This window comes from Excalfactoria chinensis, chromosome 2, assembly GCF_039878825.1.
Source record: "Excalfactoria chinensis isolate bCotChi1 chromosome 2, bCotChi1.hap2, whole genome shotgun sequence".
In the NCBI taxonomy this organism is placed as follows: Eukaryota; Metazoa; Chordata; class Aves; order Galliformes; family Phasianidae; genus Excalfactoria; species Excalfactoria chinensis.
This window is the reverse complement of record NC_092826.1, coordinates 96,827,355-96,899,443: the sequence shown is the minus strand read 5'-3', so window position 1 is coordinate 96,899,443 and position 72,089 is coordinate 96,827,355. Positions and strand designations below refer to the sequence as shown.

Below are 72,089 nucleotides of genomic sequence, written 5' to 3'. Positions count from 1 at the left end.
TTCAAAGGATGTGCAATCCACCTAGGGTTTTTGTGTTCTATTTCAAATTAATATCAGCATCACTGATAGTCCTCAGAACAGGAAAAGATCTCTTTCTGAAATACAATTTTGAGGGCTTTTTTTTTTTGTGTGTGTGTGTGTTAAATATATAGATCTGCAGAGAAAAGCATCAGTTGGGGATCCTGAGAGAACTGTTGATACTTCCAAGATTAGTAGATGAAAGGAAATATTTTGGACTGATCCTACTGCCATGGTCAGATCTTAGACTTCCTTTGTGGTTACTCCAATTCTAGTCTGTTGTATGTAACACAAGAGATAAAATTAGACTTATTCCAGCCTACTCATTCCTACAGAAATGCCCAGTTACAGTAGTATAATTCTGCTGGAACTGAGAGGTTACTGACAGACTCCTTCTGCAACTCCTGTACTTACTCTCTTTTTTTGTATGTCTGTAGGAAAGTCACTAGTGTGGCATTTTTTTTTTAATTTTTTTTTTTTTTTTCTTTTTCAAAATGTTTGCTGTGGGCTATGTCACTAACCCTCATAAAATTCAGTAATTTCCATTAACGTTGATGGAGCTGACCTGGACTTGCACCTAGCCTGGATAATGGAATTTGACCTTAGGTATCTATAGGAAATGTAATCCTCTACGTAGTGATTCAGATGAACCATATTTCCTGAACTGGATGGTGGCTGCAGTTGGAGGGGCTCCTGATTTTAACAGAGAACTCTGGGCATTACTGTGAGACAGATACAATTAGGTGTAACTCGTTAGGCAGAAAAGATAAAGCGGCACTTAAGGGACCCTCTGACAGATGCGAGTGTGTCTGCAGCTCTGAGCAGGGAGAGGGTTGGGTGCTTGCCCCTTCTGCTGCTAAACCTCCTCTCACAGTGCCTACAGAATAAAAGCCTCATGGCATAATGGTGGTGGTGATGACAAGGGTAATAAGGCTCATGATAATAAGGACAAGCAGGGCTTCCATTTCCATTACCAGCGCAATCGATTGGGCTTTAATTTTTTTTTCTTTTTTTTCTTTTCTTTTTTTCTTCCATCTTAAGCAAGTTCTGCAAGGGTCACGAGATAAAACCCTGAAAAAAGGGCTTTAAAAAGGTCTTTGGAAGCAGTGTGGAATTTTAAAATCTAATCTGTAATTTAAAAAATGAAAAGTAATATAATTGGTACGCGGTCCATTTCCATTAGAAGTAGAATGCCACTCAGTCATTTCATCTCAGTGTAGGCTAGGTTAAGCATACAGGTGAACTGCTTTCTTTTTTGTTATTCCCCTCCCTAGGGAATATGCATTTGCAGAGTAGCAGATGCAGGTTTTGGCTTGTTATGTACACACACCCGGATATTTTACTCTCTGGGATGAAAAGTCGCTCATTCAGTGGGGGTAAGAAGTTGCTATGGTCTGAAAGTTACCTGCCTGTTGAGCGATAGCACCTTGGTTCTCCCACTAGATGTGGGCTCAAGCACAGGCTGGCACCCAACACAGCTGGCTGGCACTCCACCCAAGGTAAAATGATGGCTTTCCTCTCCAGGAACTGGGAGCCAGTGCTGAAACTGGAGCACTAGGGGAATAATCCTTGCCCAGAGAAGCTGGCTCTATTTCAGGGTAGCAACCGTGAATCAAAAATGCTTTTGTGTCAAGACTTACTGTGGTCCATTTGTTTTAGCCTGTGGCTGGGAGGAGTGCTGTTCAGATGGGTAATGATATTTGGGAGCTTGAGGATGAACTTGGCTTCCAGAAAAGTGTTCTCTGTACTCTGCTGCCCATTGCTTGTAGCAATGAGGTGTCTCAGGCAATGTTTGTGTTTGCCGTCATATCCACATTCATCAAACAAGTATCCATGCGGATAGCATTGCATCTGCAGGAGAGAACTAACAACCACTCCTTCTTCTTCCTCCCTCCACACTACTTGCTGACCAGATTGTGTTTGGAAGAGCAAACCTAAAGCAGATGAAACAAAGGACAGGGAGGGATTTATCTGCTGTGTGAGTGACACATTAAAGTAAACATATTTCCTCACTACTGTGGACAAAAGCCAACCTTTTTCAAGATCTGAAGTGCAAACAGGACTGAGCAGAATTAACAGAAATTTAGTAGCATGGGATTTTTCCAAGACTCGTAGAACAATAGAGGGAGGAAAGCTGAAAGCAAAAGGGGTATGATAGGAATCATACACGGACAAATAGAAATGTTGTCCCTAAAAATGATCTTAAATGAAAAAACAAAATGGTTCTGGAAGAAGCTTGGACTCTGAAGCATTGGGTGTAAAACTCTAGGCACTTACACAGAAAGAAGGGCTTAGAAATGAGGGGTGTGTTAGGGGAAGAGCTATGTGTCATACTGTAGACACAAACTCCCTTTAAGCACACGTTCCACCTCACAGGCCCCCTTACACGTACAGAGGACAGCCCAGCTGCGTTCCAGTAGACTGGGAAGAAAATACACAGCAGCTTAAATGGGTAGGTTAGAGGCTGGGATTTTGGAAGAGGCTGGGAAAACAGGAAGTGGAATGCCCATGAAAATCTCAATCCAAGGCATATTATTGAAACCCCTGCCACAAATCAATGACATTTTTGCAATGCTCGTTATGCTCATGCTTGTGCAACATGTTCTTTTTCCCCCTCTCTGAAACTGTGACTTAATGCATAGTAATAGCATGTCAAAGGCAGCACTACAGCCCTGGTACTGAATGCAGCGCTGAGTCTCCTGTCATGCGTGGAATGTAATTACCATTAAGGCTGAAAAATGAGGGAGATGAACAGTAGTGGCAGTTTTTCTCAAGTTTACATAAACACTGGCTGCAAGAAGAGGGCAGGAACATTAAAATCAAAGAGTTCCTGTCACATCAGCGCTTTAAATCTCTAAGCGGCTCCTTGAAAATCATCTGGCCTTGGTGAACACAAACAGCCGATAAAACCTTCAGTTAAGGTCTGCTCTTATCTGCTAATTTCAGGACAGTCCTGCCCTTTACTCACCGTCCCTAGGAAAGCAGCGATTTTGGCCCTTTTCTGTTGGCTCACTAAGCTTCCTAGCTGGAAAAGAAGTTGGGATGAAGGTGTTTGGGGTCTTTGTAATGCTGATAGGGCACTATGGGGAAACACTCCCAAGGCTTTGCTTCAGCATCCTTGTGGTTAAAGGCTGGGTGACAAGAAGCAATGTCCTCGTGTGCCTCTTGGGCACAATGTACCTAAGTCAGACCCCAAAACTCTCTGTAATGTAATGTGGGCAGCACCTTTCTACCCCCTACTCCCCTCTGCAGGTTCATTGCCTACTGAAAGCACTGGAATATAACCATGCCTTGGGGAGGAAGAAGTGGCAGAGAGGATGTTTTAAGCTGTTTTGTTTATTTTTTTTCCTGAGTAACTGGAGTGATGTTTCCCTATAGCTGTTCCTAGCTAACAGTCAACATGTAAACCCACAGGTTTCAGGTTTTGTTGTGAACATGAAACACTGAGCAGACTTGCCAGAGGATGTTTCAAAGGTAAATATTCTGCATGAAATAGAGCTGATTTATTATCTCTGTGGTTTTATGGAGAGTTTTTGGCTTCTGTTCCCTCCCTTCTATTTTTTTTTTCTTAAATGTGAAACCTGATGGCTTAAGCTGGGATTTGTTTTGTGGCTTTGATGAACTGAAGTCTGCTCCTCCTGCCACTTTTAATGGGCCAGTGTTGTAAAGCACTTTAGGTTCAAACCTCCCACAAAATCTGCTGTTGCTAGAAAATGTCGATCACTTCTTCTAGGTCTTCCACATTGTTTTTCCTCTCCAAAGTCCTATAAGGGTTTCACAGAAAGAGAAAAAATGGTGATCTTCTCCCTCACTGCCATTTCACACGCTTGTTTATTTGTCTTTTTATTTATCAGAATTTGGATCTCCAAATTGGCTGAAGTGCAGAACTTTTCTTCACATTGATTCTCACTTTAAAATTGCATCTAGGCCCTTAATGGATAAACTATCTGGGGTCTGTCCCAAGAGTCTGAGCTGTGAGCCCAGGTTGTTAGAGCCCATGATGATGAGGCCTGTCCTCAGCTGAGGACTTCAGGTCTTGTGCTCAAGCACAGGGTTCATAAGACCAAGCATCAGGAAAGCAAAGGCACAGATGGAACTAAACTTGGCAAGGATGTGAAAGATAACAAGAGATTCTATGAGTACATTGGTCAGAAAAGGCAGACAAAGGAAAGTGTAGTCCTTCTGATAATCAAGAAAGGAGGATTGACTTCAACAGACATGGAGAAGACTGAGGTACTCAGTGAATTATTTTGCATCAGTTTTTGCTGGCAGTTAGGCTTCCTATGCCCCTCACATCCCTAAACCTCTAGAAGAGGGCTGGGGAAGCAATATCCCTTACCCTGTAAGAGCAGAGCAAGTCTGAGATCACCTCACAAGACTGCATATGTACAAGTCTATGGGACCAGGTGATGTGCATCCCAGTGTTTTGAAGGAATTGGCTGATGTGTCTGCATAGTCATGCTCCATCATGTCTGAAAAGTCATGGCAATTAGGTGAGGTCTGTGATGACTGGAAAAAGGGAAACATCACTCCCATATTTGAGAAAGAGAGAAAGGAAGACCCGGGGGACTACAAGCCAGTGAGCTTCACCTCTGTGCCTAGGAAAACTATGGATCAGATTCTTATAGGTCATATGTTAAGGCACATTAGAGGAAGTAAACTGAGACAGCCAGCATGGCTTCACCAAAGACAGATTATGCCCGACCAATCTGGTGGCCTTCTGTCATGGAGTGACAGAATCAGTACACAAAGTAAGGGCAATTGATGTCATCAACATGGACTTGTGGAAGGCCTTTGATATGGACTCACATCACATCCTTATCTCTAAGTTGGAGAAATACGGATTTGAAGGGAGGACTAGTATGTGGATGAAGAATGATTTGGAGGGCTGCAGTCAGAGGGTCATGGTGAATGGATCCATGTCCAGGTGAAGGCTGATCATGGATAGAGTCCCCCAGGAGTCCATCTTGGGACTGATGCTCTTCAACATATTTTTCAGTATCATAAACATTCAGATGAAGTGTACATACCCTCAACAAGTTTGCTGATCACACCAATCTGAGTGGTACAGTTGATAGGACAGAAAGAAGGGGTAACATCTGAACTTGAAAAGTGGTCCCATGGGAACATAATGAGGTTCAACAAGACCAAGTGCAAGGTGTTGTATTTGGGTAAAAGCAGTCCCAAATTTCTGTACAGGCTGAGGGAACTCACTGAGAGCAGCCCTGATGAGAAGAACATGGGGATTCTGATAGACAAAAGGCTGGACATGATTCAGCAGTGTGTGCTTGCACCCCTGAAGGCCAACTGTGCCCTGGGCTGCTTCAAAAGAGGAATGATCAGCAAGGGGGGGGAGGTGATTGTCTATTCCATTCTTGTAAGGCCACTTCTGGAGTACTGTGTACAAGCCTAGGGCCCCCAGAACAAGAAAGATGCAGAGCTGTTGGAGCAAGTCTAGAGGAGGGCCACAAAGGACTGGAGCACTCCTCCTATGAAGAAAAATTGAGAGAGCTGAGCTTATTAACTTGGAGAAGAGAAGGTTCTGGGGAGACCCTTACAGCCTTCCAGTACTTAAGGAGAGCTTATAAGCAGGAGGGAGATCTGTTTATTACACAGTCTGATTGTGACAGGACAAGGAAGAATGATTTTTAACTAAGAGAGGGGAGATTCAGGTTAGACGTTAAGGGGAAATTCTTCACTCAGAATATGCTGAGGAACTGGAACACATTGTCCAGAGAGGTTGTGGATGCTCCATCCCTGGAAATGCTCAAGGCCAGGTTGGATGGGGCTCTGGGCAATCTAATCTAGTAGATGGCTACCCTCCCCATAGCAGGGAGGTTGGAACTTGGCAGCTTTAAGGTCCCCTTCCAACCTCAGTCATTCAATATATCTATGATAAATATAAATATATCAGTATTGTTGCTCAGGCAGAGACAAGGGGTGGGAGACTGAGCTTCAGTGCAGCACAGCAATGTAGGGGAAGTTTGTGTAGGCTTCTCGGGGCCAGACCACTAGTATGGGGCAATACACCCAGGGCACTATCAAAGGTATATTCACCCTAAATCTACAGGAGAGTGTTTGCTATCCTAAACCCCAGAAATACTTTAAATATTGTAAATCATTCAGGTATTTATGTTCTTTGGAGATAGTAATCAATATGAACAACTTTCATTACTTGGTACTCAGTCAGGACCTCATCTAACCTTAACCCCAGGTAGATGATGAAAAATGCCATCCATTAAATATTAACTTAAAGACATAGTTGGGATAAATGTATAAATGTAAAAATCACAGCACTCAAGTGGATTAAAAAACACCCTGGAGGACAAGTATTCTTCAGTACAAGTGAGACAAAAATTGGATACCTAAGAAATGGTGAGAATGTTTTTGAGTGTATTACCCTTTTTGCAGTGTCACACAACTAAGCTAGACTTTTATCAATCCACTCTGGTGATAAAAGCCTGGAATTGAGAAAATCAAATGGAAGAACTGAAAGTGGGAGGAGAGTGTTAATAAAGCCTAACGTGTTATGTATTTGTTTTAAGCAAGTTCTATATGTGACTGCAGTAAAAAAAATATGACAAGCTTCTTCCATTAATACTTCATATTCTTATTAGAGGTATAATTTATTCATGCTGTGTTTTCTGAATAAAACAGCTGGGGGTGGGTGAGAGAAGGTGGGAAAAGCAGAGAGAAGAAAGTAGAGACCACTTCGGAAAACGGAATATTCCTCTGAGTATTCATCCTTTATTCTGTTTTTCATTCCATGTGTGAAAACCGAAAAACAAACTGCAGTTCTCCTGTTCCCTAAAGTACCAGAGGACAAAATGGGGTTGACTCCTTTAAATATAACGGAATGAGATCCTTCTGGTTTTTATTCCTTCATCAAATTTTTCACTTGTACCCGGGTTAATTTTTGCCTCTGTTTAGTTTTCGACTGTTTGATCCTTCAGATTTGATCATGAAATAAACCTTTGATTCTTGAGTCTGATTCAGTACATTTGGAAAGGACGTGGTTTAGCTGCTGGATAAGATGTTATTTTAATTAACAAATATATATGTTAATTAAAAATGCACACACACACACATATATGTTAATTAAAATAAAATAACACCTATATAAAGTTCTGAACTTTGCTAGCATAAGCAGTGTCAGGATCTGGATCACTGCTTTGCCGTTAGCTCTGCTAGCTGGAGTGAAATGCAAACAGAAGGATGCATTTCAGGAACTAGCTCAAGCAGAAAGGGATAAGCTCCAAACGAAGAGGAAATTGTAATGCTGGCAACAATTTTTGCAGTCTTAAGTATAGCAGATGAGAAAAATTCCTTGTAGTATTTCAAAAGTATAGGCTTTGCAGTTACGATCAGGGAGAGAGCAAGCAAAAAAGAGAGACTGTGAACTTTTGTGTCTTTCTTTGAGTGAGTGATCTCCTACCATATTAATTCCTTTCTGTATAGTGTCTTGCAAATGTTTGTGTGGTGGAGCTTTATTGATATGTGTATTTAAAGAGGGCAATCTATGAATGACTTTGACATGATGAAAAGGAAAATCCCTTACATGTGAATTGTATGGAATGCTCACATATTTGTTGTTTCAATAAGAGATAGTGCTGGGTGGCTTGTCTGAACAGATGAACCCAAAAGCTTGTTGTTTCTTCCACTTTTTTGGGTCTGATAATGTATCGTACCTCCTCTTATGAAGGCTGCCAAGTCAGTAGAGTTCAGACACTGAATGTTAAACAGTGGCTGTGGACTTTAATCTTCTGGTTATAAAGGCAGCAACATAGAAGATTGTTAGATTTTCAAAAGAACATATATTATGAAGGGAATTATAAATTGCAGGCAATATTAGGTTCTCTGTTCTTTGTTCCATTGGGATTTATTTCTCTGTTAACCTGTACGATGTTTTAAGGAAAGAACATTGAAGAATATAGTGGTCTATAATACCACCTATAGATAAAAGCACAGAACAGCCCTTTTGCTGCTCTGTGACCTTCTTCACTGTTGCCTCGCATGTTATATGCCATGTCATGTGCAGGAGATTGTTTGTGGCACAGAGCACTCAGATACAGCAATTTTTTTGCTTATACTATCCTGACACTGCACAGGTAAGGTAATTCATCACTCACAAGCAGCTGAAAGTTATTATTAAAAGGTTTTTACCCTCATATACATGATTTGTCACTTTATCAGAGGGTGAGTGAAACATAAATTACACAGAAACTTAGTGAAGATTCACTCTCTCCCTGAAAGTAATCTGCATGGACGTATGTCTCCTCAGTTCCCTCTGTGGTCATCCCTATCTCACTGTTTGGAGAGGCGAAATAAGTGCAGATCCTTTAGAAGGAAGAAATAATGCGTGATTTTTCAGTTCCACAGACAAGTGTCCTCAATTAACACTGACAGCTGTTTAATTTCATTTAAAATAAGGTGGTTTAAAATACGATTCTTATCTCTCCACGGCAGGATGGACTAAATCTTTCTTTTAGAATCACCCAGCAGTGGATATTAGGGGAAGTTGGTTATATTTCTTTCTACGGAAACCTGAGCTCCATTAGCAAAATATAGATTTGAGCAGATACGAGCCCAGCATCTGGCCTTTTAGAAACAAGATAAAACTGTGAGGAGGGAATTAGAGAAGTTCCAAAGCTCACTTAAATCAATAGAGAGGCTTCATAACCTTCAGCAGGTTTTGGATCCTGCTCAACAGAAGAACTTGTTTACAATAAAGTAAAAAAGTTGTTGGTTCATTAAGACTTCTGATTATTATTATTTTTCCTGCAAAAATCTCTTACTTCTCTCTACACCCATAACTTGCTGTTTGAAAGAAAACAAACCACAAGTGATGCCACAGTTGAGAGAAGTGAATATTGTCCCCCATGAAAGAGACGTGTCTGATAGTGTGAAGTACTGAGTCCCACCCCCAAATGCTGCTAAACTTTTCAAATTGATGGATTTTGATATGCAGTCTCGTAGTTAACCCAATTTGGGGGAGGGGGTGGGGATGGGGAGGGCGTTCATTTCTCAAGCAAAACCACTTTATTTATTTAAGTATCTTTAAAAATACACTGATGCTACTGGGAAGACTTCTCATAAAAATCACAAAAACCATCTGCTGAAGTGTAGAGTGGAAAATGGAAATACCTTTCACAGCCGTCTCTAGATACCTCTTTTAGAAGCTTTAATTTAATGAAGTGAGAACAGCTGGCGCTGAACTGGTTGCTAAGAAGGTGTCACGTAGCATATTGGATTATATAAACTCTTTGTTTGTGGTGCTTACAAAATAGTTTATATCTGTGGATGTGCAACTCCTGAAGTGTAGGTCCTTTCCAACCTTGTGATTCTATGATTTCTAAGTGTAAATTTTGAAGACGCAGTTACTAAATTAATGCCTATTGAAGACTCCCAGTCAGTTTTACTGAGCTGTACTCAGCTGAAAGAAGTACCCAGGTCCCAGGCCCTAGTCAGTGCATGCCGATGGCTTCAAAACACATAGGATAGGGAGCTAGATAATCTCGCCTGAGCAGATTTTCTATAAAAGGCTGACCCAGGTGATCTTTTCAGATCAGTTCTCAGTGGAGGTTGTTACATGATTTATGGCAGTCTGCTAAGAAACCAGAAAAGCTATGGGAAACACAGCCTTCATTTCTATTGAGATGTAGACACCGCTGGTGACCCTTCCAGCTAGTAAGATGCACCAAGCAGCCAGCATCTTGATCAGTTTACCATTCACTAGGTGACAAACAGCTTTCTCCTTTGCCATTAGTGAAAATACTGAACACCTGCAGTGCTGCTGCAGCTCTTCGAGATAAGGGAATGTGGTGAAAACCTCCTTGTACAGGAGAGCTCTCTGAGGGTGAGAAGTCTTCTCCTGGACCTTAGGTATCCATCAGGTTCCATCACTTCTAAGGCAGGTGTTAGCCTCCCTGAGAGTGACAGGGAATGCTATGTTTATGCTTCTTGTGTTCAACCTGTGCATACATACTGTGACAATACAAATGCCTGTGCAAAGCATCTCCAGGGATGATAGTGAGCACATAACCAGTCTCTGGTATGTGTTTGTTCTAGCTGGTGTTGTGTTGTCCTTTTATCACACAGGGAGCCTGCAGGCAGTTAAGGTTATAGCTATTATGGTTGGAGTTATCAGGTATCCTGCACTCCTGAGAGATGCTGGTAAAAAGTGAGGTTAATGCTGCATGTTTTAACATAAGCTCCCATTAATTACAGTGAATTGTGTGTAGTGGTGAGGTTTAAGAAGAGTTTGCTATTAACCGGAAGATTATTCTTTTCCCAACCTTTAAGTCAGAACTTTAATATGATGATAAAATGTGTTCCTTTTGATGCGTCTCTGCCTTGTAGTCAGGGTGTTGATGGCAGCCAGTCTTCTTCTTTTCCACATTCTTTGTTATATATATATATTTTAGATATGTTTTCTAGCTGATAGAAACACTACTGAAGATACTCTTAAAATACATTATTCTTGGGTTTGGGTCTTATTTATAGTTGTTAAGACTTAAATTAAAACATGTATATTAATAATCATAGTCTAAAGCTACTAATACGATTAAATTATTCTCAGACAGGATTACCAGAATAGACAACAACAAACAAAAGCTCTAAAGGACAGTGGCTGAATTTATATGCAGTGGATAGATTTATACCATGAATTTACTTTTGAATGATGATGGCTTTCTTCACTATCAGTTTCATGTCTACTATTTGCATGTTCAATAACTGCAGATATTACAGCAAGACACTATTGACAGGCTTTTATGGCTTTTTGTTTGAACAGCAAGGAGACAGTAAAGAAGAGGGGAAAAATATGTTTATGAATGAGAGGTATGAAAGATTTTTGGGGGCTCCCAAAAACACGAGATCTGCTATAGTGTATCAGACCAGAATGCAGATGTAGACTTGTATGCAGCAGCTACAAACTAGTTGAACAAAGAAAGAGGAATCATTTTTAAGGTATATTTTTATATCATTTTAAAGTATATTTTTCTAATTCTTCTCTGAGCATATTTTCTTACTCACAGCTTTCTGTGGCAACTGGTCCCATAATTTATCTGTTTGTGTGGAAAATGCTTCCCTGGGTAATTTACTTGGGTGTCTCAAGGGTTCCTTTGTCAGTGACGCAAGTTCTTTTTCTCACTTGTTTTTGTTATATCAGCTGATATTTTTAGGTTATTTTTGAATTCTATTTAAATTTCCTCTTTACAGAAGGTTTTCTTTTTTTTAGTTTTTTTTTTATATATTTTTTCCAATATTATTAAAAATAAAGAGCAACATCTTAGTTTTATCTATGTTATAGATAGTTAAAGTCAAACTGCAACTAAATTTGCAATTGAATTCTGCCTCTTTTCTGCCTAATAATTTTGCTACTTCTTTTTTTTTAAAACTTGGTTTTCTGCTGTTATTCTGCTCTTCATCTTTAACCCCACTTTTGAAACTTGTTTTTTGTATTAATTTTTCACACCCGTGAAGAACAGCAGTGTCCTTTGTCTTGGAACATTCTCTTATATCCATGAGAGGGCAGACTCAATGAGGTTGAAGATAAAATTGTTGTAGATTACATATAGGTTGCTCCAAATGTCTTATGCCTTCTTTTTATTTCTGTGGAAACTACAACAGATATGAGGAGCACAATAACATTGTTTGATAGAGCAGTTTCTTAGCCAAAAAAAAACACTGTTTTTCAACATTGTCACTGCCATTAGCTGTGCATTTTCACTAGCAATGAACAGGAACCTGCATGCTGCGTTCATAAGTATCTGCACCAGTGGAGGTGACCCACTGTTGCTGTCATCACTGCTGAAATGCACTGTCACACTGTGCTCACATCCACTGCTTGGTCTCCATCAACATTTGGGAAGCATTAGTGACTGTTATTGGGTGCCATTTTTTCTGCGCTAAGGAATTCGGTTCCATATCTTTGCTTTATACACACCTCCATGTCAGACACCATTTTGTCAGACTGCCCCTCTGCTGCTGTTCATCACATGGCAACCACGTGTAATGAAGTACTTACAGGAAGGTTCAACTACTACTGCCGTACAGCCAACATCCACCCCTGACATCACAGTCCAACATAATAAAATAGGAGGCATAGTTTTCATCATAGTATCATAGTATCATGCGAGTTGGAAGGGACCTTAGAGATCATCGAGTCCAACTCCCGGGATTCGAGCCCTCTGTGTAGCAGAGCAGCATTTCTGCCACTTATGCCACAGGTGGGATTTGAACCCCTGGCCTCTGGTGTTGCAAGCAGCAACTTATACCACTGCACCACCGGAGGCACACTTGTTTTCAGCATCACTTGTACTAAAAAGTAATTTGGTTCCCAGCACTCTATCTCTGGAAGAAAGACTATTTAAAGGCTACTGAAATTTAGCTCATATGCTAATGAAAATGGAATATTTCACCTACCTGTGTAAATAAATCTGCTTTTTTTTCTTACGTGGGCCTCACCATAAATGATATTTAATTAATACCTTTTTTTCAGTCTGTTCCTTCTGTGGGGCAGCAATGTATGTAAGGGATGTGTGGCAAGATGTACCTCAATTAAGTTTTGTTTCTTTTTAAGAGAGTTCATTTGGACTCTTTGACTCATTTGGTCTTTGTCATGCAGAAGCTCACGTAAAACTGTATTGCTGGGTCTGAGAGTGGAGAGTAAACAATCTCCACCTCTGAGACTCCTTTGCTAGCTCAGTGTTACAGGTGAGGCCAAGGCTAGGAAACCTAATATCTTCTTCATTCTTGTGTAGTCAGCCCAACAGCAAGACACCAAGGAGATGAATCTTGTTCTCCTTTCCTGCACAGGAAACTCTACCACCTCAGTCTCCATAGCCATTTGCAGTCTACTTGAGTTAACCCAGGGCTGTGGAAAGGTTGAGGGAAGGAAACAAACAGCAAGCTGATTGCAAAAGTAGCCAAAAACATAAATTAGTTTAATATCATCCAGCACTGTTTTCAGTTTAATTATTAATTATTCTTTGATACAGGTAGTCAAACTTTCTTTAAGATCAAATTGTTAAAAGAAATATTAACCTTCAGGAAATGTTCTTTGTCGAGATTCTTACACGAGACCTCCTACAGGCTTTTGCATCATTTTGAGATAATGTAATTATAAAAATCCATTCACAGCCCAGATTTCAATTTGCAGTTACCATGATTGGGTGGGGGAAAGGTTAACCTCCTTAAATATGAGAGACTTTTCATATTAAATCATCTCTAATTTGACACAGAAAATATTATGGTACTGATGCTTGATTTTCCATACACAGCTTCCTTAACTGATTATCTCAAAAGTTAAATACATGCTTTCCGATATTTTCTAGGTAGTATACGTGAATTATTTTTCATCATGCTCTACTACAAAATTTAAAGTGAAATTATAATATCCTCTAATTATGATTACTTCAAATCCCTCTATGGCCTCTCAGAAAGCTGTGCTCATTTATTAGCAGCAATTTTACTGCTGTGATCTGGCTTTGGATGCTTCCAAGAAACAGCTTTTTACTGCTGCATCATGCTTGTATTTGGGACTGTCCAGCTTTCTCTGAATAAGCCAAAACATCTGAGTAGTAGCTAAGACTAATTGGTGCGGAGGGGAGAATGCATAAATTGAGTGGGTGAATTTGTGTCTTTCCTTAGATTTTTGCAAGCTGTTGTTTTGCTATGGCTGAAGCATGTGCATCATCTGAGTTAGTGTTAGAATTTCTTGGATAACAGGGAAAAAGAGAGACTAGAAAGGCCAGGATATTTCCAGCTTATTAGAGTGAGTGCCCTAACAGTCCAAAGCAAGAAAAAAAATGAACAGTTCTGTGTGTCCTGGACTCCTAATGAGGGTCTGCTTATGTCTAGCTAAAGATAATCCCATCTCCTCCTGATTTAACATGAGAAGCTGGATGATGGGAACTCATAATATTTCACTTCTTAACCCTCCTGTCCTAGAGTTCAAGGACTTCCCCAGTACTTCTAACTTCTGACACTTTTCCAACACATCGCACCCATTCTTCAAGTTCCTTCCCCAAACAGTTCCTATTCAGAGCTTTCTGTTCCTTTTCTCTGAACAATGATTTTTCATCACCATCTACCCAAAGTACCCACAGTTCTCCCAGCTCGCTTTCTTGGCCCTGCTCGATACGTGTTGCAATAACCTTTCATTAATAGTTTCAGTAGCGGTCTGCTTGGCCAGCTCTCCTTGTCTCCTTCCCTCCCTCCCCAGCGATTACATCTGATGATTAGATTTTCAAGTATTCACTCCCAGCTGTCTACAATGGGAGCTGTTATATGTTGAAATGTTCCTATAAACCTCATCCAAATAGGACCGTGTTCTAATGAACAAAGGGAAATGACACAAATTCCTTCCAGCAGACAAGAGATTGAGAGTTTGGGTGTGTGTACTTGTGAACATCTGGTAAAAAGCAGTCTGGTGATGAAAGTTTCCTTCACGTGGTCAAGTGTCAACAATATCACCTACTATGTAGTCTAAACTTCTATTTCACCAAGTGGTATGTTTTTGCTTTCAGTGACCTTGTACCTCGGTCAGAAGCTATGCCACACACTGCTGTCTCCTCCCCGCATGGGCAGGCTGATACTGAAAAATGAAGGTTGGAGACTTTACCTCCCTAATGTTGTGTTCTTGTTTCTGTGCTTAAATTTGTTGTTGTCACTTTGAGAAACCAACTTTTTGGACATGATGATCTCTGAAATACCAAGAACATATTTTCATGAGATCTCTTTAAACGGGTGTTTGCAAATGTCCTCTAATTGCAGCTGAGATACTCTACTCTTTTTTTGTTTTAGGTGGTCTGCTTCTCATCTAACAACACAGAAAAACGTTTCTTCTGCACTTATCTTCAAGAAACTTTGTTTGATGAATGCATTCTGATGCAGCCCTAATGACAGGCACTAAACAGTGCATCATAAATTTGCATCAGAATTGTATTTTATTTCCCTTCACCTGGTTTTGTCTTTGATGCCTGTGAAAGAGGAAGAGGACAAAAAATAAAATACCATGCCATCTCTATATAGAGAGTTGTTATTACAGATACAGGAACTCTACACTAGGAAGATAGTAGCATCTGGCATTCTGTTTTTGTGTGTGTGTTTCTGAGTGCTTGATGCAACAGGAGCTTTTACAACCACACAACGGCAGATGTACTGAAGTCATCTTTACTTCTCAGTCCTCAGTGCTGCCGTCTGAACGTTTTCCAAACATATGGGAATAGGATGCAAATAACTATTCTTTCACAGATGGGTAGAACTTTACCACCGACTCTTAAAACCGCTTCAGGAAGCTGGGAGAAGAAAACAAACAACAGCAACAACAAAAATTCTTCCTTCTGTATTCAGAAGGAAAAGGAGAGCCACCTAATTTAAGTCTGCATAAAGACTCTCTGCAACAGACTTTAGAGTGAGCTCTTCGACTCCAGTGCAGACTTGTATTCTTTCACTATTTGTTAGTTCCAGACTAGGCAGCCATCTACAACAGAGCTAGTGATAGTAGATGAAGAAAGAATGGTCTATTAAATGGCAGCCCCTAATATGCATGCTTTTAGTAAGGCTGGATGAATCTGCAGTTCAAGAGAACCTGCAAAAGTTGAAAGACTGATGAGATCTTATCTTGTGACATCAATAAATGTAATGTCATCTTTTTCCTCTCTTCTTCATGATGCTTTAAGTTTTACTAAAAGTTGGACTGGAGTAGATAGTCATCTTCCTACCTGCATTAGTAGATGCTTTTGATTGATCTGGAAAAGTATTAAGAACACCTGTTTATATATATATTTTTTCAATATATGTTAATCTCTACCTCTGTCATAATTCTTAAATCAGACTGGACCCATGACTGTATTTTGCTTGCCTGAACTCTCTCACTTTTCTCTGTTTTCACCTTTCTCTAATATCTCCTGCCTGTTTGTGGAGCACGCTCTTACTTGAAAGTCTTACTGAAGATGGGAGCGTATCCTATTTCTGAATATTTTTTAAATGACATATCTTGAAGGAAAATCTGAAAATCACATGTAGTGCAGTGTAAGGCCCAAAACACTTACAATTTAGTAGTGACTTTTATCAGAAAGCTGACATTGACCATGCCGTACTGATTAGTTCATGTTCCCTGCATATCTCAAAGACATTTCAAAGGCTGGAATTTCACAGATCTTTGGTAATTGCCTAGCTCTTGTCCAATTCAGTGTCTGCAGAATTAGGTTCTTTTTTCAGAGTTTGAAATATTTTATCTGTATCCCTCCTACTTCCTTGTATTTCGATGCACCAAAGTAGACAGAAATATTCTCTGTGCTGTCTTCAGAAATAAGCTCTACAGTTGTCCAAATTCTGTGCTGCAAAATAAGAACTGGGAGATATATGGTTGCATGCGTATGTGCTTGTGTGGAACATATTTAACCAATGAACACTGGACAAAAAAGTGAGAGCTGGGCAGATATTACTAAGTGTTTCCTTTGGAGTTCATTGCTTGGTTGTTAGGTTGTTGTTGATAACATCATAAGTTTGGGTCTTGTTTACTCTTTCTTTACCTCCAAGACGCACTGGATTGCTGAAGTCTGAGTGAGGACTGCACGCAGCATGGAGGGAAGCCTGTTTGCATTGCACAATGCCAACTTTTTCCAGTTGTGTTCTGAGGATATTCTCCTGTATACAGTAATTTCCAAGCTGTCTTCCACTGAAATCAGAAAGCTACGACCTTGCACTCCTGAACTCTTTTACTGAAATGAAAAGCATCAGAAAGAGGGGATAAAAGCCCAAACATCAGTTCAAATCTTTTTCTCCCCTCTTTTGTGGAGTTGTCACGCCTCAGCTGTAAATTAAAATTTTAGGACTTTTGATGAGAATGGAGCATTTGGCTGCCTCATTTCATGCTAGATCAGGAACAGCACAGGAGAGCACTTACTTTGCATAGATCGGGATGGAGACTGCAGCCCAGAAATCTGCCAGTTCTCCCCTGCCTGTGCAGCCCAGCTCTTGGGCCCCTTTCATCTCAGCCTCTGCTGTATGGTAACACCTGCTCTGGAGCTGCACGGGGAGCAGAGCCGATAAAGGTAGTGTTTTGCAGACCTGAGTGTGGCGGAGTGCCTTAGCTTTTTGGATGGCCCTGCTTTCCCTGGCCCAGATCCAATACACCACTTAGACATCTGCTTAACTTTAAGCATGTGAGTATCTCCTTTGAAGTCCTATGTATATTGTTTTGGTGGACTGAGGTCAATGAGCTCAGTACCTTGCAGGATTGAGCTCCTGAATGTCAGATTTGATTAAATGCTCCCCCTCTACCCCCTCCTCTCCTACCATGAAAGCCTGATCAGAGCTGAAACAGCCTCAGAAATAAAAAGGCAGCTGGTGGGAAGTGACTCTGGTTCAACTGTGGTAGCTTGATCTTAAATTGTTGCAGATCCAGTCAGAGGAAAAGCAGAGTAAAAAGTCAGAGCAGAGATCTGGTCAAAAATGAAACCATCTCCACTTCTACGAGGGGGCTGTGAGGTCTCAAACAGGAGCAGCTGCTCATCCATCATGCTGCCTCTTTCTCTTCAAATCCTTCTTTTTGTCGCGTCAGGGTCCAGCCGCCACTTTATTTGAGTGGTGACTGCTCCCTGCTAATTGTGCTCCTGTTTCCTCCTGTGACTTGGCTCCAAAATGTGCACTCTGCGAGCAGAATGAGCTGCGCGCTCTCCCAGTCTGCTGCTTGTCAACTCGCATCAGTTTCAGGTCAGGAAAGCTAACCAGGAACAAGGCGCTGCAGCATTTGAACTCAACCTTGCTTTCCCGGGGAACAAACTGACAATTAGTACAGGGATCAGCATCAAAAAAGAGCAACCCAGCATGAAGCCTGTCTAATTAGTCATATGAACGGAGGGCTTCCCCTCCACTTCCTCAAGAACACATGCCTGTCAGATCTTATACCAAGAGACTTCTCTCCCTAACATAATACCGAAATTAGGTTGAGAACAGGTAGCCCGTCTGAACGGCTTGTGTAAGCAATGGGAGCTCAGCTGCAGTCTTTAGTTTCGTGTGCGTGTCCATTCCTGCAGCATCTTCATAATCGCTTGCTTTGCAAGTGATTGTGGGGTGTTTCTTTCCTTGCAGAAACGCACCAAAAAACAGCATTGATCTTGTTGCTAATCCTCTCGATTTAATAACACTTCTTGTTTAGATGGAAAAATGAGCAGAGGGAAAAATGAGAGATGAAAGCTGAGTGACAGTCTCCTAATCCCGGAGAATTGTGCTGTTTGAGAGACTCTGTGCATCTGACTTTTTTCTTTTTTTCTTTTTCTTTTTTAAGTTTGCTTTATGAACCAAAATGTCCGTGTGTCTCCAGCAGTCTGCAAGACAAAATATGTATCAAGAAAGCTTTGATTGCTTTTAGTTTTGCCATAGTGTATGGGTAATGGCTCAAACTTGAGATGAAGTTAGGACTACGGTAGATTCAGTCTGTGAATGGAAAAGCTTGTGAAACTTAACGGCTTGCCTACACGGGGACAGACAGGAAAAGCAGCCAAATGAATGAAAACTGCATGTTTTATTAACTAAGCCCCATTTCAGTTCTTGAGTCAAACTCCCCATTCAATTTGTCTTTTATTATGGTTCTGTTGAATTTACTTTGGAAATAAAGCAACTGAGACTGAATAAAAGCAACCTTGGTTTTAGCAAGAGTTCACATGGAGATAAAATGTGGTTTAATTAATCTGCTTGAAAATTTCATTCAGATCAATATTCCTGAGTATATCCTCAATCCCAATTTCTCAGAAAGATCTTTGGGACCAGTACTGTGGTGGTACTTGTCTAAACGCCAAAGATATTTTAGTAGTGCAAACACAGTTCGGGTGCTGGAATGGATGTTTAGCTCTATTGGTTTAAGCACTCAGCTATATCCTTGTTTGCTGGTAAACTTTAAACCTGCACTGGAAAGTGAGCTGTGAAATACTCTGCATAGGGTTTGCATTTATGTAGTAAGTCTGAGCCTCATGAGAGGTAAGCACACATCTTACCATGGTATCCTTCCTCTAGAAGGCAATACTGGAATCTAACCCATAGAATACTGGACCTAACCCATGTAGTTTTTTTTTTTTCCAGACTATCACAATAATTTTCCTTATTTACTAAACTCACAGGTTGTACCACTGGGAAGTAGTTTGACAGGCCTTTTCATCATTATTTACTGTTATTACGGTTAGTGCAGAAGCATTGCCTTCTGCAACTTAAGCTAAGGACGTGCTCTTGAGAAACACTATTGCACCCAGGCAGAGTGTCCAGGAACTGAGACTGCAATCAAGCTCTTTGTTTCTCATACAGCAGAGAGAGAGGGACAGTGATTTCTCCAGTATTCAGAGTGATGTGGATGCAAAGCCACGTGCTTGCTGGGTCTCTCTAGTAATTAAATGAGCACTCTCCATTCATGCAGATTCTCTATGCATTAATTAACTGAAACTGAATGTGCAGTACTTTTAGCAGCTGGTGTGTTAGCAGACACTTGGTGGCACACTTTCTCTGAAGAGGGCTGTGGGATAAAGAACATGTTTTGCTACAGTCCCTTCTCCCTCTCTCCCCTTGTCCCTATGGTGTGTGCTTGTAAGCGCTCAGCTTTGTACTCTGGCTCTTGCAGCTTACCTGCTGAGTATGGGGAGATGCTTTTAACAAACAAATTAAGCTCTTCCCCACAAATCTGTCCCAAGAAAGAGATTTGGCAGCTACAGCGTTCTGCAGATGTCAGTGGCCAGCTGTGTGGTCTGAGCTCAGCTGAATTTCACTGTGTTCTGCTGGTGCTAGAAATCCCCAGATCCTTCTCTCATGGACTCCTCAGGAATGCCTGCCTACTCCTGTATGGCTGCTTTCATTATTTGTGTGCCCTCAACCAAGCAATGATCAGCTTTTGCATCCTGAGGGTATGTATTTTGGTTATGCTCAGACCTAGGGAAGAGCCTTATTTTTACAATCAGTAGGAAGACGAGCTTTATTACTCCTCAGGCTCATGAATGGTATTTACCCCGCTGCCCTTTTTACGTGAACACTTGCCTAATACCCTTGCTCAACCATAAAGTTTACATTTGCTTCCAGCAGAGTTCAGTGGAATGAGCTGGCTAATACCAGCACCATCTCTCAGAATCTGTATTAATGAGTCATTAAAAGAAGAATTGTGTGAAAGTTGTGCTATTGGCCCCATGCACTCTGTTGCCTACTTAAGCTGACTGAAGATACTGGTTGATATGCAGTCAAAGTATGTGCAGTACTAAATGTCTAGATGGCCTGCAGCTCTACTCACCTTTTTACTCACTTTTCTCCTGGCTGGTGCTTTAGCAGTACAGTGAAGTTGTCAGGACTGAGCACAGAGTTACTACTGACACAACTGAATTCTCTATTCTAAAATCCACTGCCATGAAAGTACAATGGTATAGAGATGGCCTCAGTGCCAGATCCTTTACATAGTTAGCCCTGAACAAGAGCTGAGGAATGGGGAGAGTGGAATAGTTGTACGTTACATGTCAAAGAAGTGTGTCATACAATGATGAACTCATACCTGGTTCCCTGGTGCTTTTCCTACAGTTCCCCTTGTCCTGCAAGTAGTACTTAAATTAACAGACCAGTAGTCCCAAGCCATCTTTACTTCTCTGCTCCCTCCTCCCCTATTACAGCATTTGCTGCTCCGCAAAGCTCTGAGGACTTCTTTGAGGAGAAAAAGAAAGCAGATCTCATGCCCAAACAATCTAAAACTTTCTATGAAAACAGAGAGCAAGTAAAGCCTTCCTGACATTCGCATGGGAAGGTTTCATATGCTATAATAGCTTATTTCCAGCCTTCGCAGCTTTGGTTCAGATCTGTTAGCCATTTCTTCAGTGTCCCTCTGAGGGAACACTGGTGCTGCTGCTGCTGACTCACAAAAGGCTCCGCTTCCTTGACACATAGCAGTGACTGCAAAGAAAGCCTTTCTCCATGTGAGCCATGCTGCAGCTCGGCCTGGTTCTCATTATGTTCCTCCTCGTACCATTATACTTCTGCATAGATGCGGTACCCACCCAACCGGGGTCACGTTGGCTCCTAACAATCTGCTGACATATTAGATAAGTTATATGGGTTTCTTCACTGTTGCCAAGGGCAAAATATTCCCACATCCACAGTATTTCATTATCTTTTTTTTTTTTCTTCTTTTTTCTTTTTTTTTTTTTTTTTTTTTTTAACCAGATGTTGGTCAAGCTGCAAAAAGCAGGACAAGCTCCCAGAGTATTACATTCTTACCTCATTAACACTGTCTTTTTTTTCCTCCTTAGAACTATAGGACATGAAATGACAGGGAAATAGTAGTCAGAATTTCTCCACTCAGTCTGCCCAAGGGGCCTTTTGCTTTTTACTATTTTCTGCATCCGTCAGACATGGACATTATGCAATTTGCTTTCAGTACCTCTTTTATTTGGGGAGGTCTATCCCGATGAGTCACCTGCGGGATCCTCATCTTCCATGCTGAGCATATGGGCTGTTAGGAAAACATCTTCATGCCTCTCCCGGGGCTTGTGACCCCAAAGCCTGTATTTGTTTATGTAACACAAAGCAGATATGCTTGGTGGCTGTAATATTACCATGCAGGAAATATGTTTTTTGCCTGTTTTTTTTTTTGTTTTTTTTTTTTTGTTTTTTTTAAAGCTGGCTTACTAAGGAAACAGGGCTGAAACTATTCTGCCTGTCTTCCCCTCTTCCAGAAATCTCTGAACTACACGGCCATTTTCATGTGAAAGTAAGGACAGGATGTTAATGATAGTAAATGATTGCGTGTTTTGTGAATACAGGAAGCCTAGTACAGGAGGTAGAGATTCTTTATTGAAGAGTTATTGATACAGAAAAGTTTATCACGAGGCATAAATCCATGGGTGACCTGCTTTCACTGATCCTGCTGCTTAGGTGAGGTATTTCTTTTTTATGCCCCTTCAAAACATGCTCTGAGGAAATTGTTCTGAAGTTCGCTCACTCTGCATGCGTTGTTGTGTCATGGGGCAGCAGCCTGCTCCTCGGTACAGCCAGTGCAGGATGCATGCATGTATCAGCAGGCTTGTTCCTTGAGCCCAGGAAGTGAAGCTAATCTCCCTATACAGAGAATTCTGTGAGATCTGGCATGTTCTTCTTTGCTTTGATTACAGGGGTTTATGCAATGATTTCATCTTTCATAAGCTCCAGTTTAAAAAAAATAAGAAGTGATTCATACCAGAGAAGGAGAAATTGATAGTAGCTGCATTGCGTGTGTTACTATCTCATCTAACAGTAATAGTTTAAAGCTCTTTCAGACCCTGGCTATTGGATGACCACAGCCCGCTAGGAGCTCCTCATCACCCTTTTGCACAGAACCACACCTAGCCGTGTTTGAGGTGTTGTGGTGTCCTTGTGGCACATTGATACAGTCTGCTCAACAGACTGTAAGTCTGGTTTCCGTCTTTCTTCTGAAGAAGGGAACCCAGATTTTGTAAAATCTGGGTTCCATATGCAGAACCAACTATGAAGTCTTTCCTTTCACAGGAAAAGCCTGCATCAGTGTCCTCAAGCTTTGAGCTATGAATTCTGTTATGCCTCTCATGTCCCCTCCTCCCCCAAGAGCAGTACCCACACTTTGTCATGCTGCCTCCTTCTCACCAGGCACAGACAATAACATGGAAGCTCCACAGACACTCTACCTGTTAACAGAGGGTCTCAGAGGCAGAAGCAATAGGAGCAGCAAATAACCACAGCTTCTGGTGTCAGCTGTATGGGTCTGTGAAAATAAAAAAAGTGATGGAGTTATGGACAGCTTATTTGTGTAACTCACTTTCCATTTGGCTGCAAAAGCATTGCAGTCCTTCCCACTTGCTTTATAGCTCTGAAAGATGATCAACTGTTAGTAAGATCTCTGGAGATGAGACTGAAAGTGGGGTTGTTTCAGCTTTGTCCCAAAGATTACGTGCTCCAAGAGAGACCCAAAATGTCACAGAAGAAATAATTATTTTTCTTTTCAAAAATAAGGTAAATTTAAGTAGGAAAATGAGAAGCAAAAGTAAGCTACGGACATCAAGAACTGCAGGCTTGCAATGATGGCTCTGAAGTAGCGCTCTGATGATCTAGGCAGTCATTTTAGATGATCTAGACAATCATTTTAGATGATCTATGCAGTCATTTTAAGTCAATTGAAGACTATTTTGCTTAAAGACAAGAATGAGAGAAAAGATGGCTTTCACAAGGCCTAACCCTTCCTTTCCACAGCTGCATGTATCACCTCTCGTCTCCATCCCTGTACCCATTTATGTCTCAGATACACTCCAAGGTTCTGTCTTTTTGTTCCCAATTTGCTGTCAAAGCTCTCCCATTCCCATGACAATTGGTTCTCCAGCATTCAGCGTGGTGCAGCTTTCACAGCATGCATTCTTCCGAAATAAGAGGTGAGGGGGAAAAATGGTAGGAAAGGGGTACAGAAGAGATCCTGCTTTGCACTGTCTGCTTCTCCAGCCCCCATCTTCACTATCTACACTTCTACCAATGGGGCACATGTGCACCACTACCATAATTCCACTGTCATTGATATTGAAAGCGCCAGCCCATAAGAGACACACATTTTTAGATAAAAGAGTATATTTTAGAGATGAGAAATACCAAGGCTATGTGTTATTCAAAGCTGAATATATTCAGGTTCTAGCAGAGATGCTCAGTAAAGCAAAGGTGACCATTGTGTTGCATGTGAGCACAGGCTGTTCCCATTTGGTCTCCCGGTGCTAAGGTCACACATTAGAGAGGGATCAGTCAGTGTAGATTAGCACATGTCATCCATTTTTGTGACAGCAGAACTAAGTAATACTCCCTTTCCTGCAGCAGTCAGTGGCTTCTCTAAAGACATTTCCAAATTCAATTGCCATTCGGTTAATTCCTCTCCTCTTATATCATGCTGCAAACTGGACAGCTGCCTCAGCTGGTGTCTGAATCTTCAATGGAGAAGAGGTCAGAAAAACTATTTTTCAGCGTTTAGCAGAAATCCACTGAAACTGTCAATTTCAGAAAGCTGATGGCAAGCTGTTTGACAGATGCCACGTGGTAAGAGCCCAAATATACTATTGGGAATGTTTATTTGTGGGCATAATCTTCCCTGTCAAACTGAAGAAAAGGCTGCCACGCGGGTTGCAAATATTAAGTGACTGATTTCATATGGCATTTCTTTTGCTGAAAAGCTGAGTGCATGTTAAAAGTATAAATGCACTTCCCAGTCTTCAGAAACACATCAGTGCAGAAGGCTCAGTGCCTTGTGAAATGAACTCAGAAAGGGTTCAAGTTTTGGCTGCTTTGATAACAAAAATATTTTAAAAGCTCTCTTAAATCTGACCTGATTGAATACGAGAGTGTCATCGGCTTGTAGGAGCACCCACACTAGGTTTAGGAAGAGACTCTATCTTCTTTGTGAAAGCTTGGACAGAGCCCACAGATCATTTGTCTTCTGAAGGTTCCAGTTAGTGAGCAGTGCTAATTCCAGCTCTCTGTATGGCACTTCCGATACAAAGTCCTCATTCATCAGGCTGGTGGCACTGCACGCATTTTTGGCAATAAGCAGAAGCACAGGAGCAGTTACAGTCCTGGGATTCAACCAAAGGCTAAATCCCACTCGTGTTCTGGTCTCATCTTGCATGGATCAAAAGTAAGCACAGCACTGCCAATGAGGGCTAGAAACACAAAACCCCTGGGATGGCCATAAAAGCTCACAGTGTCAAGACACTGTTCTCCCATCACCTGGCTCCAGCTCTGGGACCTAGCACCAAGCCTCCTCTCTCTTAATCACTGGTCTTAATTATTTTTCCATTGTGAAGTCCAAGTATATCTTACGCTCTTCTCTTCTCTTCTCTTCTCCTCTCCTCTCCTCTCCTCTCCTCTCCTCTCCTCTCCTCTCCTCTCCTCTCCTCTCCTCTCCTCTCCTCTCCTCTCCTCTCCTCTCCTCTCCTGTCCTCTCCTCTCCTCTCCTCTCCTCTCCTCTCCTCTCCTCTCCTCTCCTCTCCTCTCCTCTCCTCTCCTCTCCTCTCCTCTCCTCTCCTCTCCTCTCCTCTCCTCTCCTCTCCTCTCCTCTCCTCTTCTCTTCTCTTCTCTTCCCTTCGCCTCCCCTCCCCTCCCCTCACCTCTTTTTATTTTTATTTGTTTCAGAATTAATCCTTTATTTCCCTTCTTGAAATAACATACCTGTTTCAAAATGTGCACTGAATTCAGCTCCAGCTCTCCCCTACTGTTGCAGCCTACTTTATGCTGTTATCTTTCTTCTAGTGCCAGTCTCGGTTTTGCTCTCTGCTCAATAAATCCTCCTAATTTATTCTGGTATGTTAAAGGGAATTTTCCTTTCAAGTCTCATTTATTCTGAGCATTTTTAGGCTATCCATGCTAATCATGGAGAACAGCTCCAGTATTTTGTGTACTGTGTAAATAGTGCTTTCCATAGAATCACTTATGTCCAAGTGTTTCAATTCTTGCCTTAGTGCCTGTACTCATTGTGCTCCTGTTTCCAAAAAGAAAGAGATGCCAAATTAGTCTTTCTTGCATTATGCTTTGGAGGCTGCATTTCACACTGATAAATGTAAAACAGAGTTCTGTGCTCCATACCTGCTCAAGGACTTCTTCAAAAAAGGAAGAATGTGAGCATTTGCATATAAGTGATGAGGCCTCACCTCGAGTACTGTGTCCAGTTTTGGGCACCTCAGCACAAGAAGGACATGGAGGTACTGGAGCAGGTCCAGAGAAGGGCAACGAGTTCTGTGCTCCATACCTGCTCAAGGACTTCTTCAAAAAAGGAAGAATGTGAGCATTTGCATATAAGTGGTGAGGCCTCACCTCGAGTACTGTGTCCAGTTTTGGGCACCTCAGCACAAGAAGGACATGGAGGTACTGGAGCAGGTCCAGAGAAGGGCAACGAGGCTCGTGAAGGGCTTGGAGAATCAGCCCTATGAGGAGAGACTAAGGAAGCTGGGGCTGTTTAGTCTGAGGAAGAGGAGGCTGAGGGGAGACCTTATTGCTGTCTTCCAGTACCTGAAAGGTTCTTACAGTGAGAGTGGGGCAGGTCTATTCTCACTACTGACTTGTGACAGGACGAGGGGAAATGGCCTCAAGTTGCGCCAGGGCAAGTTTAGGTTGGATATTAGAAAGAACTTCTTTACAGAAAGGGTGGTTAGGTACTGGAATGGGCTCCCCAAGGAGGTGGTTGAATCGCCATCCCTGGATGTGTTTAAGAGCCGCTTGGATGTGGTACTCAGGGATATGATTTAGCAGAGGTTTGTTGTTGTGGTATTGTTTTGTGGTTGTTTTTTAAGAGATAGGCTACTGGTTAGGCTGCGGTTGGACTTGATGATCTTCAAGGTCTTTTCCAACCTGAGTAATTCTATGATTCTATGATTCTATGATAAGAGGGGTTGTGCCATGGTTTTCTGAGCAACACTTGGTCATGCCAGCTTGTGCTAGACCTTAGTTCTTGGTCACATCCTTACCTTGCTGAAAAGCAACAACATAAAATAAGTTTTAAACTGGAGATGTATTATACTGATATATTTTAAACAATAATTTCCATTAAAGGAAAACAATTAATGAAAGAAGTCTATGATGTGACAAACACTTTTCACTTTGATTTGCACATACAGGTGGCGTTACAGTGCGTGGCTTTGTGTGGATTTTCATAAATCCCTCCATCATAGAAAGATTTCTTCAAGAGTAGAGAAAAGATAAAATAAAAGCATGAGAAAGTACCTGACCCTACATTTCAGGGGATACTGGGGGTCAAAGCTGTGAGTCCCTGAGCCACACTTAGCACAGGTGTGGGCAGTGGGTGGTGGTAAAAGTACACTCTCTTGACTGGTAGACAGAGAATGTAACTGACAGAGAGTGGAGGTTAGAGCTGCTCTTGCTGATACTGACCACCAGCTCTGTGGTGCCAGGATTTGGGTAAGACAGGTGATCATGAAAGCACAGGAATGCTTGCAGTTTGCTTGGAGGCAGGGATATCAATGGGGGCTTGGTGACAGTCTTTGTCCCTGGTATTGCCTTGCATGGGAGGAATGCCTTTTGCTCCACAGTTCTAAAAGAGAGTGCTGGGCAGATAATGCAGTGCCATCCCTGTGCTACAAGAGTCTCAAAGTCAGTCAAGCAGTGCTGATTTCTCTCATATCTCTGATTTGTGATAAACGATCTCTTTCTTTTGGTGGAAAAGAGCTATTTTCACATCTTTATGCTTCCTGTCCCTAAAATATCCAACCTACATACACTTCCATGAATTATGGTTGTATGTATTGGTTATGTCCAATAAGCCATGATTCTATCCACTGAGTTACTTTTGTTTCATTCATGTATTACGTAGATGCAGCATCAGTCACGATTTGTCAAATGTGGCAGATCTCTCTGTCTCTCAGCAAAAACCAAGCCTTGACTTTGCTTTCCATGAGAGGACTTGAGACCAATGCTTCCACATTGATTAGGCAGACTTACAACTAACAAGTTCAGGCACCACAAGGCTATACATATCCCTCCTTAACAAAAACCACATTCATATGTATACTACATACAAACCATTATAGTTGTTGTGTTAGTTTCAGTGTCACCCAGAAGTCTCTTTTTCGTTCTTGCTAAGAGCTTTTGTATAGACCACAAATATTGCGTTACCACCACCAGGTCTCAAAAACCCATTGGAGTAGTGGTTTGTGTTCCTCCTCTATCCACACTAAGCGAGCTGTTAATGTGAGCAGGGATGGATTTTCACCTCTGCGCTCCAGCAATGACCAGTGTGGCTTTTGGGAATGTGTTACGGCTGTGGTTCCAGGTGGGCTGGTTTCCGTGCTCTGATGGAAGCAATAGGAGCAGGCTGGGCTACGTTGTAGAGTCGGCAGCCGGGGCAGGAAGCACACAGCTTGTACACTTGTCTTCACACCGCTGAAATGAAAACGGTGCGGGTGCCAAGCTGCCAGCAGAGCTTGTGCAGAGAGCTGCACAAACTTAGGAACTGCTTTCCCCCAGCATTATTTATGACCAGCTTATTCCAAATAAGCCCTGTTTCACCCAACAAGCTCAGCCATTGCCAGATAAATCAGCAGTATGTTATGGGTACTGAAATATGTTTTCCAAGCCCTAATCCCGAATACTTTTGAAACAGCAGGCCTTAGAACTGCACACTTTAAACAAAATCATTTTCATTCCAGAACACCCCATTGGAGCTCCCCATACTGTTAACAGAGCAGCAGTGCTGCCTCTCGATATGCTGTAGGAATGCTCTCCTCATGTCCCCACGTGGAATCACGCCAGCTGTGTCTGGCCGTGCTCTGGCCATGCCCTCTGCGCTGGGGCTGCAGTCACCACCGCGGTGCTTCGGGCAGCAGATGGGGCTGCTCCCTGCATCTCTATGCTTTCTCACTCTGAACATTTTGGAAACCAACAGACATTTTCTTTTGCCTCTCCCAGATGAGATCTGGGACACAAAGTAGTGCATCACCGCGCAAAGAACAGAAAGTTTTCAAGAAATGGTCGATAGTCTTTTCTTAATTCTTTCTACTGCCAGCCCTCGAAGCAAAACCCGTTGTCTTTGGGTGTGCTCCTGCTGCTGTGCGTTTGCAGAGGGAAAATGTGCAGGGGTCAGCAGTTTCAGAGGCAGGCTCTAATTTTAGGTTCTCGGCTTTAGATATTTTGGGACGGAACTTGGGACACAGCAAAAGAAGTGTTGAGGAGCCATAAATCTGGATGAAGTAAGCAACACCCAGCACCTCACGAGCCGAAGACCTAAAACCAGAGACGCTTCTATTTAGAAGGGGGGAAAAAAAAGTCTTAGCATTGGCCAGATGCTGTTTTTCTTAGTTCTTGAGGTTTCTGTCCTTCCCCACACTTCCCGCTATTCCTATTTTCGTATCTCCGTCACTCTGAGCACTGACATTCACCGACTAATCCATGGCCTGCAGAAGCCAGGGGAGAAAAACTGCCTCTTCTCTGAGTGTGTACGGGACCGTCGCAAGAGTAGTTCTGAGCGAAGGCTTTCTAAAGAAAACACGCTCCTTGAGATGGCACCAAGCTGAGTTTGCTCTGGATGCTTTTAATTGGCAACGTGTTGCCTTTTAATGAGTCTTCAATTTGCAGTTTATTAAGCAAACAAACAAACAAACAAAACCCCAACAAAGTAAACAAAATTTGTATCTGTCCGTCGTGTAATACAGTTTTAAAGTGTTTATTAAATAATTCTTTAGTTTAAAATGAAATATGAAGATAGGAAGATACAAACACATGAAGATATGAAGATACGAAGACACGAAAATATGGAAGTACGAAAATGTGACATTATGAAAATACGAATTAGCCAAGGAAGCTTGAAAAGCATAATCCCGAAGTTTCCCATCAAATATCTGTTGCTGTTAGCAGCAAACAAGAGCAAGCCCAAAGAACCGGTCGCTGTTGGGAGCACCGTTCAGGCAGCCCAGCTTCCCTCCACGGCGCGCAGCAGCCCGGTGCCGGCTCGCCCCAGCTCCTCCTCAGCATCGAGACACGGCCGGGGCAGGGGGAGCTGCCCCATTTTTACGTCTTTAAGATGAGCTGTGAAATGCAGGAGTGCTGTTTGTTTTACGGGAAAACGGTGGTGCGAAGGGGCGGCTTCAGTGTGCGGGGATACTCGGGCTGCGCTCCGCGGAGCATAACTGAAAGAGGGAGTATCGTCGGGCAAGTTCGGCTGTAGGGCGCAGCTATGTGTATACAGATGAACGGATGGATAAATCCGTAGACGGACGGATAGATGTACCTATAGTTATGTATATAGTTGTGGTAGTTTGTTTTTTTTTCCACGTTGAATACTATTCCCATCCTCTAAGTGAGCGAGCCCTGTTTTGTGATTTGAAGGACATTTCTCAATGCTATTTTTGTGTGTATGTGTCAATAAATGGAAAACGCTTTATTCTGTGCAAAGAAATCACTCGACCATCATCCCGGAGAACACCAAAGCCCGCTCCCTGTCCCCGAAGCAGCTGGAAACGCGCACATAAAATGTAGCGCACCGAGTTCTTTTGGAGCCCTTCGCCGGGTTCCGCCGGGGGGGCGGGAGCGCTGCGGGGCCGGGGGAAATGCGGATCCCGCGGGCACAGCGTGGGTGCTGCCGAGTTCGGGCCGGGAAAAGGGGTTTGCAGCCGTTTCGCGCGGCTCACACAACGCGAAGCTATCCCGGAGTGCCCGAATTGGATTAAACGAGGGTACCAGTACCCCCGCGCCGGCCGCTGCTCTTCCAGGTTACGACGACGGAGCACTGCGAGGGCAAAGCCCGGAGAGAGTCCGCTCGGTATGCAGAGACTGCTTCACCCCGACCTGAAACCGACGGGAGCTGCACACGGACGGAGGTTTAACTCTTAGACAAAGTGCTGTCTTTCTCGTTAGGAGCAAGCTCTGCGCGGCCGCGGGCTGCACGGAGCGCTTCCACGCCTGGGGCTGCCCCTGAAGCGGGTCTGCTGCGTAGGTCAGGGTCGGGATGAGGGACGTTTGGGAGACCTCGGGTGCGTGTGTGTCCCCGTGGCCGCTCCACGCACACAAAGCCGCTCCTGCCCGCCGCTTGCGATGTGAGGATAATTTTCTTCGAGGAGTTACACGGTGCGGGAAAGCTTTTAGCACATTATCCGCCGGCAATTGGGCTCTAATCTCATTGCCAGCCCTCGGGTATTAATAGAGCCTTTTTCTTTGCAGCATTGGATTTGCATCGGGGAGATACCGAATCGGCCGCCTCTGTTGGTGGCGGCCGTGTTTTCCACGGCAAAAGGCAGCGAGGGGTGTTCGTGTAATGGAGGGGGGGAGGTAGAAGTGTTTTTAAAGCTCGGGGGAAAAGTATAATGAAATGGCTCTGCAGTGCCCGAGGGACGCCAGCGGCAAACCCCTGGGTGTGCCAGACAGAAAGAGCTGCGATGCGCGTTTCGTGCGCTTTGCAGCACTGACGGATTTCGTTCAAACGGGTTCGCAGGAGACGAAGCGCTCCGTCCCGCTCGGGCGTAGCGGCGTTGCGAGAGGGGCAGCGACAACGAGCGGTGACATCCCCGGGGACGGAGGAGCGGCGAGAAGCCCAACCCCGACACCCCCAGCCCCGACACCCCCAGCCCCAGCCCTAGGGGTCCCGCTCCACGAGCATCTCCGCCAGGCCCGGGTGGGGCGGCCGGAGCCGGACCCCTGTTCGTTGCCCCGGGGAGTGGGGAGCCAGACGGGCCTCGTTCCCTCATCCTCATCAAAACCGAGAAATTAAAGGTTCTCGCCGGTCGGAGCGAAACTTTGCTCAGCTCGCAGAGCCGCTTTCTCTCTCTCGGGAAGGGATCCCGTTTGCAACAAAACGAAGCCCCACTCTGCGCACGCCGTGCATTGTACCGGCGAGGTCCCGGTCCCGGCTCCGTAGGAAGGAGCGGGTAGGACCCGGTCAGCCCCGCACCGTGAGCCGCGGACAGCGCCGCACCTGCACGGCAGCCCCCGTCGGGCCGGGCGCGTTTTTGCCCCGCCGCCCCGGACGGAACGGAGCGGACGGGTGGCGGTGACGCTGCTGCCGTGCGGCGGGCTCTGGGCTCTCCGCTCGCCCCATTCGTGCGGGCGGCGGCCCAGATTGCAGTCGGATCTTCTTCGAAGGAAAGCGAGATCTCCTTTGTACATTTCTTTTGTACTGAATACGCATTTGTCACATAGTGCGTATATATGCATTGTGGAAGTCCCTCTGATGCAAGGGCAGTTCCGCGGCTGCTCTTTAGTGATCCCAGCAGCGCGCTGCCGCTCCTGCAGCACTCCCGGACCCCGTTTTGAGTTTAGAAGGTGGCACTTAGCGACAAATTCGCCGCCTGCCCTTGGGTCGTTTCAGGGAGCGAATCCGATCGGTTTCTTTTATTCGAAGGACTGCACTTACATTCCCACTTCTTTATTTACGGACAAGCGCTCACACGGTGGTGTGGTGCTGTGCGGAGCTGGGAGTTGGACTCCACGGTCCTTGTGGGCCCTTTTCCAACCCGGGACATTTTGTGGTTCTGTGTCTCTGTGACTCAGAGCTGAAGGGCACGGTCCGTTCCTGTCGCTGCCCCGGAGCAGCCCTCAGCTGTGACTCTCTTGGATCTCCGCGCTCTGCGCGCTCCACCAGCAGCACTCGGTGCGACAGGGTCTACGGCCACTCTGGGACTCCGCGGGACAGGCACGAAGCACGCGGTGTTCCGCTGCGGGAAAACCAACGCCGAGCGCGGGGCGGCCCGGGGGAGCTCAGAGCCCGAGGAAGGAGTGCGGGGGCGGCCGCCCCCTGCCCACCCCTCCTCCTCCTCCCCCTCCTCCTCCTTCTTCTCCCGCATCCTCCTCCGGCTCCATCCTCCTCTCCCGCCTCCGCCCCCTCCTCCGCGGCCGCGACGAGCCCGGGGCCCTTGACGTGTCCCGCCGCCGATTGGCCGCCGGCCGATAGCATCTCGGCGGCCGCGCGTTAAGGCGGGGGAGAGCACGGGCCCGGCCGCAGAGAGTCGTCGCGACGGGACGGAACGAGACGGGACGGGAAGGAAAGGAGCGGAGTCGAGCCGAGTCGAGCCGCCCCGGCGGGGCTCGCCATGGAGTACACACCGCCCCCGAAGCCGCAGCTCTCGTCGCGGGCCAACGCCTTCTCCATCGCCGCTCTCATGTCGAGCGGCAGCTCCAAGGACAAGGAGACCGCCGAGAGCACCATCAAGCCTCTGGGTGAGCGCAGCTGGGCGGGCGGCGGGCGCAGGTGGGCGGTGGGGGCGGTGGGGGGACGGGACCCGGCCCACTCTCTGGCCCGACTCTGCCTCTCTCCGGCTCCCCGCGCAGAATCGCTCCGCTAGAGCCGCTTCGGTCTTTATTTCGTCGCTTTCGGGAGAGGCTTCTTAGAGCGCAACCCCTTTCGTCGGTCCCTCCGTGTTACATTCCGCTGTTTCTTTATCGGGCTTCGCCATTCGTAGAATAATCTGACGCCCCGAGGTAGCCGCGTTTTTCTCTTCTGCTGCGGCATAAAGAGCTTAAATGTGCAAAGCGAATCACCCATAGCTCTCAAAGTCAAAGAAAAGAAGCCCCGGAGTACACAGGGGAGGACAAAACTGTCCGCAGCCCCATAAGCCCCTCGCTCCGAGCGCTCGCTGCGGGCTCCGAGCGGCAGCGGCAGCCTGCGGCATCCGGCCCGGGGTTGGTGGTGGTATTTCTGGCTATTCCGTGTGAATTTTGGGTGAGCGATTTGGCTTCTTCTCGGTCGCCTACATTCCCGTTCCTGAAGGATATTAAAAAGACGCCTGCACCCCCCTCTCCAATCTGTGTGCCTTGCTATCCTTGCATGTATTCAAGAGAGTGCTACAAGAAATCAGCACCGAGCTCACAGGGCCACTGTGACCCTCGGCTGGGGGGCCGGGAAGGGCCGCTCTCTGCGCTTTGCCTCCAAGCCCCCCGCCCGGGATCCATTGCGGACTTTATTTCTTTGCTGAGGCACAGTGCAGGCCGGCTGTGACACAGTGAGCCTGTCGGACACATTTACGCAGGCTAAGTTTGTCTATATCTCTCTCTTTCTTTGTGAATATTATTATTTTATTTATTTATTTTTAGAAACGCTCGCTTAATCGATTTCCAAGTTTTTTAAACCCATTTCCTCACGCCATTTTCTTAGAAATCCAAGCGAAACGACTACCTGTAGCCCGGCTTCTATTAGCTGGAGATCTGGGGGAGATCCCCTTTCCAGTCTCTCTCCGAGGCCGCCCACAGCCGCCGCGCCTCGCAGCCAGGGTCGGCTCTGGGCATCCCTCCCCTCTTTTGGGGGTGGATGAAGGGCTGGAGCCAAGCTCCCCATATTCTCGCTCATATCACCGGCCGGAGTAGCAGCGCGGCTCTGCGGGAGCGCTGGAAGGAAGGGGCCGATCGAGCGAGAAATGCCTCATTTTTGCAAAGCGCTTTTTGCCGGCAGCCCGCCCCGGCTCAGAGTCCCCTTTCTGTCTCCTCTCCCCCGAACCCCGCAGAGCAATTCGTTGAGAAGTCCTCCTGCGCGCAGCCTCTGAGCGATCTGTCCGGCCTGGAACCCCACGGAGACTTCAGCGGCAGCCCCTCGGCCCTGTGTACCGAGCCCCTCATCCCCACCACCCCCATCATCCCCAGCGAGGAGATGGCCAAAATCTCCTGCAGCCTGGAGACCAAGGAGCTGTGGGACAAGTTTCACGAGCTGGGCACCGAGATGATCATTACCAAGTCCGGCAGGTACGGCTGGAGGTGGCCCGAGAGCAGCGCCGGGGGAAGGGGAGGATTGCAAAGGGGAAAACAAGAAAAAGAGAGAGATTTAAAAACTAAAAGGGGTGGGAAGAAATAGAGATGGAAAAAGTTCCAGTTCCCGGCTGTGACCCGGGGGCGCAGCGCGGACAGGGGTGGGAGCAGCCCGCGTACGGTGCGCGCTGCGCTGCATTGCGCGGAGCGTGCGGGGGAGAGCCGTATGGAGGAGCTGTGGTTGTGACCAGAGTTGCCCGCACGCAGCGGCTCCGGGCTGTGAGTGCGGAGCTGTGCCGGCACGGACACGGCGCGGAAAGCGGGGATTATTCCCTCTCTCGTTTGTAAATAGCGCGCAGAAGGACTCCAGGCTTTGCTGTCTCTTCAAACCGTTCCGTTTTTCCAAAGAGGTTTTTGGTTTGGGGTCGGTAACGCGCAGCCCGAAAGAGCCGAGAGTCTGCTTGGGGTTTGTCCCGAAGTGACTGGTTCGGAAAGCAGTTTGCTGACTGTTTCTCTAAAGGAACGGCTCCTCCAGTATCTGTTAAAAATTAACCCAAAAGATGTATAAAATCTGGAGCTTGTAGCTAACTAATAATAATAACAACAACAGTAATAAAGTGTTTAAAGCTAGTTCAGGTCTACTGTATAAAGCTTACACTTCAGAACTGTGAACTTCGTCAAAATCTTAATGCCTCTCAGAAATATTATAGGAATGCATGTGAGATCGGTGAGCGTGTTTGCTGAATTAACTGCTGCGTTGTTGCTCCAGCACGTATCCCATTACAAATAGATTGATATCTGTATTGCTTCGGCACCGCGATTTTCTGGAAACACCGCTTGCTGCTAAAAAAAACAGGCATAAAAAAAATCGTTTTCTCCCTTACTTTTTCACTTTCGCCATTTCTCTTTTTGCCCTAAAGAAATCGTTTGAACTTCAAGCAGCGCTTCTGTGTATATTGTAGAGGTGCACATGATGCAGGTTCTGTCACATTGAAGAAGCGCTGGTAGATGCTTTCATTTTATTTTATTACTATTATTGTTATTTTTCAGGAGGTTTGGATAGAAATTTCCTTTGTAGCAGCTTTTCTGAAGCTCTCCTTTCTGTCTCCCGTCCCCACGTTTATTTCCTGCTTTCCTCTGTTCCAGGAGGATGTTTCCCACGATCAGGGTTTCTTTCTCGGGAGTGGATCCCGAAGCCAAGTACATCGTGCTAATGGATATCGTTCCGGTGGACAATAAGAGATACAGATATGCCTACCACCGCTCCTCCTGGCTGGTAGCTGGGAAAGCCGACCCTCCTCTCCCAGCAAGGTTTGTGGGCTTCTGCAGTTGGATTTCTTCCTTCCCTTTGCCTTTATTTATTTATTCCCCCCACACACACTTCCTGAAATACCTGCTATCAATCTTTGATGCCGTTTGCAAACAGCGCTCTGAGAACCCGAGTCTGTGCCCGACCAACTCGATCTCAGAACCCTGATTAATTTCTGCGGTGCGGAGTGGGGCCTCAGATCTCCCCTTGAGGGTTGATTTATGCCGAGTGTTCGAGGGCGAACGGGGTTTGGCCAAAGGCTCTTGTGTATGTGCATGCGTTTCTAAAGGAAGCTGCTGGCTGAAGGCTCTTTTATGTCTGTATGTGTTTTTAAATGAAGTTTACCTCCATTCAGATCAGAAAAAATTGCGAAAACCCGTTGCTTTGACCCTGGGTTTGTTCTGCCCTCCCCCCTACGTCTGACCTTATAATTTAACGCAATTCAAATCCGGCAGGAATGCCACGTTACAGTGCAGTGCTGCTTATGCTTACCATAATAATTATTTCTTCCAAACACGTCCAGTGCTTACTGACCGATACTTCGATTCTTGCCTTTAGTTGTCCCTTAAGCAACGGGTGAAGTGGGGGGTCGGTCCTACGGCACAGAGGGTTTCTTGTTGAGGAACTGTGGCAGATCTTGAGACATCTGGGGGAAAAGAAATAACACAAAACCCACCGACCAGCAAAGCTATTTTTTCTGCAGCATCACCTCTTCTGTACAGAAGCAAATTGCTGTAGGAAACGAACCTCTCTGAGCATTCCCTTACAGCTGTTGATGAGTATGGCTTCTCCCGGCACGGGGAAGCCGCGGCACAGCCCCCGTACGGCACTGCAATGCGCTGCGCGCTGCTGTCCCGGAGCCCCGGACCACAACGCGGCCGGCTCTGCTCAGCCGGATCTGCGGGTGTACGGGGATAGCGCCGGCGGAGGGTTCCGCGCAGGCACCGCGGGCAGCTCCAGGTGCCTTAGCCCTGGGCTGAGATCTTGCTTATTAAGAGAGAGACGTTAGGAGTGAAGCAAGGAGCGGCAGCGCTTTGTTTTGATGGGTTTGTTTGGGGACCGAACGCTGGGAGATTTCCTCGTCGGAATAGCTCCGTTGAAATCCTGCTGACTGTTCATCTCTGAAGGCGGCTCGGGGAAGTACGCAGGAGGCGTGCACACGGAGAAGCTGTTATTAAAGCAGCAACCCGGGAGTTATGGCAGCTTTGTTTTCGTGGCCAAAAGCTCCTTCCTGCAGCGTGGTTGGCGTCAGAGGGCTTCATTTGGGATATTGTAATGGGCACCGATCAAACCCCACAGAAAATAGATGGGTCCTGCTCCAAAGGAGTCAGCACCAAAAGAAAAAATAGGGGAAGGACAGAAATAGTTTCAGGGCAGGCTTCTCCCTTTAGCATTCGTTTATGCGCCTTTTGGGGTACACTTAGGTAGGCTGCTGATCTGCATATCAACTAGCTCAATGGGGAAATATTCACAAGAATATAAGATAAGAGAGCGATCCTTTGAAATAATGAGCAACTCCTCTCCTGCTAACTGCTACAGGGCTGGGGTCAAACCTTGCTGGAATTTAGCATTAATTACCACAGTCTGGTGGCAGCTCTGTAAGGTTCTTGTTGGGTCAGTGCTCCTCTGTGCAAACGTGTACCTCTGCTGCACATCTCATTTCCTCTCTGGGATGTTCAGCCAACAGACTGATGGCAGACACAGGTTACTTCTTCTTTGTATGCACGGTGCCATGTACATGCACTTTCTTCTTTAATTACTCAATAAGGGGAGCTTGGCAAGAGGTGGAGCATGCTACTGTTTGCATTACCGATGCTGTTGGCAGAGTCTTGGTACAACTTTTGAGGTAGGAGTCCTCCATCCTGCTCATGCAGAAAACAGCACCATTCCCACCCTGAATGGATCTGCTCTGGTGAGAGGAGCCCTTCCAGCAGCACTCTTTCACACCTCCTCCTCCCCAGGCACACAGCTGTATCTCTCCTCACCTGAGCAGGTCCCGAGGTGCTGCCTCCCAATGCACCTCTCCATCCGTATCCATGTGGGTACCACTACAACCTGAGGAGTCCCCTTATTTCTACATGTAAGGCTTTGCAGAATCAAACCTGTGGGTTTCTCTGCTCTTTCTTATTATAAAACTAACTTTCAGCACTAAGCCAACCTTTCTCAGAATCGAACAGAACGCTGTGATTCCCTCTGAAAGACGAGCCCTTCAGGGAACTTGCTGTGAGAAGCAGTCATATCCCTTGTCTTTCTGCTGTCAGACAAGTTAGTGCTGCAATGAACGCTTGAATAAGACTACTTTTCAGAGAGTCTTTTGTCAGTCTGCTAGGGTGCTAACTGGAAATAGAATTCCTGTGTGATGCTTCATGTTTGCTCTTCCAAATTGCTGAGGCTGTGAGAAAGAATCATCAGTTTCATAAGTTTCAGCATGTGCATTCGTTTGCTCCTCTTCTTTTTCATCTCCTTTCTTCCACTTATAAAGTTCTTTTCTCCGTCCCCGTCTCCATGCACACACACACTCCCCCTCCACATACGCATTCTATTTGGCTGCAGTAAGATGCCCATCATCATTTATTTAATGGAACTGCAGTGTTTGCACACTTACAGAGGAAACCTTTTAAAGGCATTCTACTTTGAAAATTATCTGTTTGGGACACAAAGGTAATTAAAAGCAGCATGTGTAGAATTAGGGCTTGTAAGACCAGAACAGCTGCTAAACTAAACAGAAGCAGAGCACTGCAGCGCTCCCAACTATGCAAGAAGGAAATTGTACCCAAACCTGGGCTGTATCATAAAACACCGTGGAGCGAATTCACAACCAAATAAGGCTCCTGAGCTGCAATGAGCTCGGGAGAACGATCCCCGCATCCGGCCGTGGGCAGCAGAGCTCGTGCTGCTCTGGGGCTGTTTCGTGTGCAGTGCAGGAATGCGCGCGTTTATTTCTCTAATCCACTCACATCAGCTTTCTCTGCCTCAGAGGGCAATGCATTTAGCTCTGAGCCTTCTGCTGCAGGGTCAGGCTGCAGGAGAAGCGTGCAGGGAGGTGCAGTCAGCCAGGTGGAGTCACGCGTGCAGCGGGGCTGAAGGCACGCGGTTCATCAGCATGGAATAGCCAGGTTTATTTACACGTGTGCCTAACCACTATTCGGGTGCCAATCCTTCTGCATCTTCCCTGCTAGCTCACTGCTAACTCATTCACAGCATGAGTGCTGTGCCAGCCATTAATCGCATATGGCACAAAACAATGGTGCTTGGCTTGTAGGCACACAAAGATCCTAACTCGCTCCCCAAGTGCATATTTGAAATAGTTTGGCTTTTTGGTCCCAATTAGCCAAACCTTGCTGAGCCTGATGCTCTGTGATCACAGTAAACAGCATTAGCTATCCAGACATGCAAAATTAGGAGGCAGGCTCCAAAAAAATCATGAGACTGGCTGCAAAGATGCAGGGCTGGAAGCGATATGGTCAGGATTGTTTTTTCTTTGCCTTCTGTAATTTGAGGCTTCGAAAATTCACGTTTTTACTGTTTTATACAGGAAAGCAAAGTGGATTTTCATAAAAGATCTCTGGTTTTCATGTGCACTGTTATTTCCTCACGAGCCTTGCTCTACAGCTGAGAGCAGGGAGGACCCTGTGTGTTGTGCTCGCTGGCACAGCATCCCTCCCATGGGCGCAGCTGAACCAGCCAAGTGGTGCTGCAGATCAAGAGAAGGAAAACATCCTGCCCGCCTGGAGCGAGTCGTGCCAGTAAAGCTTCAGTTTCACCAACAGGACTGTGCTTTGTGGATTCCGTTGGCGAAACAGAGAGTCTACGATCACATCTCGTTCCTCTTGGAGCAGCAGAACGGTGCCTCAGGGGTCTTTAGCTCAGCTATTCGTTGATTAGGGACCTGCGTGGTCCGGCAGGCAGTTACACCTCATGGTTTTGTGGGTTTTCCATTCTCCTTTTGCTTAACTAGAACCACAGCTCAATGGAGGAAAAAAAAAGAAAAAGAAAAAAAAAAGAAAAAAAGCAAACAAATTCTCTCTCTCGGTTGCATTTCAGCCCTGCGTGATAGAGGGAATCTCTTGGTGTGGCAAAAAACAGAGTCTGTAGAGAGCCAGGCCCTCTGCAAGTGATAACGTGCACTAACAGAAACAAAGCCAGCCTGGTTTGCCCTGGCTGAAACTCTAATTCAGACCTTAATTTGCTGTCTCAAAAGCACTTTCAAGTTAAATCATTTTTATCAATGTATTATTCATATAAAATCATTGTTTTTAAATAGCCCGGCACTTGCGCCGAGTCTAGTCATAATGTATATATCATTCTATCTGCATGTCTTCCTTACTTCCTTTTCTTCTGCTTAATTTCCTAGGTTGTGGGCTGTTAATTACAGAGTTGCAATTAATTTCTTTCATGTCAGACCACTGTCCTGGACTGCAGCCCTCAACCTCTTATAAACACACGTCACCACAGCCAACGTGTGATCGAATGCAGGTTAAAATCATTATCACGGCTTAATGTTACATATAAAGAAAAATGCATTTTTATCTGCATTCCCCCATTATCTCTCTAATGACACTGTGTTTTTTCTCTTGGAGCTGCAGTCATTGTTATTTTAAGTGCTTGTTAGTACAGCTGTGGGGAAAGACGATCAATTTTTCACTTGGGAAAAGAAGCAACAGTGACCGTTAGTTAATGTCTCCATTTCAGATAACCAGATAAAACAATAGCTATGGCCAGGGAGCAATCTAGCACTTGGTCACAGAATTCTTCATTATGTTCCCGTGAACTAAACAACTTCAGGCATCTGCCTAACTGGCTTTCATTAATGGCATTCATTCATTTGGGCAGATTGCGTGCTTCTTGCTCTACTAGCAGATCTGTATTGCCCAGAACTCTCAGGAAACCTACCGCTGTGAAACCACGCCACATCTTGAAAGCAAAATTTTGCTTTGCATTTTCCTATGGGGATAGTACCTATTTGAGTCGAGTTTTCACGCAGAGGCCTTTTCCCTGTGTCTTTTAGGCTGTACGTGCACCCCGACTCCCCGTTCACAGGTGAGCAGTTGCTGAAGCAGATGGTGTCGTTCGAGAAGGTGAAGCTGACAAACAACGAGCTGGATCAGCATGGCCACGTGAGTTGCCCTTCTTGGGGGAAAGGACCAGGAGAAACAGCACTCTGTCAACACATGCATTGGGGATAGAAATACTTGGGGTGGAGCTGAGCATTTCAGCGAGAGAAAGGAGGACTGAGCTCGCTCTGTGCTCCCACCTTTGCCTTGCTGTGACTTGGCAGCAGGCTTAACCACCCGCACTGGCTTTCAGGCTTGCATGCTTGTCCCTGTGTGCTTGGAAGACGCGCCACATTGCAGGCCATCTCTTAGGGTTGGTTTCTTCCACAAGAAGTCTTTTACCTCCAAACACAACACAAGTTGGGTGTGGAGTTAGCAGAAAAGACACCACAAGAAGAGACACGGGATTATGAAATGTGCCTCAGCAGCTCTTGAAATAACTATGGGATGCCTGAAAGTCAGCATACCACGGCAGTCATTTGGCGCTCTGGAGAAAACCGGCCCTAAAAGAAATTTGGTCTTGTTGGTACCAGCCTGATGTCATAAGACCTATCTGGAACCCGGTGGATGAGCTTATTGGCTGAGAATGGGGGAGTTAAAAGGAAAGAGCCTAAATGCAGGGTCAGTAAATGAGGTGTCAGGATGAGGGGGCTCATTATGAGCTCTGGCACGTGCCAGGGGGTAACTGACCGATAAAGCAGAGCAACAGTGGTGTCCGTGGTGTCAGCAAGGCCCCCACAAAGTGCTGCTTGTTGCTTTTGCAGGCTGGCTGGGGTGGCAGCTGACTGCCTGAGCGGCACTTGGTGCTAATGCTTCTCATCTGAGAGAGGATTTGTGATCATTTCAAGACCTAAAAATTGAACCACTGTCATTTGCATTTAAAAATCCTCCTAGAAACAAACAGTCAAAACACGGTTTCCTTTAAAAAATGCTCAGCTAGATGCCTATGTGTTGTTCTTTGTTAAGCTCTGTGTGGATATGTTTTTCTTGAATCCAGTTCCCAGCACTGCTCCCTTCCTAGCAGAGGGACTAGCAGAGGCTGTCTTCTTTTTCACCCCCCCTCTTATTTCATAGTCTGTAGAAGGGCAAAGCTGAAGATTTGTGGGCTCTTTCACCGAGTGATGATAGAGCAGTATACGTGCGCATTTAAAAAGAAGCATTTTTCATCATAACAGGGGCCATGTGTGCCTCTAATAAAGGGCTTGCAGCAGTATATCGCACACTAGTTAGAAGCAGTACAGTTCCCAGAAGCCCAGATGAGTATAAAAAAGAAGTCGGGCTATGAAGCTGTCGGGAATAGGGACACATAACAGAGCAAGATGTCAGTGTTTTGCAGGCAGGCAGCAGGGGAACATGGCCCGCAGCGGGTGAGGTGTGGCTGGTGGTTCACTTTCCAAGTGGCGGAGGTGGAACGCTTTCTTTACACGAAGGCTTTGGATGGCTGAAGATGATGGAAAGTTTTGCACATTTGGTTAAGAATAAGCCTGGAAGGCTTGATCCTGTGTTGAGATTTGTGTGACAGATATTATGGAGCACTCCCTTCTTAGTGTTTTGCCATGTTCTGTATTCCAAATGAGGGTGTCAGGTTTTATGTGCTGCCTTATGAAGCTGTGTAAATATCGTGTCCGGATGCTCTATAGAATGAAGGAGCAAATTCTTCCTCTGAAGCCTCTAAAGGATGTTTGCTGTGGCATGGCCAGCATGGCTGCTGAGGTCCAACAGAAGGAAGGAATGGAAATGCCTTTCAAAATTTCCCTTTCTGTTTAAAAGAGCTGTGCTTTGCTGATGAGATCTTTTTAATTGTCCTACTAAAATGTTAATTACATTTGATAAGGCATGTTACTTCCCGAGGAAGCTTTAATGGCCTAAAACCCATCTTTTAATACTAGTTATGGGTACAGCAGTTAGAACCAGTTTGTTCTAGTGGCTTGCTTTCTCCATCATCCAGAAGACAGTTTTGGTTGTAAAGGTAATTATGGTGTTTTATTTGTAGAATGGCTTGTTTCCTGAAAAGGAATCTGAAGAAAAGAGAGGCATTTGTTTGCCTTACCATTTGTTTGTTTTCTCTTATTCTGAGACTTCTGGAGTTGGCAAGCGTTGCTGCTGTGTATCTTCAGCAGCACACATAACCCCATAGCTATGAACATTTTCTCCCCAAGCACCAAGCAGAAGTCTTATCTCTGTGTGCATGACATACAGTTTGCACCATGGAAACCCTTGCAGATATCTTTACCAGAGAAAGGAAATGGCTCTCGCCTCTGGATTTCTGCAGCACAGCAAGTAATTCCTCTTTTATTTCTTTTCTTTTTTCTTTTCCCCCTGTTTATGATACACTGATGAGCAGGTTATTTGTCAGATTTCTGGTGATGTTTTTCACACTGGCTGTCCTTCCTGGGACTTTTGGTTGCTCTCAGTTGTGGCGGCATTATTTCTGGCTTAGGGTGAGGTGAATCATGAGTGTATACATTATCATAATTGCTTTTCTGGCATTTATGATAGCAAAACTTAAACAGATGAATGTTTGCAAAAGCAAACATGGAGGTGTGAACACAGGCAACTGTGAAAGCTGGGATTTCAGAATAGCCACAGGCGGTTACGCCCAGGTGTTTCTTAAAGTTAACCTGGCAGAAATTAGGAACCTACAGGCTTTTAAAAAGCAAACCTTGCCCAGCAACTCTCTTCCTGAGCTAATGTGGAAGCTGAATTCTCAGCACAGCTCCCAAATTCTAAGCCACCTCAGGGATTTTGCATCTGGCATCCAGATTGCTTGTGGTGACCAGCCTGCCATTGGTGGGAGACAGTTGCCCACAGGGCCCATCCGGCCCCTGCTAATCCTAGAAGGACCTGTTCGGACCACCACCCTGCCTGGGCTCTGTCAGATGTGGGGCATATGGGATGGCTGGGGGCCTATGGTCATTCTGAATGACCAGTAAGGACCTGATGTAGCCAGCTCTTCCATGTTGTTTCCATAGACCTGACACTCAACGGTGCATTAAGGACTTGTGCAGTCTCCAGTGAGTGCAGCCTGGGTGGGGATGCAGGTGGAGCACCACATGCAGAGACTCTAACAAGGGCCCTCCACTTTGACCACGGGCGTCCTGTCACTTTCTGGCTGCATTCAGTTGTTTTGGGCCCGATTTGCCTCTGGGAGGAATGTGTGGTGTAGAAAAGGGCAGCAGAGGTTGTTACTTGTATGCTTTTGGATTTGGAAAGCTCTCATAAAGAATTACATGGTGTTGTTTGGGATACAGAGTTTCTTTGTCATGACTGATGGTCACAGAGGAATGAGGGAAAGGGGAATGTGTGGGGCTGCTGTGTCACAGCCTGCTCCTTCTCCTGCTCGGCTGGTGTTCAGATGCAGTGCTGGTGCCACGATATTGCAGCCATGGCAGATCATGGTCCGTGGGCCGAGCCCTTGGTAAGCTCACACCATCTCCATACTGTGCTTTCAAATGTCTCTTCTGGCTGCCTCGAACAGTCTGAGACTAGGCTGGTATGACAAAATCTGACAGAGAGACAGAAATGTGCTGAGGATATTAGCAGCAAAGTCAATGGCCACTGTGTGTCCGTGATAAAATGGTGATCTGAAAAAGGGTCTTGCTTGGTAGGGGCTGACATGAAAGCCAATGGCTCCTGTAGTGACTTCTGCGATTTGCATCCCTCACCCCTGAAGTCACAGTGCATGTCATAGCAATATTTGGCCCCAGAGGAAAAACAAAGACGTGCAACCTTTCCTATTTACTGAGCTAGCACAAAGTACTGCCTTGCTTCTGCTGTGTTTCAGCTGAAGTTAACGCTTCCCAAGGAATGCACATTAGCTATTCCAGATGTACAGAGCTGGCTGCAGTGTAGTTATGGCCCCTGTAAAATAGAACCACCCACTCCTTTGCCAATTTAGTCTTGTGACTGTGATTATATCCAAAACAAGGACTGGTGCAAGCCGAACTCTGTATTTAATTCTTATATTGTAATGCTGTGGTTAGAGGCAGCCAAAAAGGCCTCCGTCCCATGGTAATTCAAGCAATGGGAATTGCTGTTTGACGCCAGTGAACATTGGAATTGGTTAGATGGTACGTTAAGTTTAGAATTATTTTGGGGGCCCACAAACAAGAATTAATGAGACAAAATGGAAAAACTGGGTCATCTGGGGTTTCTGTACTAGTTTCCCTTCTTTCATTTTTGGTAGTTTATGGCGAAGAACATCTATCACGTAGGTTGCTTTAAAGGCTTGCTAAGATATAAAGATCTGGGAAGTTTTATTTTTTGGTCAGACAGTTTGTGCTGGCATTGTTTGTTTGTTTGGAGGGGGGTGATTCTTGGCTTTCTATATTTTGCACCTGCATGATTAAGTCTTGGTCATACACTTTCAAGAATATATTACCCACATTTGCAGGTGAAACCTGCAAAATAGGTCACATACAAGCAATAATGTCATGTAGGTTACACACCATGTCTGTAGGAATAGGTATTTACATTCCAAAAAATGGATGCTTACCGATAACATAGGAGGCAGAGGAAACCAGCTCTTGAACTGACTCCTATGACTTCATGTTCTGAAGTCAGGATCTTCTCAAAAGATCTGAAGAGCTCATTGCCAGAATCAGCCCCTGGCCAGTTTTATAGTCTTTAAGGGTCTTGCTAATCTTCTTCTCAGTACAGTGCCTTGTAACTCTTTCTTGCAGATCATTTTAAACTCCATGCACAAGTACCAGCCAAGAGTCCACATCATTAAGAAGAAAGATCACACGGCTTCCTTGTTAAATCTGAAATCTGAAGAGTTCAGGACGTTTATCTTTCCAGAGACAGTTTTTACTGCTGTCACAGCCTACCAGAATCAATTGGTGAGTATGGCTGCTAATTCGCACAGATATAGTTAAATTCCACCCTGGCAATAATTCCCTTTTCCCCCAGTATCGTCTAGGAAAGTTTCTGATACAACCTACCTTTCCATTCTAATGTTTGTGGTGGCTTTGGCTGGCTTCATTCATATTCAGAAGTCATTCTTATGTATACAGATAGTTCAGCTAACTTCAAAGGACGTAAGAATTATTCATGGGAATAAAGATGACATGAAAGTAGCTTTCATTTTTCTTCCCTTCTATCTATACAAGGCAGTTTGCATATTATCATTTTGTCCTTTTCTAATTATAGTTCATTAAGGAACCGTTCTTATTTGAAGTGATCTTTCATGCCACGAGCAATTAGCTGCGCAATATTCTAGTTTGCACGTTATGATTTCATGGGTTTAAAAAGTTGACTGATTAAGCCGTAAGGCTCAAATGTAAGGGAAATCACTCCAAGATAGGCTTTTCAGGGGTTGCCCAGATTACATCCAGATGTTTGAATGTCAATTTGCATGCCAGTGAATAATGTATACAAAATGGAGGAGATCAAAACAATGGATTGCTAATGAGTAATTTTAGGAAGTATATAAACAATTGGAAAGCAGAGGCTTTGCTTAACAGTGGGTAGAGCTTTAATATTTAAGTCAGTAGAAATATGTTGTTGGCTTCAGCACTATTCAAAATGTATTTGAAAGGATTAATGTCTTCTGCATTTCAAAAAGACAACCCTTTCCATCTCTAATTCCCCCAAGTTAAGAAAAATTTAAGAAGTACTGTCTAAACATGTGGGCAGGCAGCATCCTAGAGTCAAAGAACCTACTGTTTTCTTAAAGAAAGCTGTGTTTTTTAATGTGAAGCAAAACGAATTCATTTCCGAATGCCATGGACAAAATGAAACTACAGCATGAGGGTTCAAACAAGCTGTGGATGCAGCAGCGGCAGTGTTAAGTTAGTTCTTGTGACAGATCCCACATCCAGCTTTAAGGCTCCAACATCTAATGTCTTGACTGTAGACACAGATTCAGCACATGGCAATCTCAAAAAATATATAGTTTGAACATTTGGTTAGATCTTTCCTTCCAACTTTCAGTAGAAACCAGTAGAACACAGAAGGCACTAAACTAGCAAAACCTGGCATTTATCTCTATAGGATGGATTTATGTTTATCGATGATATTTCTATCAGAGATGTTTCCAAACCAACCTTCCCAAAGCACATGCAATGAGTCCTGGAAAATTTCTCAATGGAACATCTCCGGAACCCCTAGAGGTTGATGCTGTCATTTTATTTATGACTAATGAAAATGGAGCCTTTTTTCATTTTTGCCATTTCTTTCAGAACTGTTTTAAGGAGGGGTTGATTACATTTCTGGAGGTTATTAGATAAAAGCTAAATACATTACACTTTCAACAAACTATCTCATAATTTAAGATTTAAAGGGCATGCATTTATTTAAACAGTCAAACCACTGCCACAGAGTTGAATTGTAGGTCAAATTTCATTTTAAAATGCTTTCTAGCAGATGTTCTCTGATTGTTTGTGAGACCGACTCTCAGGAAAAATATGGCCATAAATGATTGTGAGTCTCATCTGGCTTTGGTGAATACAAAAAGTTTCTCTTGTGATGTCATACCAAATCTTTAATATTAGGAAAATGGAAGTTTGATTGGTGAAAATACACTCAAGAGATGAATAGAAACCCTCACGATTCTGCAGTACACTTGGCTCAGTGTGCTGGTGATCTAAGTCAATTGAACTAGTTAGAGCTTGTCTTTTTGCAAGGTAGCTTTCAAGTGCTGCCACAAAAATGTTCTCCATACGTGAGGCACCAACCTGCTGCTCTTCCCAGCATTGCTGCAAATCTGGCACATAGACTTCTCAGGAGGTGGAGGACATTGTGTCTGGCTAGTGTTGATGATAGTTGTCACTGTGTGTATTTGCAGGGCAGGACAGCCCCAGAACCTCAGCCAATGACAGACCCCGTGTTGTTCCTCTGTTCTAAGAAAAACTCTAACCCCCCCTTGCTGTTTAGCATAATTGGTAAATCCAAATATTGTTTTGATTGTCTCAGGTGTCACTTACCAAACTTTATTTAACTGGACAGCTAGAAACATGCTAAGGGTAATGGTGTGTTTTCCTGCTCCCAGAAACACAGTGGAAGCCCCCATCTCTTCCAGGGAATTTTCACTGCAAAGTTCAGCTCACCCTTGGTGCCACAGGGTGTCCTGGTCTATGGTTACTCTGGCAAAAGTAAAGGCCTTCCCTTCCCTTCCCTTCCCTTCCCTTCCCTTCCCTTCCCTTCCCTTCCCTTCCCTTCCCTTCCCTTCCCTTCCCTTCCCTTCCCTTCCCTTCCCTTCCCTTCCCTTCCCTTCCCTTCCCTTCCCTTCCCTTCCCTTCCCTTCCCTTCCCTTCCCTTCCCTTCCCTTCCCTTCCCTTCCCTTCCCTTCCCTTCCCTTCCCTTCCCTTCCCTTCCCTTCCCTTCCCTTCCCTTCCCTTCCCTTCCCTTCCCCTCCCTTCCCTTCCCTTCCTTTCATCTTTCCATGCTAAAACAGCTAAGCTTCCCCTGTGTGGGGAAGGGAGGTAAATCTGGCTGAGAGTATTGCATGATAGTTAAAAAAAATAGAAAAAAAAAAAAAAATGGATCTGAAGTTTGCAGGCAGCCATCCATGGTTTGGACATAACTGGTGTGCAGCTCCACTGGAGACGGTCAGATATTTGCAGGGTGCCATGCTTTCTCATGGAAGAAAACTACCTGATTTGTGTTGTCTGGAAGCAATAATGTCATGCGGGTGGGTTACTCCTGCTCTGGGTAATACAAAGTCTGAGCCTGCTGTACTCTTTGGTCTTTCTGCTCCCGTATAGATAATATACATGGCTTTGCAGCACCTCAAGAGTTGTGCACGCACATAAAGAACGTGGATACAATTAGTGGTGAAGTCAGGAGAATGGATAGGCAAACACTTTGTACGCTGCCATACTTTAACACTATTTTCATGTTGCATTGCTTTTTTCTGTGTTTCCAGATAACCAAGTTGAAAATTGACAGCAACCCTTTTGCCAAAGGATTCCGCGACTCTTCCAGACTCACTGATATCGAGAGGTAATGGGGACTTTCTGTTTACTTTCCATGCAGATAAGATAAAGAGAAGGGAGAGTTTGTAGGAAAAGCATCCTTTCAACTCCTGAGAAGCTGTGCATTTTAAAGTTATCTTGTTGCATATAGTAAGACTCCTGCACCTCCTTTAAAAATGCTTACAAACTTTACAAAGAAAGAGCTGTTTTGACATCTGTTCCAATTGGGGCTGATATATTCATCTTCCTGATGGGGCTTCTTGAAGGGTGAGACAGTTGGTTTTAAAACTTTAGAATGAAAAGCTTTTTTCTTATCGTGCCATTTAATCCTATTGAGGGCTGTGAATTGGGTCACTGGGAAACAAGGGCAGTGGTCCTGTGAAAAACATCTTTATAGCTCCTCACTGCTTCACACAGTGGAAAAGAGAGAGGGGAGCTTCCCAAAATACACTTCAGCAGTCCCAGACACTGAAGTCAGCAATTATTGCCATCAGGACAAATCCCATAACTCCCACTCTGACGACAAAGATGCCATTTTTGTTTCACCAAAATTGTACTGCAGGCTTCATCATGGAAAAGCTTTATCTGCAAACTGTGGAGTTTTGTGTGTACAGCTCATTATAAGCAACTGCTGCCATAGGGACGGAAGCATTAACCCACAGCTGAGTAGGAAATAAACTTCGATCTCTTGGTAGCTCTCCAGTGCATCACATTTTTATGATATCATGTCGAATGGCTTGGCAAATGAAGTAAATTAAGCAGCTTGCGTCCTTTAGGCTGGAAGAGAACTTGATGGAGATGGATATAGCACATCCAGTTTTTCCTATGAGTATATGATCATGAAAGTAAATTGGGAGAGGCCAAAACCCTCCAGGCTTTTACGTGGGGATATCCAGATGTATCTGTGATTCATTTTCCATGGGTGCATATAGGGGACAAAACGGAATATGACTTTATTGAGTGTATAGCTAGAAAATCTCCTTACAGTACTGCAAAAGCAAATGAATCCCAACAAATCTATGGCTGGAAAGTGTTGATACAACTTATACCTTACTATTACTGGATCATCAGTGATCTGTTAAGTAGCTGGGTGAAAGAACAGTAATTCTGAGGAAAAAAAAAAAAAAAAAGCATGTGAACAATAATGCATGCTTGCAAAGCTGTTAAAATTTCTTTCCAGATGAAGGTCTTAGATGAAAAAGGAGGAAAGCAACATAAATGTAACAAAAATAGCATAGCCTGATTTCTGGACAGAGTGCTAGAAAACAAACAACTTGCAAAGCTCAGCCAGGAATGAGGTAAATAGTCAAGAAGGGACCTGTAGGAAGAGAAGAGACCTTGTTCTTCACATTTCAGTTTTCTCTCTCTACAGACAGGCAACATCTAATGACACAGCTTTGCAAGGGCTGAGAGAGTCTGAATAGATAAGCGGGAAGAAAAACTGAGTTACCTCTGTGCTGATGAACTGACTATCGTGGTGCTGGGTATGAAGGGAATTTTTCCAGAGGACATCTTATTATAACAGCACATGGCACGAAGTCAGAAATGCTGAGCATAAACCACAGTGCCCTTTTGTTTATTGATAAGAATAGAGCCTGAGACAGGCAGCCTAGCCCAGGCATGAATGTTGCCATGAAAGATAAGGTATCCAAATGTGAAACCTACAGTAAATACAAAAACAGACTGTGGAAAAGTATTGAAATCCCATTAAAACTCTTCATTTGAGGACCTGGGTCTGGATACAATCTTATTTTTACTTAAATGGGAACGTTTAGCTTTGATTAGGGCACAATGGTGTTTAAGAAAAAAGATCTGCTGCACTGTTTATCAAGTAATAGGAGAGTGAATGTGTGATAGACAAGGGGGCTAGCTAATAGGAGATAGAGAATTTCCTAAGTTATCAGATACAGTCCAGACATACCAAAGGTTTTATTCATTTCCAGCATTAAATAATCAGGCACATAAGAATGTCATTTTCAAAGTGCCCACTGTTCAACAGCTTTCATCTTAGCACCAGCAATATTACTTAAATAAATCTGATGTGAAGCAGGAGAGATAGCAATGCAAGGTATGACACAGGAAGGGTTTCCGGGCTTATGTCCAATGAGGTGAGCATTACAAGATGCAGGGGATACACAGGATAGAGCAGTGTGTCTCTCACTCAGTCGAGATGGAAATGTAGTACGCTTGTTTAGACAACTGTCTGATAAAAATACTTATATATACATACCATGCATATCTGTGCTGGGGAAAAGACTGTGTAGTAGAGCTGTACGTTTGTCCAGCTCTTGAAAAATGAATACTTACCTAGAAGCTGTGAACATATCTTCTATACAGTTCTTCCTAAGACAGCTTGTGTACAGCATGTGCATGCATAATCTGCAATGTTGGGTGGTGATCTTAACGGTGTCCTGTAAAGCTGCCTGTGATGTTAGGGCCAAGAGAGCGCTAATTTATCACAAGTTCCAGCTTTTCAGAATGACCTAAGTAGTGTGAAAGTGTACAGAGCTTTGTATTTCATTTCCAGGTATTTAAGCCTGCTTTTTCCTAAACAGCCTTTGGGGAGGGAAACAAATCAGATCAATTGATCTTTAGAGACCTAAAGAAATTAAATTAGTCTGGAGTCAGTTACTGCACTAAACCATCCCGTAATTGGATTGCTCCTTGTAACTGATTGAAAACAGCCCCTATCTGTAACAATATAGGGAGCTTTTCTTTATAGTAGATCTGAGAGAAAAACACATCTTTTTATGACATGATGACAGAAATTGCACTTTTTTAACCTAATTGAATATGATTTTATAAATATGTGACGTTAACGATTTCAAGCTTCCCATTCTAGATTTACGATCTCTGTGTAGGAAATTCAAGCTGCAAATGCCTTTAGGATTAAATTTGTTTGCATTATATGTGTTGGAGTTATAATATATGTAAAGGTAGTCAGGTTTGCAAAATGATAAAGGAGCTCAACAAATGCAAAGCTATTCAAGTTCCTACATTTTCTTTTGTTGTTGTCTAACTGCCTTACCACCATTTGCTAGTACTCATAGCTATCTATACAAAGCTTTTAACTGTTGAAAAAGATCTTACGTTAGTTTGGCATATAGTGAATTTTCAGTAGGATGTGAGATTCCTTCCTTCCACAATCAACTCTTTCCATACGTTACTTGTGCTAATCTATTTATGGCAATGAGATGGGCTTTATCTATGGCTACTGTGATTTAGATAAGTCCTGACTCACCTTTTGATCTTTTTATGTGGTATTTACTTTATTGTTGTTGTTATTATTATAAAGAAGGCTTCTGCAGTGGTTCTGATTGAAAAAACAGACGTTTAGCTGCAATTACCAGACAGTGGAACTTGATGTTCTGTGGTGCTGACTACAAGATGCCAAACACAGTAACGCGAATGATGAGAAATCTTTTTTAATAGCAACATTTGTTTAATAATAATAGTTAAAAAAACCCACTCTGCATGTAAGATTTAAGGGAATGTCTTTATGCTTCTGCTTAAGTAAAACTGCCAAACTCAGACAAGACTCAATATCAAAATTCAAACGGAGTAGATTCAGCATTTGTCTTCTGAGTTATGGTGAAGAAGGTGGCCTTTTAAGAATGGGTAAATAATTAAATAAAACCATTACAGTTAAGTGTCGTACAAACAATCCAGTGAGATGGGTGATCGTTTGAAGGGCGTGAGTGGACTGAACTGCTGGATTGTAACCTAATGATCAAACAAGAGCTGACACAGCGCAATTATGACTTGAACACTGCCGGTCTATTTTCTCCAGCATGTGATAGGCAAGTTCAGGTTGTGAACTTGAGACTATTAAAGATAACCAAGGCAGTATACCTATACATACAATCCTTTCTGAGAGACGGAGACATGCTTTAAGGAGCTAATGGGAAAGTCTGGCTGCACAACCAAGTGATTTCTAGACAGAGAAAGCAAGGACTGGGGGCTGGGGGAAGTAAGAGAGCCGCAAGCCAGTGTACCAACTAGATTTGCATAATAATCAGATTCTGAACTTTCCCCTGAGGAGCTTCATGTCTGAAATGTAGAGATACATTGTACTGTCTTACAAGGCTGCAAGTGAAATGGATGCTAATACTTAGATATAGGTACTGTCTTGCTGAAGTAGCAGTCAAACCATGTACTTAATGTGCTGTCAGCAGCTGTCTGTGCTCCCATTTCTTCCTTGTTTACCCTACAGAGGCTACCTTCCTCCCTGCTCCTACTGCTTACTGCTAGTCTAGAAGAAAGGCCCCAATCTGCTGCCAGAAACATGTACTCTCTGTCCACGCTTGAGTAAGTCTTTCCCATAGCTGTTCTTTAGGTGGGGAGAAGTGACATTCTGAGCTTAAGGGGAGACACTGGGTACAGCAGTTCCTAAACACCTGGTGACTCATACTGCTGCAGGTGTACTGAGGTTATTCCAACTCTACTTCCTGCTAGCAGTCAACTCTTCCTTTTCTCCAGCATAAACCCTTCCTTGCCAGCTAAAACCTCTTGGTTCCCAAGATTTTAAGCACTCATAGCCTAGTTTACTTTCTAGTTAGGCCTGCTTTTCTGTTATCTCCATCTTGCGCAAAGTTTATTTAGCAGAGAGATATAGAGTGGGTATATTTAATATCCTCATGCTCCTCCTTCAATTATTGCTTTTCTTGTGTCATGTCCTCAGCCAAGCTAAATCACCTCCATGTTACAGCTATTCCATAACTGTCATTGGTAATCAGGTGCTTACTGTGAGGGTGCCAGTAAAAAACACTTGGAGAGGCACCCATTCTTTCTCCTTAAATCATCTAGAATTGGTGTTCCATAATGTAATTTTCCTTTCACTTCTTTTTTAAAATTGCATGTATTCTTGCAGAACTGCTTTCATCCAATGTTTGCCTGATAGTTTTGACTTTCAGTGATAATGTGTGGTGCTTCTGTGCTACATTTTGGGCCAAATTATACTCCAGTTCATGTGAACCAGTGTAGTTTGATGAACCCTCGTTCTTAGCTGTTAGAGACACAATCGGTGTCACAGTGCTGCTCTGTTCTGGTTGAGGATTTGGTCCATATCCCGTTGGAGTTGAGTTAGGTGGTAAGGTCAGCTTGCAATATTAATCTACCAGTAGAACAAGCAGATTAACCACAGAATCACAGAATTGTAGGGGTTGGAAGGGACCTCTAGAGATCATCAAGTCCAACCCCCCTGCCAAAGCAGGTTCCCTACACCAGGTCGCACAGGTAGGCATCAAAGCGGGACTTGAATATCTCCAGAGAAGGAGACTCCACAACCCCCCCGGGCAGCCTGTTCCAGTGCTCCGTAGAATCATAGAATCATAGAATAAACCAGGTAGGAAAAGACCTTGAAGATCATCAAGTCCAACTGCAGCCTAACCAGTACCCCATCTCTAAAAAAACTCTGCTAAATCATATCCCTGAGTACCACATCCAAGCAGCTCTTAAACACATCCAGGGATGGCGATTCAACCACCTCCCTGGGGAGCCTATTTCAGTACCTAACCACCCTTTCTGTAAAGAAATTCTTCCTAATATCCAACCTGAACTTGCCCTGGCGCAACTTAAGGCCATTTCCCCTTGTCCTTTCACTTGTCACTAGTGAGAAGAGACCTGCCCCACTCTCACTGTAAGAACCTTTCACGTACTGGAAGACGGCAATAAGGTCTCCCATCAGCCTCCTCTTCCTCAGACTAAACAGCCCCAGCTTCCTTAGCCTCTCCTCGTAGGGCTGATTCTCCAAGCCCTTCATGAGCCTCGTTGCCCTTCTCTGGACCTGCTCCAGTACTTCCATATCTTTCTTGTGCTGAGGTGCCCAAAACTGGACACAGTACTCAAGGTGAGGCCTCACCAATGCCGAGTACAGGGGCAGGATGACTTCCTTAGTCCTGCTCACCACACCATTCTTGATACACGCCAGGATGCCGTTGGCCTTCTTGGCCACCGTCTGTGTCTGTGTGTTTGTACATGCATAAGGTAACAGCATTAAGCCAAGGAAACATGAAGGCTGACTGTTAACTGAACATTGCTTTTGACAGTTTTTACTGTTCAGTCCTAGCTGCTGTTATAGAAATGTATTTGTTCCTCCTGCTGTTTTCCTTTCTTTCTTTTTTTCCCCCCAGTTTTGTTTATTTTTTTAGGGCTTGTTTTTAGCACTTGCATCTTGGACAAATTAGTCATATTTTCCCTTAAAAAAAAAGAAGTCTACTACAGTGCTACTTCCGATGAGTTTATTTTTATGCCTTCTCAGCTCGTTTATCCCATCTGTCTTCACCTCACCTCACTTCTGATGTCTTCTGTTATCTGGGCTTTCTTCCAAACATACTAACTGGCAGCTACAAAGAAAAAAAAAAGGAAACCTTTGAAATGCAGAACTAAAGAAGTCATTCAGGCCGCAAACTGATAATTCATACACTTTATATCCTGTTCTGTATTTTGCTTTGCATTGAATGGAATGGCCAAGCAAAACATAGTTGTCAGTTGTTTTTTCTTTATTTTATGATTTTTTTTAATAAATTTTCTTAACGTTGCTTTTCTCATAAAGAAAAAACCACAACACCAGGAATAGGGAGTGGATTCTGAAGATATGCTTGTATTTTGCTTCCCTATCACTTAGATAGTAAGGGCAAATAGAGAAAATGCTAATAGGTCACTGTACTCTGCTCTGAAATGTGATGCCCTACATAACTGAGACAATGACTTCTGTAGAGGATATGAGTCTGGATCTACAACTTGCACTCTGTCTTCAGTAGGTTTTGAACCTGGCTCGTGGTAGAATGGTACCTGAATATTATATCAACTCCATCCTCTCTAAATCCATGGTATGGATTTAAGATGGATACCAAACCTAGCCTGGTTTAGTCATTCTGGATTAGATTTTCTAACACCTTCTGCCAAAACCAAATATATTGCCCTTAGCCTCATCATCCCAAAAGGAAAAGGTAGACTTCCTGTCTCCATCTCCTTGGTGCTCTCTGTGCTGAACTGAGGAAAATCCATAACTTCAGGAGTATGTGGCAAGTGTTTATGGGGGGCGTTGTGTTTATGGGGCATTGTGGCCAAGTGAGCCCCCACCGATAACAGCAGGGCTCATGATCACACATCTCAGTATCAGGGTCATGGTAATCAGCGGCCTGTTGTGAATGCGCAGCTGAAGCAGAGTAACAGCAAAAGCAACAGAAAAAAACGATATTAAAAAAGCAGTAAAGAAATGGCTGTTTCCATCTACAAAGAAGCAGTGTTCTTTTATCTCCATTAAAGATCCTTCACAATGTGATCTGGGTCTCTATGGGCTCCAGAGAGAACTTCCGTGATGTGGATTTGCTAGCAATAGAGAGTGAGCATCCGTACACAGGGCCTTGCTTCTCAGCTGTTCCCCAAGTATGCTTCCTGCAGCCTCTCTGTGAGTATCCATGTACCATGGCAAGATCTTGGCTTTAATTTGTGAAGTGCTAGTGAATTATCTATCAGGCAGATCAAGGTCTACTTTTGACCCTCTCAGAGTACTCTGTATGTAAAGTGCAATGCTGACTAAATGTAGGCAAAGACTCAGCATGTATTTACAAGGCATAAAATGTCCTGCCTATGCACCATATGAACTGATCATTTCCCCCAGTCCTTTACTTCCATGTAAGATTTCTGCTCCAGGACTCTCTGGTTTCTTTCTTGCTTTGTTGCTTGTTAAAGGGAGGGGGCTCGAGGTGTGCTTCTGTCAGAAAGCGGATCATTTAGATCAGTCTGAACTCCTTTTCCTTATTAACTCTTCTTACATTTATTGTGCCTCAGTATTTCCTTGGAGGGTGTGCTAGTCAATAAGTGCTTGTTCTTTTCCTCTCCATTTGGCACATAGTTTTCTTCTTTTTTCTTCACCTTCAGCTCCTAACTTGCTCTTCTCCAGCTTGTCATCAGCTATTATCCAAAAATCAGGGTTATTGCTCATAGAAGAAACTGTAGCATTTCAAGTTACATTAAAAGATGCAAATTGTCAGGTCTAAGTAGTAGATAACAGGGGATCGCAAACTGAATAGCCCAGGTAAAAAAAATGGAGTGCTAAGCAACTGGAATTCACTTTCCTACTCAGGCAGATTAATGTGGACCATGTCTGAAGAAACCAAAGGACAGCTCTAAAAATCACCAAACCTCATTTTTTTTCCTCATTTTTGTTCATAATTTCACTTATCTTTTCCCATAAATCCTTTGAAATGTGCTGAAATACATGAAGATGTTGCATAGGGAACTATAAAACTGAAGGTTTAGATAAACGAGTCTTTTCATATTACTATTATTACTATTATATTTTGGGACTTCTAAGAAAATGTTTCTTTTCTTGTCCCACTCTATAGGGCATCATATTCTATATATACTAAGCAGGACAAACTTTCATTAAAAGAATGCTTAGGAAGATTTTGTGATTTAAGGCCTTTTGGTTCAGAATGACATAAAGTGATATAAGTAGAAACTTGTAGTTCACATTGTCAGATTTTTTGTTTATTTGTTTGTTTTTGTGCATTCTGAAGAAGATTTCACAGCCACTTAAATTCTGTTGTATGTTTTGCTTTCTCTTACACGTCTACTTCAGAGCAAGTAGTACCTCTGTCTTAAACGAGTTGAAGAGGTTAATCTCCTCTTTCCAACCTCTGTGGGAAACTTTACATGTTCCAATCACTTTCTTTTCTGAGAAGACTTGATCTCTGAGTGGTGGTCTCTGAGTGTGAAATAGTTGAGCCTCATGCAAATGTCATCACCTCTTTCCTCTGAAACACTGAGAGAAGCAAAGATTATCCCTTCATTTGGTAGTTAGGTCACTTGTGCAAGATGGGGGAAACCTGAGTGCAGATTTCAACTCTTGTTTTGCTAGATTGGAGAACTCAGAGACAAGCTTCATGTATGGAAAAAATTCTTGCTTCTCCTTGTTTCTATTTGCATCCTTGGGTGTTCTCCTGCTCATATTTTTGTATGCTGTTAGTTCAGTTTAGAGTTGTAAATGCAGAGGGTGTGTCTGCAAAAGAAGAATGTCCACTTGAAGACTGTGTGGTGCCTAAATCCTGGTGTGAATCTCATGCACCCATGATGTAAATCAAAGCCTCAACATCCAAAATGAAAAATTACTAGGTATGATGAGGTTATAGCTTAAATCTCCATCACAGTTAGGCTAGATAAGTGCATTAAATGTCGAGCTTTAAATCCCAGATGCACAAAAGGAACTGCTTTTGCAAAGTGAATTCCCTTATCCAGTATGTTCAAACCATTCCTTCTGCCATACAAATCCTGACTTCTTGTGCCAATTAATGAGATTAATCTTTGAAAACATTCAGCATGTTACCTGCAATATTACAACATTAAAAATAAATAAACAAACAAACCGTATACTTCTTTGTTTTCAGACTTCAGAGATACAGGGTTCACTAAGAAGTCATCTCTTTCCTTTAAATGTAGACAACCATATAGAATAATAGAATTCTCTGTCTAGCATACAGACCCATCTGGAAAGAATTTAGTCTGCAGTAATCACGGGCATTTGATTTAACTCTAAATCCCTGTAGGTAATTCAAACATAAATTTATTGGGGTGAATTTATCCCCCAACTGCTTTTGGATCCAGTGAGGCCAGAGAAGAGCTTGGCCCACTGCACTTAAACTAGCATATGTAGTCTTTCCATTGCATCCAAATATCGTGGGAATGCCTGTCATTATAAGCAGACCCTTACTAGAAATAAAGTCAGTAGAGACAATACAGGCAATCACCTGAATTTTTCAGATCTTTAAAGATTAGTTTATTTGGTTCTGAATATGGTTATAGACAAGTATCTAAATCAATTAGAAAGCACTGGCCTAATTTGTTATTCATTAATACCGTATTCATCTGAGATGGTCTTTTTAGTTAAGTAAAATTCGTTGCATTTCACATTGTACTGCAGAAAAAAAAAGAAGTTTCAAGAGGCATTTGGTACATAATGTAAACAATACCATCTGTCTTTTTCTTTGTAAAATCTTCTTTGAGATAGCCCCGATATGCCTACTGTTTTCAATCACTTAAAAGGCAGTAATTTAATTATACCATCCTCTATGTAGGAACTGCCATTGCTTTCAGTCCCCTTCCAGTCCTGACACAAGTAAATCACTTTGATAAGATCCACTTTTTATTTATATTTTTTCCGAGGAGACTGGCATAAGTAATGATACCAGTGATAGACCAAGGACAAAATGACTATAATGGGCTTTTTGCAGGAGAGAAAAACATGTGCCATTGTGATTTACCCTGTTACTTAGAAAATGTTTTTTTTCCTTGGAATTTCTGCGACAGCCACTCTCTCATAGTGAAGGGCATTAGGAAATATGAACAAATAAATGGTGAGTTCAACAAAATCTTCATGGAGCAGCAGTTTTAAGCAGATGTCACTACTTAAATTTCTTAAGTGGGAATAGAAGTCAGACACGTTTTGAAAGTGTGCCTAGGTTAGATTCGTCTTTGGTAGAATGCCACCTACTTACATGGAAACACGCTGGGTATGTGGTTGGATCTTCCCTACAAACCGCTTATCAGGCAGATATGCCTTCCTTCTATTTAAAAAATTGTGTGGGTGACTTCAGTGTGTTGTGCCACTGGCAAGGCATGGGCCTGGCAGACACTTCTACCCTCCCAGAATAGATGCTGCACGAGATCTGTAGTGTCTGTAGACTTCCTTTGGCCTGGGCCCTGATGTGGAGAGAATGTGTTCAGAGGCAAGCTGTCTCTGGATACATCTTTTTTGTGCCCCTAATTTCAGAAAAACAGAGGATGCCAGGTGAAGTGGCCACGTGTGATACAAAAGCTTGTTTGAAAGAAACCGAGTCATGTGTGTTTAAACCCAGACAGGTCACTGAGCATTAGCACCTCCAAAGTGCAGGTTTTATTGCTTGCATTTTCATACTGGTAAAGAGTTTCAGTCTTGTATTTGCTGTCTGAGACCTTCCACATGTACTGTAGCAAGTTTTCTCCAGTTTGGCTGCTGAAGAAGCAGTATGATGCAATAAGAGGTGATCAGCAATGTTAAAACACCACAGGCCAAATATGGTGTTTCCAGCAACATGCTGTGAGGGAACCTTTTTGGTAAATTATTTTGGAGAATTTGTGTGAAAAAGGTGTGATTTAGGCAGGAAAAAGGCACCGTGTTCACTGTTTTTAACCTAATTAATTATTTTCATATTCCAAGGGTTAAACTTCTGCTGCCAAACAAAGGCTGGCAACTTGGGTTATCCTGTGAAACAGGTAAGAAGCTGTTTAGGATGTTATTGAAATAATATGTTGTTTCCTTTCACAGAGAAAGTGTGGAGAGCCTTATCCAAAAGCATTCCTATGCCCGATCCCCGATTCGAACCTATGGAGGAGAAGACGATCTGGGAGATGACAGCCAGGCTACACAAAGCAGAGGTAGGAAAATCTGCTCAGGAGGTAAACTGCGCTTAAGAAAAGGAGTATCACAGCTGGTACTGTGGTACTCTGAAGCATTACTCTGGTATCTGTCTCTGCTATAAATCCACAAAGAATACTTATTCCCCTATTGCTCTATCAGATATCTGATGTGCCTATGGCATTGGAGTGGGTAGCTCACTGAGAAGACAGCTCTAGAAATGCAAAAATATCTAACCTGCCATCAGAAAAAAATCATTGCTGTTTCCATTTCAAGACAGCTGAAAAACAAACAACTTCATTGCTGTTGTGCTGAGTGCAACCTCAGATAATCATCCTTAGGTAGAACTTAAAAGCTGTGGCTCAGCATCAGCTGTGAAGTATCATGCAGATGTGCCCTTTGCTGCCAACAAAGGACTTGGTTCAGATCACTTTCAACCAGCCTGTGGTTAGCTTTCTTTGCCTCTACAGGGAGAAAAGTCCATAGCTGCCTGGAGAACTGATGTTTATTTATTTGTCTAGTGATCTCTAAAACGTGTCCTTACTGCTTGGGCGTTTCACCCCAAATACTTCAGGTCTGTCTGCTTTAGCAGTCATGAAAGCAGTAGTAACACATAGTTGCTCTTTGTGGGGTTACTTGCTGGACAAATTGCATCTTCCATAATTTGCCACTGGAAATAGATCCATACTGTGAGATTGCTGACTAGCATAAACTTGGGCTACAATGTGCTTTGCATGTTGACTTTTTGACCTGTCTGATATGCAACAGCCACTTGAGGTAAAGCAGTTCTATTTGCCTTCTGACTGGCAGTGCCCTTGTCTTGTCCTCTAACTTCATACAGCACTGCTAAGATAAGAACATTATTTCTGGGCATAAACTATTTAGACTTGTGCTGGGAAAACACACTTATTTTTAACTACAATTCCCTCTTCAACAAAATGTGATTAGTTGGGTGTGTTCACACACATCTATTCTGAGTTCCATAGATTACGGAGTTTCTACAGTAACTCCTTAGGTGGTACGTTGCAAATTCTTCTAGGGGAATTCCTTGTGTTATGTTTCCTTAGATCCTAGGACAGTTATTGTTGAGAACAGCATAAATTTTTCACTTGATGAAAGTGCTGAACAAGGTACCTTCCCTCCAAGATCAATGTTTCTTTGAGACTGACAGAGTGGGAAAGGTGAGCATTAGTGTGAGAGCTGGCAGTCAGAGCCTTCCTATTCTGAAGAGAATTGTGAAGGAAGATATAACAGGAGGAAAGAATAGTTTATTACAATTTATTTTTTATAAAATATATTCAGGGCACACTTCTGCATTTGCTTGCAACAGGACGTATATGTGAGGAAGACGATGAGTTGTGGCAACCAACTTTTTACTAATTGGGAGCCATATGCTAGGACCCAACTCTTCTGGGGCAACCAGAACAATTCTACAAGCTGCCTTTGCAAACAATTAACTTGTGCTGCCTTCACTCTTTGTTTAGGTCTGCTATCCTTAAAAAAGTAGTTATTTCATTGAAACTCCTCAGTCATTTTTGTCTCTTCTGATGCAGTTTAAAACTATCTGGCATACAAAATGGAGGTGTGTCCTTCCAGACATGTGAGAAGTGACAGCTAAATACATGCATGCTGCTGGGTGGTATGTCTAAGAAGCTCGCTGTAGAGGCATTGTAAAACATTTCTTCGGTGACAGCAGATGTGATGTGTTAGACTTTTTGGAATACTAAACTACAATTGGGGACCATCGTAGTTGGAGGAGGAAAAGACATTTCTGGATGTTTGTCAGGAGTAGTAATCACATACTTCATTTGGTGTAGAAAGAAGAAAGTTTATCACTGCTATCTATTTCTAATAACTTCGACACTCATTCAGAGCCTTCTCATCTCAGTCCATTTCAGCTGTCTAAAGACAGAAAAGGCTAGCCTGCAGTAGTGTATTTATCACAAGAAGTCTGTTTCCAAAGGAATTAACAGATATGAAATAAATCAAATTAAAACAGTTCAGTGAGCAGTGTCTGAGTGCCTGCACTCCCGCGTTCACACTCAGAGTTGATGGTAGCCACCTGAACCAGAGCCAGATGTACAACTTCTGCTGAAATCCAGATTTGCAGCTAGCTTTCCCTATAGTGCAATAACGCTTGGATACTCCTTGATTTGTAAAGGGTTTTGCTCTGGCCTGCGAGCGTGTTGTTATCTGTACAGTTTGGCTCTGGATCCCAATTTCCCAGCAGTTACGATTTGGTTCTGTGGTGGGTTCAGGATCTGGTTCAAGTCCATTCCTACTGCTGAATTGACACAATTTCTGCTTCCTGTAACTGCGCTGTTTCACTTGTTCCATTAGGCAGAGAAGGAATTAATCAAAAGCAGCACTCCTTCTGAGTTGAGAATCTACCTCTGAAGAGATTTATCTTCTTGAGTTCTTTCCATCATAGTATTACATCTTTTCTTTCTATTGTTCTTTGCTATGGTTTTAAGTACATGGCCATGATTGCAGGACAGACATCTTAAAAACTGGATGTCTTCATATTCTTTCGTTTTACTGTTTGGATGAACCTGTCTTCTAAAAACCAGATTTATGAAAGTAATACCTGTAATAACAACTGCAAAATTCTTCTCTGGACGTTTTGCATTACTGGCTTGAAATTATGTTTTGGCAAAAATAAATAATAATAATTATAAAAATTGCCAGTCCACTTATTTTTAAGGTAAGAAATGTTTTCTCAGTGGATGCAGTTGGACAAGAAATAAAATACAGAAGGGACATAAGTTGAACTTTTGTTTGAATAGGAATAAAATTAAGAGTGTATTTATAGGATTTTGTTTTATCCCCCCATCTCTAGAAGCCAGACATCTGATGATAACCAGATGCTCAGAAGAACTGCAGAAGTGAGGGGCAATATCTTCATCAGATTATTTGAAAATGGCTGTGTATAATTATTAAAACGAATTATTTATTGATTCTCCTCCCTTCTCCCCCCTGCTGCCCCAAGAAGAAAAAAAATTACTGTCAAAATAAATAAGATTCTGCCACCTTTGAATAAAAAGTTTGAGAGGGGAAAAATTTGGAACTTTTCAGATGGAAAAAATATCAAAGGAACCACATTCGCTGGATCAAAAGTAGATATTGGGAATAAATTGATCATATTTTTATGTACTTCCTTTAAAAAACAGCGTCTCAATATAATTCAGGATCGCTGCTGTTCCTTGGGGCACTATACGCAGCTGGAAAAATAAGGAGAATGTTTTGACATTTTAGGGCTTTTTGGACAATGTGAATTTGAGTGAAAAGATGCAGCGTTGCTGTGCTTTCCTGGTGTTAAAGGAGTAAAAACAGAGCCACTAAAACTAATGAAACAAAACCCGAAATCTTGTAATGCAAAGGATATTTTCTTACGCTTTTGCCAGGCTGAAATTTTAGAAAAATTAAATCAGTTCTACTGAATGCCTGTTGTAAAAAGCTACAAGCTTGTTTTCACCACAGGGATCTGATGCAGGGTGATTCCACGTCAGAGTAGGTATGTCAGCGTTTGTTCATGCCAGCACTGCAAGGTGTCTCATACAAAAGATGTCCAGTGTATAAAAATGGTTTTACTGTTCAAGCCAACTGCAACCAGCTTCCTGCAAGTTAAGTTTGTCTAAGATTTAGGGTTAAAGGAGACCAAATGGCAAGTAATTACATAAAGAAAGATGCGATAAAGAGATAGAAGTATTTGGGAAGTATTTCCAATGGCAACTCATAATTAAATTCAGCCTTACTGTGAAAAATCATTTTCCTCTTTTTGCTGTTCTACCTGTTTTATATGTTGCAGTGCAAATGTCAAGCATTCTTTCTCTTCACTTGCAGGATCAGCTTTTACAACATCTGATAACCTGTCCCTCAGTTCCTGGGTATCCTCTTCAACGAGTTTTCCTGGATTTCAGCATCCCCAGTCCTTGAGTGCCCTGGGTACTAGCACTGCATCCATTGCTACACCTATTCCCCATCCAATCCAAGGATCCTTGCCTCCATACAGCCGCTTGGGAATGCCTCTTACACCCTCTGCAATAGCCAGCTCCATGCAAGGTACTGGCCCCACTTTCCCTTCTTTCCACATGCCAAGGTACCACCATTATTTTCAGCAGGGTCCTTATGCAGCCATCCAGGGACTGCGTCACTCCTCTGCAGTGATGACACCATTTGTATGACTGATGTAAGATGACAGAAACATAAGATTTTACATGTGCAAGCTTGGTATGAAAAAAATACAAGGGACCTTCTCAAAAGGCCTGTGGAGGGAGACTGCTGAACTCTAACCAGCTAAGAAAATGCGTTGTGGAGATTGATTCCTCCATTGAGGGATCACAAGAAGAAAGCACGCAGCTTGGAGCTGCTCACAGACCTATGTGTAACACAGTCAAAACAAATCCTAGAGTTCCCAGGATTTCTGGTCATGTGCAGGTTGTTCCAAAGGTTCATTATGCCTAGTGAAAAGAGACTATGTTTATGCAGCAGTGTACAAATGAATTGTGTATGAGTCTTTTTCCGTATGCTAGAAGGATTCTGAAAAAGGCAATTCTCTTATTCATCCTCACCTCTTCTTGTGATTGATGAGCATCTAAACAGAAAAATGTATCACTGTAACTTTGAGCATGTTTTAGCCTATCTCAGCATGCAGTTGCTGGAGATGGGACAATGTGGAGAAGGCTGCTGTCCTTTTTAAAAGTCGGGCTTATACTCAAAAGAGCAGTATTTCATAATTGCTACTATAATCTCATAGAGAAAATCATTAGCAAGTATTTCTTTCTTTCTTTTATCTTTCTTTGTTTCTTTCACAAAATGCTTAACAGTTCCGAGAAGAACTGTGTTACAGGATGGTAGCAGTAATGATGTATTCTGTTCTGCTTGTCTCATGTCCTAGGAGGAGCAATTTAGAAGTCCATTTAGATATAATGAAGGAAAACACCGAATTTAAATCCATTGCTTTTAAACTTAGAAACTCAAGACACTAAAATTTTAAGCCAAAGCTACTGTTTGCTGCTGTGCTTGCCATCTGTGTCCGGCCACAAATGGGTACCATTATTTAACAGAATTTCAGGTTAGATCAGTCTATATCTAGACCTGAGATAAAACTATAATCGATAGATTCACATAAAAATAGCAGTATCTTGGAGTATCTTTCTACTTATTGTTTTCTTGGGTATGGTCATAGGTGTTACTAGACAAACTATTTGACCAGGACACAAGAGCTGTACTGTTGAGTTTTTCAAGTCCCAGTTTGCCTGGGGAAATACTGATGAGATTTGCCTATAATTTTATTATTATTATTCATATCTGCCTTATTTTAGTTAGTAAGAAGTATTCTCATTGAAAATACTGTCCACTTTTTCTAGTACATTGTGTCTGATGCAACAAAGGATCCGTGGATTCATAGGGAAGAATGACCTTTGCAGTGAGCTAGCATGAATCCTTTGCACTGTTGAAAAGAGAACTGGTGTGATGCCAGTTTACTGCCTGGTGGGAACTATGATTTCACTGTAAATAAGAAGTCAACACAGATTTTCTGTGTGTTGTTGCATCCAAGTTATAGATGGTAAAACTTCTATTTGTAAAAAAAGGACTTGCAATCCAATCTTATGTATTAAAAGATTTGCGTAGAGCTGGAACAGATGGAAAAACAGACATTTTTGGCACTATCCTCCTCTACTCTTGACCAGTGGGTGTTGGTGACATCAAAAGAAAAGTACAGTGCAGTGCACTGAGTGAAGTGCAGGGCAAGTCACCAGCTTTTGTTGTCCCAGTGTCATCATACCAGCTCAGTCACAGACAGAACTGACAACATCCCAGACTTCCCAGCTTCTGTTATAGGGCCAATGCATACATTTAAAGATAAGAACCATCTGTGTATTTTCCAGTAGTTGAATTTAGGATCTTTCAAATTAGCCATTACCTTATGGCCCTAGTCATTTGCAGTATTATCCTAATTTCCCTTTACTCACTGTTGGCCATGCTAATAAGAAATGACCTGGGAAAATCTGCAACTTTTGTGCTCTGCACGTGAACAAAACCAAACTTCTATTTTCAGTCTCTGAGTTTAGCATTACTACAAGCAGTTCTGTAAAAACATATAACGAGCCAAGCTCTGTAGTTCTTAAGTGGTGTAGAATCAGACACTGACTAAATTGTCTTTATATATCTAAACATTAAATTTTGCTCTAGGTTATAGATTCATCTGGGAAGTGCATACTGTAGGGTTGTGCACACTCATGACCTGTTCTAACATAAAAATACTATTTTTCATGAAGTTATATGATACTAGAAAAATCTAGATTACACTAGAAAAGTGCTGCAAGAAAAAAACTCTTTAAGTACATACCCAGTTCTACATACATGAGAATTTCAGGTTAGATTTGGAAGGAAACTTTAATGTCTCTTCTTCAACTGCTTGACTTCTGCAAAACAATCATAGAATCACAAGGTTGGAAAGGACCTACAAGATCATCTAGTCCAACCATAAATATGTGCAGCTGTATGAAGGTCCTGTGGTGAAGTTCACCACAGCCTGTGGGGAAGATCTGTTTTTCATATCTATTTCTTTCTGCGGCTCTATTAACTTAGAGTGAATATGGCTAGGTCCAGAAATCAAGCCAGTAGCTTTAGTCCTGATACGCTAGAAAGTGGTCAAGCAGGAAGGCAGCTTTTACATGGCTTCAGAAATAAGTTTGCAACAGGTGGGTTGGTTTAGACAAGCTGTTCAGGTTATGTAAAGGTTATGGCCATACATTGACCTGTCCTTCCTTTGTGAGTCAAATTTGGAGAAACAAATACACCTCTTCCAAATTTTCTTTGATGAGGTTTACATTAAATATGATCAAGAAAGGTTTCTGCAGAACTATCAGTCAAATCCACAGCCTGATTTTTCCAGTCAGGTCAAGTCTCTCTCCACCCAGCTTTTTCTCACCCTTCTATGGGAAGCAAGAGAGTGATTCCAAGATGAAATTCCTGCTGCTCTTAAGACAGTGGTAAATTTCTCGACTGTAAGTGAGACAGGATTTCATTCAAATGTACATTCTTTCCTAAAAATAAAGTCTATCTGGATGGATGGCGGCAGCAATATAGGAACTTTGCAGAGCAAACTAAAAAGCAGCTATTAATCAGCTTCGGCATAACCTTAATGTAAATGTGTGATTAATTGGTTTAAGGACAAAATTGTTTTGCTTAAAACTGTACTAATTTGAAAATAACTCAGTAATTTATTTAAGGAGTTGCTGTACTGCTGTCACAATTCTATCACTTTCAGGACAGAACATCTGTTTGCTGGTAGATGTTCTAGGAATGCCAAATGTAACGTAGAGTTTATTTTCCAGTATAATGCACATTTTATATCCCATGAGAAGTGCTCTTCACCTTTATGAGCTATCTTGGCTGAGCAAACCGGTGCTGTTTAGTGGGGTTTTTTTATTATTGTTGTTTTATTGAAGAAGGGTAGAGAGAACATGCCTGAATATGCTTTTCCAAAAGAATGATAAGATTATCTTCCAAGGTGTTAAAAGTACTTTTGGGTGTTTTCTGGATTACCCTTTTATCCTTAGACAGTTAACAGCCTTAGGTCTTTTATCCAACAAAAGCATCTCAGGCCTAACAAAACTGACATAAATACATTTGTATGTATATATTTTTTTCTTCTAGTTTTGGAGCCCTGAGACAAGCTAGAATCAAAAACATTTTACATTTGGCTGTTGGTTCTGTGGTGTTGGTTTACATGGCCCGAGGAACTCTCAAAGATAAAAATACAGTCTCGCTGGTTTCAGGGTACTCTCCAGAAAGAAATAGGCAAACAGGCATACGCTAAGTGGATAAAGGTGCAGTTTTTAATGGAAATGCTTCTTTGTGAGTTCAACTATAGTGGGCTGTATGATAACTAATGTCCTTATAGTGGGCTATAACTAACGTCCTTGTAGTGGAGCCTAAAAAATGCAATGGAAATTTTTTCTCCAGAAGGTTTTATTCTTGCATAGAGGATACACACATGCAGTGTGCGCCTGAAGGTTGTGACACTGTATGAACATGTGCGTGTACGGAGATGGTGCAGCTTCCAACATCCAACAAACACTAACTGGTATTTGAAAATGAACCTCTTTTAAATTGAAAAAAGTTTGGGCTGGCAACTTGACTATGTGCCACATCCTCTGTATGCACTCTGTGTGTGTTATAAAGAAACAGGAATATCAATGACAATGATTGCAAAAACACGGAGAGCTTTCCAAAACTGGAAGGTATCGAAGCTGTGGTAACTCCTTCCTGGATAAGAGGTAGAGAGACAGTGAGGTCAGTGTTAACACTTTGGGCTCCGTATCTGGACAAAAGTCTTGGTCTCAGAGCTTATGCAGAGAGGTGATGTCCACTCACTGCAAGATTACGTTTCGTTTTGCTGAGATGTTTTTCTCACCATTCCTTACCGAGTGTGTTCTGCTGCAGAAGATGTGGTTTCTGTACTATTTACTTGCTGGCCAGAGGGTTTATGTATTAGTCTGTGATACACTGTCCCCAAGTATAGTCTTTATTTTATGAAATAACAACTTCTTTTCCTTTATTTTCTCTCTCTAAAGGAAACTAAGCAGTGATCTAAGTAAACTTTGAATTAACTTTTTTATAGTACTTTAAGGACAAAAAATACAGTTTGCTGTATTTTACCTTTAGCACATTTAAACAGCTTTTTTTTTTTTTTCTTTTTTTCTTTCTTTTTTTTTTTTTTTTTTCCTTTTTCTTTTTCAATTGTACCTTCAGAAACACGAGGAAAGATTTGGTTTAAGAATAAGGAAGGTAAAAACTGGATGTAATCTCTTTAACAGAATGTACCGCAGTTCTGCTGTTTGCTGTGTTGACTTTGTTGTTTATAATGCATTGCGTGAGCACATTCACCATGTACTGAAGTGTGTGTTTGTGTGTACGGGGTGGGGTAGGGGGAAATCTTTTTATGGAAAAAGAAGTTATGAACATAAACTATGAAGCAACATCTAATGAAAAGTTTCTTTTTAAGTGCAATATATTTATTTCTGCTAGAAATATAATATCAACATTATGTAATATTTGAAGCATTAAATGTTATTTGTAAACAGCTTAAAATTATATATATATATATCACAAAATTGTACAGAAGTGCAAATGTGTGGATATTCAGTTTCTTTCATTAAAACGTTGGGTGTTTTGATATATCATTCTTATTTAGCCAAAGCTTTCTGCCTTTGTTGTTTTTCCTTTAACTGAGACACTAAGCACAGTGGGACAAACAACAGATTTTTCACACTACATTCGGAAGGTTGCAAAAGGTTGTTTAAATCCTAAATCCAACACGTGGAGTATTATCTGTACAGTAGTTAAGTATATTTGTAGTTTACATGTCATTATATAAATAGTTCTTTCAAAGTGCTCTGTGATTACATTCAGAGAAATTGCTGTTTTGGCCACTGGAGTATAACTAGCTGAAATATGGGGTTCCCAAGATTCCCAAGATAATAGACAGAGACCTAGAAAACACACTCAAAGAAGAAAATTGAAAAGAATTTGATCTCTTTAGCTTGGAAAAGTTAAGATAATGGGAAGATGTAATAACGTTTTCAGCTGTACCTAGAATGTAAAGAAGGAAGGAAAGAATTCCCCATATCTACTGCACATTTTAAATAGGCTTTTATTCAGCAGGATTTTATTTCTATTTAAATAACTTACTAAAGCATGGGAGAGCCACTTGAGATATCTGAGATATTCAAAGAAGAGGGATAATGAAACACAGCACTATACTGCCTAGAGTAGATAAGGAACTGGAAATCTTTAAGAACGGATTGAACATACACTACTGGAGAAGGGTGTGAGTAGAGCCAATCTTGCCTTAGGACAACCACACGATGTCTTGAGGTGCCTTCAAGCTTTTTGCAAGAGCCATATCTTAAAGAGGTTCTAACACAATCTTTGTGCTGCTCCAAAGGTTTCCATTACACACCTACAGTTCAGTTTTATCCTCAAATTGAGATCAGCTGTAGAGTCGTTTTTTTTTTTTGCAGCTAGTTCCCAGGAGTTGTTGACTTACAGGGAAACTTGACGTGGTAGAAGAGCTGTGAGGTTCTAATGAACAGCTGTAGTGCTGCCTTAATTTGGTTTCTGCCTGAACATAAGCAAGGAGAGAACAGCCTGAGGTAAGCCAGATGTGTCCATTTTCCTTTTGGAATATTTGCAAATGAGAACAGCTCATTGAGTTGGTAACTGTGTATGATGTCTTGTCTGTGTCGTATTTTTATGACTTCTTGGTAGCTACAAAGCATCTGTTCTTATGGATATTCAGTGCTATAAAAGGCTTTTGCTTAAGCTCAGGCTAGGGGACTTTTTGCTTACATGTAATGCTGAACACGTGCATTGGCGCTTTTCCTGGGTCAGAAACAGGGACAGTGTGCTTGTTCAAGATACAGTTATGCCAAAGGTCTTGCTGAAATGAGTAGACTTAATTGTTTACAGTTAAATGAATGCTTAAGTATTTCACTGTCTTTGTAACTGAACACTCCTTGTGTTTTGTAGAATCAATTTGTCCATGTGACAACTTGTTGGAGCCTTTATTTACTATTGTCAAGAAGGAAACTAGAGGATTAAATACAGCGAAGAACTTGCGCTTGACAGTTGTCTAATGCCTAAGATCCTTATTAAAGCTAGGCACAGATATTAGTGCTGGTCAACGAGACTTTTAGAGAACTTTAAGAAAGCTGCAGTAACTGCTCCTTGCTCTCCACAGTAATTACTAGAGGGCCTAAAGACTATTCCGTGGGGACGCTTGCCAGAGAGGTATCTTTTCTGTTGTTGTTGGGCTTGTTCATCTATTTATTTTTGAGAGTAGCAATGATAACTCGCTCACCCGAGTGCAGACAGTGGTAATTCACCACTGCAGCATTTTTAGCTCTGTTAATAAAAAATGTCTTTGCAAACAGACCCAGCAAAACCTGTTTTTATTTTTTTTTAATTTTATTTTTTTTCCTTTTAGGTTTAAAAACAGGCTCGATTACAGAGACTACACTAATTTAGTTGATCATTTCCTATTATTGAATTAAAAATAGAGCAACCATGTTAAATTATTCTGATCTACTAGTTGACTTCAACTTGTTTTTATTGCCATTGCAAAGCCTACCAGGAATAGCATAGTTGTTTTTGAGAAGCTTCTGTGTCCTCATTTCAGGTCAAGGTTTCCATGGCTTGATACCAGTCTTCAAAACTTGGTGTTAAAGTAGGGCAAATGCCTGCAATTGAATCTGTAATTTATGGTGTTTACCCCCAGAAATGGAGGTAACAGTTTCTTGAGGAGCTGCAGCTTTTCCCTGTTTAGATGCTTATCTTCTTGTCAGTTCTAGAATTTCTTTGACATACATAGTTCATCCTTGCTATGAATCCCTTTGTCTATCTGTGCCAGAAGTCTTTTATCTACTCTTTCAGTGGCAATGTATTCATTCTTCTATGTCAGCTCAAATGAGAATTGCTCTTGTGCTTTTCACCTGGATTTCTGTCTCAAGGCATTTTAAAATGTCCTGAAAGCAATAATGAAAGCAATAATATGAAACTGTGGGATTTCACAACCTACTTCCTTACACCCCACACTGCCTTCCAGTAAGACTTTATGGACAACGCATACCATAATTTTAACTATAAAACATTAAATCACTTGGGAATGTTATCATCAGAATCCACTTTTTCTCCTTGAGTTATTGCAGAACTGGACCGAGCTGTTAGTCTATGCTTAGCAGTAGCTACTGGAATTTGGCCACCTTTGGTCAGGAGTCTTCCCACTGAAAACCATTCCTCCTTCTGTTCTGTCAAGAAGAGTTTTTTACTTTCACTTCCTATCTTAAAGTCACGGTTGATACATAGTCACCAATTTACTACAGTTTATTCCTATGCTCTCTCATAGACCCATACCCAGGTAGCCAAAAGAATAATTAATTTTTATATTCATGCAAATTTATGCTTGTAAAATTTGCATTGATTATATTTGAATGTGTACCCACAGCTTTGGAATTGTAGGCTTCCAGTTGCTTCCCTCTGAATGTCATAGCTTTTACACTGAAGGCACCAGTAATGCTACTCATCCTTGGTGATACTACAAATAAGTTAGAAGATTTATCAGCCTGATTTCGTCTAATCACTCTCATTTTCAGTTAACATAGTCACCCCAAACAGGGCACTGACAGAGGATGACTTGA

General features: G+C 42.8%; 1 protein-coding gene across 1 annotated transcript; it reads left to right on the top strand.

The window, feature by feature from the left end:
* The first annotated feature begins 32,558 nt into the window (after positions 1–32,558).
* TBX20 (T-box transcription factor 20) lies at positions 32,559–64,064 on the top strand. The gene is made up of 8 exons (XM_072329901.1): positions 32,559–32,685; positions 33,966–34,200; positions 35,350–35,514; positions 40,521–40,629; positions 45,249–45,407; positions 48,434–48,510; positions 59,791–59,900; positions 63,724–64,064. The coding sequence occupies exons 1-8, from the start codon at positions 32,559–32,561 to the stop codon at positions 64,062–64,064; spliced, it is 1,323 nt and encodes a 440-aa protein (XP_072186002.1).
* Positions 64,065–72,089: the final 8,025 nt, after the last annotated feature.

Excerpts from the sequence above, each read along its gene's own strand:
- TBX20 (XM_072329901.1), top strand. The coding sequence starts at position 32,559 with ATGGAGTACACACCGCCCCCGAAGCCGCAGCTCTCGTCGCGGGCCAAC. Across the intron at positions 34,201-35,349 it reads ATCATTACCAAGTCCGGCAG|GAGGATGTTTCCCACGATCA; the intron begins GTACGGCTGGAG and ends CCTCTGTTCCAG. Across the intron at positions 59,901-63,723 it reads CCAGGCTACACAAAGCAGAG|GATCAGCTTTTACAACATCT; the intron begins GTAGGAAAATCT and ends CTTCACTTGCAG.